Raw genomic sequence first — 72,089 nt, forward strand, 5'->3', positions numbered from 1 at the left:
TCGGCGGTTTCCCCGGCCGGTTGGCTGCCTCGGTCCCGTCGAGGCCTGACCAGAGCTCTTCTAGGGCCGGCGTTTGGGGGTGGGGGCCTGGGCTTGCTCCGGGGGGTGCGACGCTTTCTGGCTCCTCTCTCTCTGTGTGGGGTGGGTGGTGCTGGGCCTGGGGTGTCGGCGCCTCCGGGGGTGGGGCCCCTGGGCTGGGTGGGCCTGGCCCCCTTGCTGGGGGGGGGGGGGGGGGACGGATGTTTGACCACCGGGGGACAGTCTACCAGCTGTCCCCAACTTACCCCCTTCCTCATATAACCTCATATTAGGGTGAGGGGGTGGGAGGCTTAGCCTGCGATGGGCCTTGGGGGGGGGGGGGGGTTACTAGGCAGTGGCCCCCCTCCTATGGTTGCCGTATGGAGTGGGCCCCCCCTCTTTCGGTTTTATTTGCACCTTAGACATGTAGGGCCCTTGGTAGGGGGGGTGCTTGGACATCACTGCCAGCAAGCAGCAGATGTCCTCCTAGCACCCTACCCGCCAATTTTAACCGCACCTTAGACATTTAGGGTCCCTTGGTGGGGAGGGTGAGGGGACGTCACTGTGAGTAATCAGGAGATGTCCCCTTAGTGCCCTACCCGCCAATTTTAACTGCACCTCCCTTAGTACACACACCCCTCCCCCCCCTCAATATATAAATCCCAACATAAACACACACACATGCACACACACACCCTCTCAAACACACATACACGCACACACATTTTACAAGGAAGGTGGGACCTAGAACCATCTGTCCCCTACCTCTGCCCTGGTGGGAGGTACGGGCCCCTTTGCAATGGCGGCCGTGTCCCCGGGGTGCCGGCTTCCTGGGCCCGGCGGTGCTCTCTCCGCGCGGTGGGGGGGTTCACATTACATCTGAGCCGGGGGTGTTCGTGTCCCTGGGGGGTGGGTTCTGGTCCCTGCTCCTGAGCGCTGGGCCCCGCCAAATTTCCAACTGTGGCCGAGCCTGGTCGGGCCATATTTATAACACCCCTTGTGGGCCCTCTTTTTTCCCCGGGGTTCCCCCTCCTGGGCGGGGGCGGCGGGCCCCTGCCTTGCTCCTCCCTGGACCAACCGTGGGCCGGGCGGATGGCTGCCTGGAGTGCGGAGCGGGTCTCCCTTGGGGGGTCCTGGCTCGTACCTGGGGTGGGGGCGGGGGGATGCCCGGAACTCCTGGGTGGTGGTGGGGTGCTCGTCTGGGGCTGTGGGCGTCCTTCTCCGGTGGGGCCCTGCGTTGGGCGCTCCCGGCGCGGCGGGGGGGCTGCTCTCCTGGTTGGGCTGGGGCGGCGCTCTCTTTCCCTCCATGCCTCCCTGCTCTCTGGCTCTGGGGGCCTCGCGGCGGTCCTGCTGGCCCTGGCCTTGGTGGCGGGCTTGGTCGCCCGGGCGGCGGTTGTTCCCTGCCGGTTCCCGTGTGGCGTTGGGGGGATTCCGGCTGCCGCTGCTGCTGCAGTGGGGGTCTTGGGGTGGGGATGGCTGGGCACTCTCCCTCCTTCTTGTCACGTTCCACCATCAATTTTAGAAGAACATAAACACTCACCTGAGCACAGGTGAGATTGAATGAATGAAAGATTTCACACTAGTTGGTTTTAAGGCATAAGTATGCGTGTGAACACTATCTGTTTTGTGTACATGTCGACAGGTGGACATTTTTGCAGCTAGCAGGTGTGTTTATAACATTTGAGTGTGTGTGTGGATAGGCCCCGCCCTTTTTGTACTACATTTGAACCTTACCATAATGATTAGCAACCAGTAAACTTGTTGCTTTATGCTGCTTCATGGTCTTACCCCCCTTCCCCTCCTATTATCACCCTCCTACCCCCCCCTCTCTCTAACGTCCCTCTCTCTTCTTCCCCTCTTTCCTTTTCCATCCGGTCCAACACCAAAGATTTTTAAACATGATTGAAATTAATAAAGTTTGGCCTCAATTACAAAAGGGGTTTATTCAGACATACCTTTGGTTTGTCTGAAGATTAATAACCCCTCTTGTTAAAGTAAAATATGTCCAACACAAGAGGCCCTCAGCTCTCATCTGTTTGCCTAGCTGTTGGACAGGACAAGTTATAAAAAAATAAAAATAAAAAAAAAAATAAAAATAACATGGTGATCACAGACTAAAGACAAGGGATATCTCTACAGTTATCTTTGCACAGATGGTGGGGAGTTTAGATTACAGTGATCCTAAGGGGCTCTGTGAAGGACTGGTGAGTGTAGGATAGGCTCCAGCAACACTCCCCTAAGGTGGTTGGGAACATGGATAGATAATCCAATCTGTTGATGTTGAACTTTTCAGAGGTAGTTATGGCTAAAAGTCCAACAAATCTAGTCAAACTATTATTTTCTCTTTTAATCACTTTCACATTATGACCCAAACATGATTGCAGAACAGTAACTGCTAAATTGCTTTTCCTCGTAATGCAAAAAATAGTAAGACTATAGCTGATCATTCAGCCCTTACTGGAACTGCTGCAAAGTATGTTTTTAAAACAACAACCATCTTTAGATTTATTTTTCTAAAATTCAAAAAATCTTAGTACTGATCTTTAACAACGACATTCAGCGCTTTTGTACATTTTTATTTTACTAAGAGTATTTTTTTGTTTCCCTGGGATTTCATCTTAAATCACATAGCTCAACAGATTTGACCCAAACAACTCCTGCTGCCTACCCTTGTTAGTTTTTTCCATTGGTAGAATTTGATTTTGTCTAAGGCAGGAGCAGAAAAAAAAATCCATCCATTGTAATAGAATCATTTTAGATTGATCAAATTTCTGATGAGATGAAATCCAGCAAATGGTTCTCTGCCTCTTTCACTCTCCCACAAATTGCTGTGGTAGAAACATTCAGCATGGTAATAAGCAATTTGATCAATTGTGGTAAAACATTAGATTAGAAACAATTTCTTCAAACGCAGTCATGCTTCCCATTTCAAGATATCCCATAAATCAACTCATCAATTTACCTCCCCTGGCAGTCCAGCAGACAGGTGATGAAGCTTGGCCTTACTCATAATCTTGTTATTGCTGCACTTCCCTGCTCTGGATCAAGGCCAAAGCACATATTATACAAATAAAACAAAGAGGAAGACAAACGAGGGAGAGGAAGGTGCCTTCTCCAGCTTCCGCCACATTCAGCTCTGTCACTGATTGCCCTGAGATGGAGGATAGCCTTTCACAACTACCCTACCTTCCAAACAGCTCTTAAACAATGGCTGAAAACAAACCAGCCCTGCAGACATTAGTTATAGTTGTTTTTCTTTGACCTTTTTGGACTTTTTTAGACTTGCTTTTTATTGTAATAACCTTTTGTAAATATTTTTACCTCTAATATTGTGTTATTTTATTGTGTGTTAATTGTAATTGTTGAACTTTTTATCCGGCCTTAGGACAACGGATGAAATTTAGCTCCTGTGCTAACTCTGGCATATTTATGTTAAAGCAGCTGCTGAAACATTGTTTAATATGCACTGTCCTAATTCAAATAAAAAAAAAAAAAACATTTATGTCCACATCTCAGGGAGGCAAGTCAACTTTGTATCGAGAGAAACAGAGTCCGTTTTGGATGATTTCTTTTGCTTCCTGCAGTACAGAGTAGTAACCATTTTTGTTTGTCTGCATCATCTTTTTGCAACACTGGTCTCAAAACATGACTGAATATCACCATTACAAGAACACCGTCTGGCTTTTATTTCATACAATTGAATTTTAAGATACTGTGTAGAGTTGGGGAGGATATCTATGCATCAATCCATGATCTAAATACAATGGTTAATTATTATCCTATTATCAATATTGTAAACAATAAAAAAAAGGTTCCTGAAAGAAACACAAACATTTCAAAACCAAACGACAACAGTAATTTTAGTATAAGTCTTACAGTAAAACAGGAGCTAAAACCTGTCAAAATGCAATGCAACATGCAAATGCAACAATGCACTATATATGAAAATGTAAACCAAAAGAACCAGTCGTGTTTGCTGTTGTGTATACACTGTTTACATTTTCAGCTAGATAAAATGAATGTCAAATAATTAAACACATTATCTCCTGTCTTCATTTAGTGCTTTAAGTATCTCTGTTTTACTAAATGCAGCACCCCAACCCATAAAAAAGAGAGTATTCACAGACAAAACTGACAGGCTTCTTCTAACTTCACCAAACCAGTAAAATGTCTTTATTGGCCAAAAGGCTCAAAGAACCAACCAGACCGAACCAGGATGCATGTCAGTCTGTCCAGAAAAGGCTTCAAGCAGATGTATCTCTGTCCTTGATTCCCCCTTAACCTGCTGCACATCCTTCCATTTCTGTTCCTCTGTCTCACCTGTTCAGATCCACCTCTCCCCTCATTGATGTCCTACCTGTAATACCTCATCCACTTTTTCTCTTTTGAAGTCATGGTCACATGGGTTTTTGGGTTGTCTGAGTCTGTGGAGGGTCGTAGAGAGGAGCGGCCGCACCTTAAGGGGTTAGGGTTACTGTCTTGCAGCCACTTTGTGGCTCATATGGTCACATCAAAGGATTATTGTGTGTGTAAGGGTTTTCGGAAGACCAATGTAAGTTGCACGCAGTTGTGATGTACGAGAGATGCTATCATGTGGTGCCTTTATGCTCCATTCTAGTTGTTAGTAAGGTGCTCGAACTCGCCCCTTACTGACCGTACATGAATGGCTCATAAATTTATAAATCATGTGTGCACATGAAGAAGGTTCATGTGGTTCACCGTTACCCTAACAACAAACCATGAGCAACAAGTGAGCTGAAGGCCCTTCCAAATGAGAAGAAGAGGGCCTTCATGGCTGGGGGACTTTTCTGAGCTCTAGAGAGTCTAGAACGAACTAAAACACAGTCTGAAGGAGTGTAATGACGCTTCCAGGAGGAAGCTGGAGAAGAAACTGGAGAGGAACCAGCCCAGAATGTGGGACGTGGGATGATTGGGATCATTTGTTTTCAGAGGAAGGAAAGACGTGCAGCTCGAGGAAATGTGGATCGAGCTAATGAGTTGAACCAGTTCTTTAACAGGTTTGATTCCACGGCACTACTACTCCAACTTAATTTCCCCTACAGTACAGTAACAAAGTTAATCTTATTAATAAATCGTTGTCCCTGATGTCAGAAGTTTCACATCACATCTTTCTATCTTCAACAGCTGGAAATGGTTCTGCAACGGTTTTGCACAGAAATCTCACCACTTTTTTATCGTTTGACTCCACTTCCTCTGCAGCTCTGGAGTATGTGAGCCACTACAAAATAAAATGTTCTTATTGCGGCCCAATGAAGACTCTCTGACTCTATGATCTGACAGCTTGGTAGTGATACACTTTTGTTTAGCAAGTGATCAGTTTTTGTAGAATCACAGCACTAATAAAGTAACAGGTTGTAGATATTGCATGTGTTATCTTTTTAAAAACTGTAAATTTCTGTTTGTATATATCATTACGGAAATGATGGGAGTGGGAAGCACTATTAACAGCAAAATCCAAAGTTGTTGTAAAGGAATTTATTTAGCCTTTTGTTACTTTGAATGTTTAAAGTTGTGGTTCTAGTTCTTTTTTGATTAAGACTAAATGTTTGTATTGTTTAACAAATTATTAAATATATTAAAATCCTTTGATTTTGTTTTATGCACTAATGACGTAAGTTATTGTATTTGGATGATGGGGGGCTGAAAAACCTTCAAAGGGGAACATTATTACTATTTCTCTTTATTACTTAATGAAATTGGAAATTAATTCATTTTAAATGGTAAAAAAAACAACAATTGATGTTTTGATTAAGTTCAATTGAACTGTGGGCTGAAGGATAAGTCCACATTTGCTCCTAATTACAATAATTTTATAAAACCTTCTTCTTTCCATTTGTTTTTCTTTTAGCTTGATTTTTAAATGCACTGTGGGTGGTGTGATATGTGAGAACAGGCAACTGATGCAAAGGTTAGGGGCTTTGTCAGCAGCTAAGGTCATGTCTCTGGAAAGATGTTCTGCAGCCTGAGAGAATGAGCAGACCTCTTCAGGGCTGTGTGATGGTGACTCAGCCTTGTGTGGACGCTGGCGCTGCTGCACGTGCATGAACGCCTCTGTCTCTCCAGCTGTCACTATGATGCAGACGGATCTTTGCGCCAAATTCACTCCGGATTTCTGGTGGCCAATATCACGACTTTTCATCAAGAATGCACTTCATCACAGAGCCATCGCTGTAAGGTAGCAGGCTTAGTAAACGATAAAGAAGAATACTGCAACGGAATACTGGTGTGATCAAGTTTCAGGGTCATGTTTTAACACTTAACGTCTTCTGTCTATCAGAGAACAAATATGAGAGTTTTCTATAAGATGAATGAATTCTTACTAAGAATTTAGGGCCTTTTACATTTAAATTACATAGGTAAAAACCAAACATAAATAACACGTTGAACTCCTCGACGCCTGAATTTATTTCCAGCTTTGAAAAAAAAGTACTTTCTGTTTTTGCTTTCAAGTATACTTAATGTAGGTAATTTTGGAGTCATAGTGGTTCGATGCATAGTTGCATTAATAGACTTCAAGGGGTTAAACAAGTTTAGATGGTTAACGTGTTTCTGACTCTGATGGTGTTGTCAGCAGTGGATGGAGTCAGTTTGAAAAAGGAACAACTCATGGTCATCCCAGCAGGATAAACAGTCCTTTTATGAGGATTTTGTAGTTTGTTTGTTTTTTTATTTAAAGAAACAGAAAAAAACAAAACATTTTATGATCTGCAGTTAGAGACATGATCCCTACAGGGTCATCATTGGAGATTTGAATAAAATCTGAATGTAGGATTTCCCAAACGACTGTTGTTATATGACTGTGTGTGCTCATGATTGTTGTCGTTCATTTTTATATCTGACATTTAAGGCACTTCAAGTGCCAAACTCGACCTGTACTTCAAAACTCCCGTGAGGCTGAAAGGTTTTTCAAATCCTTTACAGAATCATGTCTGAAGGTTCCGCTGTGTCTGTCAGACATTCTGACCCAACTGTGGGAAGAAGATGGATATTTGATCATCTCTTCCGAATGCTTTTCAATAAGGTTTGACATTTATCTTTAGGTCTTGACTTCAGTCACACAAAACAGGTGCTCTTTTTTTGCTGTGAGGAAGAAATCTGATCACATCGTAAAAGACAGAAATGAACATCATTGCTGTTATAAGTGCTGTAATGTTACTATTGTTTGTTTCATTTCCTTTTTTTGTTTATTCATGTTCTGTTGTTTTTTTTTTTGTATGTCTATCTTTATTTCAGCTTTTGGTGCTCTATCAAAAAAATAAAGATGCTTAAGGTCATAACATATTCTACTTATTCTTAGTCACAAGGCCAGTTCACACCGGGACGAATGACGTTTAACGCCTCGTGACTAAACAAAGGGCACCAACGAGAGTGTGCACACCGACGCGAAAAAACGCCACGCGTCAAAGCGTCAAAAAAAAAAAAACGCCTCGGGTTCGTTTTTTATTTTCGACGCGTCGCGTCGAAATCTATTCGACCAATGAGAATGGCGCTATTGCACACGTGTCTGGAGCTTCTGAAGTTACAGTAAAACACAACTTGGGGGCGCTCAAACACAAAACTGCCTTGCTGAGCACACATACCAGCGAAGAAGATAGATGTCAAGTAGCGTCTACACTGCCGCAAAGAAATAATGACGGACATTCTAAAATATCCCCGAACCAAGCACCAGTTGGAGCTACTGGTGCTTGAAATATTCATGTTTTCTTTGTATTATTCTGACAAGCGCGTAAATACTTGCTCTCTTCTTCTGAGTGAAAAGCGACTTTAAGAAGTGTAAAGTTGTGCAGCGCCACCTTGTGTACAGGAGTGTTTCTGTTTTACATTAAGCGCCATCTAATGTCAGGGAATGAAATTGCATGTTCGCTCGGCTCATCGTCAGCGAAAATCGCCTGGGTGTGAACACAAAAAACGTGGCGAAAAACGCTGGCGAATAACGCCTGGCGAATATTCGTCCCGGTGTGTACGGGCCTCAGTCTTGAATAGAAAATACGCATGTTGAATGTGCTGTAGTGTAAAACCTGCTTTACTGTAAATAACTTGAGCTAAAAACAGGAATGTCAACTTCCATTTGCTGTCAACTCCTTCCAGACATACAGTGTGAGCTGCTAAATATAGAGCTAAGCTGAAGTGTGCTGTCGGTCTGAATGGATATCCAGGGAGAATCACAGAGGGTTAACCGCCCTGACTTCCAGACCATGACTCACACTACATGCATCTGAGCAGAACTTTGCTCGGGGCTGGAACCAACTGTGGTGCACAGATTGTGTGTGCATTTCTTCCTTTGGTTCTTCTTTTAAAAGTGTGGACTCAAGCCGGAAAGGGGGCTGAAATGACACCAAATTTGGAATGCAATTCTGCAGAACCAAGCTTTGGTGTACAGACTGATCCATTTGGGCTGTATGTGCATGAAGAATTTCTGGATAAAAAAAACAACAAAACAAAAACAGAACCGTCATCAGGAATACAGGAGATGTAGGGAAAGAAAAAGAAAAAGGCAGAGCGATATAAAGCAGATGGAGGAGGCGACCATGAGGTGGAATTGTAATTTATGATCCCACAAGGCCCAAATGCCCATTAGGGTTGCTGTAACAAATAACTTGTGCCTGCTTCTGACACACAGCCAGGGCTTTTGCTGATTGAGATGTGATCGCCAGAAGACTGCTGCTGCCAGCAACGCAACACTAACCTCTGCCGACGACATCTAAACCGTAAATTCATGGCCGGTAAATGCTTCTCTGCCCCACACCTCAATTACACTTTTATCAGTTTTTTCTTGCATCGCCTGTTTGTTCCTAGGAACTGACGTGACTTAACTGCAGGCTGTAGGAAAAACGAGGTGAGTCTCCCCACAAAGATCATTTTTTCTGATGTTTTCTGACATGCAGAAAGACATTCTTTCATCATTGAACATGTACAAGACTCGAGGTCAGACTTCTAATTCAACGTTCCTTCATACACTCTGCTGTCATCATTAAACAGATAGTGACATTTATTCTTAGTTTTTCTAATTCTTTGTTTATTTGATTTTCCTGGCTGACTCTGGGTTAAAGGATCAGAAAATTTGATGCAACCAAATGCTGTTTGCATCTTCTGTTTAAAGTATAAAGAGACATGGAGGTCAAAACTCCCACAAGTTGACATTTTATAGTTTTAATGTTTGACTAAATGTCAAGTAACACTTTATTTTATAGTTTTAATCTTCATGGGTGTCAGAAGTCAGAGATCTGTCTCCCCTCTGGTCACCAGTGGGAACTATCTCCAGAGTTTTAACCTCACTACATCTCCCAGCAATCCCAGCACTCACTTCCTGGATGGCACACACCTGACTCTCATTTCACCCAATCAATCACAGCATACTTCAGCACTGTACTGAGCCTTACTCAGTGTGAAGTATTGTTTGTGCCACTCTGCCTTCATTACTGAATGCAATTGCTGGAGCTGAGCCTCTGTTTCCTGACCCTGTTTCTGACTCAGTTTGCCTGCTGCCTGCCCCTGAATCTCGCCTGGATGCTGACTACCCCTGTCTCTCCTCTGACCCTGATTTAGCTTTGTGAACTTTTAGTTGAGCTAATAAACCTGCTGCATTTGGAACCAGCTGTCTGCCTGTTCTTATGACAATGGGACAGCCCAAAATGTAAAGATAGTCTCCTAAAAATTGCATTTTTAGGAGTGTTGATGACCCTTTCTTACGTGTTGGTGTTTCCAAACCAAGCTGTTAGTCCTCTGGTGAGGAGGCTTCTGCGAGCCTTTTGTAGGCTTGGGTGAGGGTCTGGTGTTTTTGTCCGGCCTTCTTCAGCAGCCTGAGGAAGTACAGCCTCTGCTGGGCTTTCTTCACTGTGGAAACGGTGTTTCTTTCCCAGTTGAGGGTGTCTGTGATCTGCAGTCCCAGGAATCAGTGACAGTTGGTCTGCTCCACCACAGATGGTGAGCGGCTGATGTGGCAAAGCTTTCCTTCTATAGTCCACGATTATTTCTTTCGTTTTTTCCACGTTGAGAACTAGGTCGTTGCCCTCTTTTTTCCAAACAACAGTAACTATCATTTCTGCGTTGAACTGGGATGAAAGGCTGAGCTTGATGATGTCAATCTGACAGATGAAACAATGAAATCTAGGTAACAAAGTGTGCAAACACTTACCTGTCTTAGCAGTGTGAGTGGAAAACATTCAGTGATGTAAAAAGTTTGACTCAACAATTTTTGGTTAAAAAAAGGGGGTGGGGCTGTTGCAGGGTTTAACAAAATTCAATGATCATCGGCTTTTGGCTGAGCAAATGAACCTGCTGCTATTGGATCCAGCCGTCTACCCGTTCTTGTAACAGAATGTCTGTTGCTCCTTCGAGGATAAATGCTTCTTTAGAATATAAGTTTTTTCTTGGGTAGGGGGGTGTCACGGCTGTGGCTGTATTTGGTTTTGTTTTGTTCTGTTTATTCTGTGTTTTGTGTATTTGATTTGTATCAGAGTGGATTCTGTATTTTTTGTGGATCTATGTGTGTGTATGTCTATGTCTGATTATTTTCAGGTGTGGTGTCTGAAGGCGTGAACGGGGCTTGGCTGCAGCTGGTCTCCATTGCAGCTTGGTGCTCTTCTCCATTTTCGTTTTGTAGTTCTCCACCTGTTTGGTTGTGTGTTGCACTTTAGTGTTGGGTTTTAGTATTTTGTAGGTTTTGTGGTTTTATGCCCACCCTGTTGAGGCTTTTGGTTTGTAGTTATGTTAAGGGAAGCTGTAGGGGTGAACTGCCAATTTTTTAGCACTTGTTTTCTCCTGTTTTTATTAGTCTAGGGCAGTGTTTTTCAACCTTTTTTGAGCCACGGCACACTTTAACCTTGACAAAAATCCCGCGGCACACCAGCATCCAAAAAAAAAAAAAAAAAAAAAAGAAATTCATGGTCTGTATTGATCGACAGCCCCAAACCCCCCTTTTCCGCAAACTGTCATAGCTGCAGGTAAATCGCGGTAACATCATTCTTATCAAAATGTCTTTAATAGAATTAAATAAACCCAAAGAAAAAGTAATTTTAAGATCTTTTATATTCCTAACTACTCAGTGTTTTATCAGGGCTAGTTTGGATGAACAAAGAGCTGATTTCCTGGAGATGGGAAATGTTTTTAGATCAGTTAATGATTAATGAGGGCAATTTCCCACGGCACACTAGTGTGCCGCGGCACACTGGTTGAAAAACACTGGTCTAGGGAGGTTAAAATTTGTCTTTGTTTTCCCTTTTCTTTCATTTACAGGTAAGATTACATATTTCAAATACATATTACATATTGTAAATCAATTTGTTACATTTTTCTGGAGACAATTCTTTGGTGTTTTTGTTTATTTAACGGTGGCCAAAAAAAATTACTTTTTTGTTATGCCCTCCTGTGTTTTTTAACCAGTGTGCCGTGGAAAATTGCCCTCATTAACTGATCTAAAAACATTTCCCATCTCGAGGATATCAGCTCTTTGTTCATCCAAAACACTGAGTAGTTAGGAATATGAAAGATCGTAAAATACTTTTTTCTTTGTTTATTTTATTCAATTAAAGACATTTTGATAAGAATGACGGTTCCGCGATTTAGCTGCAGCTCTGACTGTTTTCAGAAAAGTCCCGCCCCTTTGACTGTCTCCACCAATCATTCTTGGAGGCTTAATCACACGTCATCAGTCTGACCAATCAGAAGTGGTTAAAGTTTTCACATCCTTGTTCCGATTCTGCTCTGTTCTGTTGGAACTGAGTCGCTCAGTTCCAACAAAAATACCAGCTAAATCTCATCTTTAGCGGTGTAGCTTTCCACAGAATCCGGTATCAGACCGTGGAAAAAGTGAACAAAACAATGAAGCTCAGAGACGCTATTCTGTCTGCTTTCGGCGGATTATTGAACTACATATCCCATGATGCATTGGGTTAAAATGACAGCGTCTTAGTGCACAATGAGTCTTCCTTGTTAAACGTCTTGAAACCACAACGAACACACATCAAACAGTTTTTAAATCTTCTAACTTAACTTTTATTACATATTTAAGAAAAAACAGCCACAGCTTCCAGCTTTTTCTGCCATAATTATCACAAAAATGCACGTGAGATTGTGGAGGGACCATATATCTAAACAGACTATGAGTGTTACAGCTGGGGCTGTATTTGATTTTGTTTTGTTTGTTTGTTCTGTGTTTTGTGTGTTATTTTTGTATCAGAGTGGGACTTCTGTGTTTTTTGTGGATCTTTGTTTGTATGTCTGTGATTATTTTCAGGTGTGCTGGCAAGGGTGTGGCCTCCATTTGGACAAGCTGGTGGAGGCAGCCTTTAAAGCCACCACTTGGACCTCCAGCCGGTGAGAAGGGTGCCTTGCAGCAAAAGCCTCCACTGCAGCTTGGCCCTCTTCTCCATTTTGTTTTCTTCTCCATTTTGTTTATGTCTTCTCCACTTGTTTTAGTTTGTGTTGCACTTTGTAGTTCTTTGTAGTTTGTAGTTTTGTCTGTGCCCACTCTGTTTAGTCCTTTGGTTTATGATTTTGTTTAAGTGAAGCTGTAGGGGTGAACCGCCATTTTGTTTAGTACATGTTTTCTCCTGGTTTTGTTAGGTTAGGGAAGTTAGCGTTCTGTCTTTGATTTCCCTTTTCTTTCTTTGCAGGTAAGATTACATGTTGCAGTTAGTTGGGGTTTTGTTTGTTGTTTTGGCCTGGGTTCACCCTGAAGCCTTTTAGCTTCACTTTTAGTTATTGTTGGATTGTTTGTTTATATGTAAATAAATTTGGTTATTTTATGGAGACATTCGTTTGGTGTTTTTGTTACAGTTAAATTATTAGTCAAAACGTTACTTTTTTTTATGTTATGCCGCCTCGGTGCCCCTAGACACAATGGGGGCGTAACAATGAGTTTCTCCTTTTTTTTAATTTTGTGATGCTGGTGTGCCGCGGGATTTTTGTCAAGGTTAAAGTGTGCTGTTTCTCAAAAGGTTCAGAAACACTGCCCTAGACACAGTAGAGGGCGTAACAATCAGATTTTGCTTGAGATGCAGCCTGCAGCACCAGGCTCCTTCAGCACCTTCAGTCCCTAAATTATAATTTAAAGGTCGAGCTGCGAAGCTGCGAATGTGCTTATCTTCCAACATTCTGAATGCTGCACAGCTGACAATCCATCACGGGACACTAATGGGCCCACAGCTTCTGCCTGCCACGACATCCCCATAAAAGAGCCACTCTGTGCCAGCAGCTGAGCCATGAGACACACCCTTTCTTTACAGATGCATATTACTTTCTCACTTACATTAGATTACTGCAGTGGTGGGCCGTCAAGGCCTTCAAGGCCTTCTCTGAAGATATAGAAAGTATCTGTGTCATGTGTTAATTATATTTTGTCTGTGCATACTTATTAAATCATTCTAAATGGTCAGTCCCTTTTCTTTTATTGTGTTTATGATGGTTAGGCTGCTTCCAGACAGCCATATTTTCATATTGAAGCATTTAAACAATTACATTTCACCTGTTCTTTGTTGCCAGGCAGGGTCAGAGCTAAAGAGACCTTCAAAATCCATTGTGCAGGCCCTCTAATGCGAAATGTAATGTCGGTCATTAATTTCTTTCAACCAATTAGATTTTGAGTTGATGTCAGCAGGGCCTTCTAGCAGGCTTAGGCAACGTCACAGTATTCAGACTTTCTGATTGGATAGACGTTTCAAGAATACAGGAAAGATTTTCCACATGCAGCCTCGCCCAGTTTGACACAGAGTCACGGAGCACTTTTTAAACCGTGTCAGTTAAAAACAGAGCTGACTGTAGTGTACGCCATGGATGATTTTGCAGAAAAATCTCCCACTGATCTTCTTGACTTCCTTCATCAGAAAAAAATCAGAAATGTGAGAGCATGAAGCAGATGTACAGATTTATGTGTTTGCCGCTGACCATCCCCGTGTCCACTACGTCTGTTGAGCGGACATTTTCGTCTCTAAAGCGAATTAAAAGGTACGCAGAAACACATCTGGACAGACTCGGCTCTCAGCACTGGCCTTGATGGAATAGAAAAGGACGGAACTGAAACACAATAATGTACATGACAGGGTGATGGAACTGTTTTTGAGGAAAGAGAGGAGGATGTAATTTTTTTCAAATAATCAAATTTTTGATGAGAGAAATGATAAATATCATAATAAATTATATTCTGAATTTATGTGGCTATTTTCTGTTTTTTTTTTTTTTGCTGGATGTGGTTGCATAATGAGATTTGTTTACTGTTTTGTTAATTTAGTTTATTTAGAGGCATTTCTTGTGGCTAAAGGAATTTTCAATCTGCAATGCAAAGCTCATTTCTGCATTGTAAAATGGTTCATGAGGGTTGAGTGATTCTGACATAGAACAACTGAAGGCCCAGGTGTGTAATGCATGGTCCGCCACTGGATTACTGGATTTAATACTCAAGGATGTCAGATTTGCAATTAGGTGACCCCCAGCAGAGAGATTAAATTAATAATATCAATGAGCTAAATGCAAGCTCTCAGCCCACGACATGCTTTTTTCAGAACAAAATCTGACAACAAAAATTTGACAACTGTCATGGTGCCTCTGGCAGTCTCTCCTCCCCCCTCTACTCTCTGCTCAGCCTTCCAGTTTAGACCCAGCCTGCCTGCCTACTTGAGATGATCCGCCAACAGTATTAAACGCCAGTTCGTTGCTCCTCTATGGACAGTTTTCCATTTGTGCCTACCTGGGTCCTACCTTCACAAGCCTGCTGAAAATCCTCTGTTACCTCCAAGCCACGCCACGTCTCAGAGCCACGCAAATCCTCTCAGCTGCACATCAAGAGTTGCTTCGCTGTTGAAAGAAAACAACATCCAGACTTACCTGCCAATTCTCATCCAAATCTGGACAATAAATCATTTAATCCTACTCAATCACCTGTATTCCTACCGCGTTCCAGCAATTGGGTCTACTCAGCTTTGCTGATCCTGAAAACAACAAAATCTGGAAAACACAGCTGAGACAAATTCCATTTACCAAAATCTGAACAGATGGTTTTAAAAACACAGACAGCTGGAGAGATGCTGAAAATTGAGGATACTAAGTATGCTGAATTTCCAAACGTTTGGTTCTTTAATAAGTATTTGGATCGAAGAAAGTCCACTGGTCCTGGAGAGCTGATAGATCTTTAGAACTAAGATTTTGAAGAAGCAAGTGATTAAACTAAAACATTATTTTTGATGTTTGTTTTTTTTACATAAAAGTCTATAATTATGCAAAACATCTCTAAGTGTCAGCAAATTTTCTTGTGCTGCTCTCAGGCCAAACCAGTGAAATGATGCAAAAGTCTCTAATTAAACATAAAATTGCAGTTAAATGCTCTGAAATCACATTTTATTTTGTGTTTTATTACAGAGTTGAGACAAGAAACCAGAGGAAGATAAGTGATGCAGATTATTTTTCTAGCTTAACCAAAAACAATTTGTTACTGTATTTAAATTTTTTTTATTTTTTTATTTTTTTTAACAAATATAGCCTAAAGCCTATTTAGAAAAATGTTGGGGTTTAAAATTTTGGTCAAACATTAAGTGTTGGAACAATAGAAATTGCACTGTGGCTGTCATGGTGCCTCTGTCAGACTCCTCCCCCTCCAGCTCTGTTTCACTTGGGTCCTGATTGCCACCAGCTGCTGTCACTCTCCTCATCATCACTTCTGCTCTTAAGGAGCTCCAACGCCTCAAGCCGACGCCATCCCTACATTGGAGAAATATATCGGAATTAAAACGCCAAAGGATCTTTCAGTTTTTACAGTTGAAATGTTGGCAATATCATATAGTTTAAGCTGGTTAGAACAGAATAGAGTTGGAGATGGTATTATTTGTTCATACTCATTGTCAGCTATGATGTCTCTGAAGTCTTACTATTCTGATAGCAGATCAGATATATTGTATGAAATTTATGAGAGTTTGTTCAGGTTGGAAAAATTGAAAATAAACATTAGATTTATGTGGGTACCAGCACATAGGGGGGTGGAGGGAAATGAAATGGCTGATTTTCTGGCTAAAAGGGCGTTGAAACGAGGTATAGAGATGGAAATTCCATTAGCTAGAACAGAAATAAGGGCGATTATTAGGAGGCATATTATGGACGAGTGGCACACACAATGGGAAAGGGAGGGGAAGGGTCGACATTTATTTAGAATTCAGGACAAAGTAGGGAGAGGTCTGAATATCAGAGTAAACACCAGAGATCGTGGCATAATATCACGGTTGAGGATGGGTCACACTGGTTTAAATAATACATTGCATCTCATAGGGAAACACCCAACTGGTTTGTGTGACTGTGGGAAAGGGGAAGAGTCAGTTGAGCACGTTATATGTCACTGTGAACTGTATGGGGAGGAAAGACGACAACTGGAAAGTAGGGTACGGTTGAAAGAGGGTGAACACCTTAGTTTAAAGAAGCTTTTGGGAGGGGAGGAGAATTTACATGGTGTGATTATAGGTTTTTTGAAGAGAACTAGGTTATTGGGGAGAATCTAGGGATGGGTGAGGGATTTTTATTTTTATTTTTTCCCCCGGTATGGTTGGTTAGGTAGTCCCCACTCTGACCTATAGTCCAATGCAGTAGGTGGCGGTAATGCACCTTTACGATGGTGCCGCCCGCCAATCAAACCAAAAAAAAGAAGAAGAAGCCGACCCTAACGGTGACTCGCCTGGTCTTGCTATGCTCTGTCTTGCTTTGTTTTGCACACTTTCCCAAACTAATTCCTATTCTCCTGCCTCAGGAAACCACCTTACGAGTGACACCAGTGTGGATCATCTGCTAAGCCGTTCCAGTGAGCCGGAAGACTCCTCGCCTTACGCTAACCGCGTTAGCACCTCCAGCCACGCCACAAGCCATCTTCACATTCGGACCTCGTCGGGACTTAACCGCAGCCTTTCACGGAGAATCAATAAACCATTACTCATCTGCCACTTGCCTGTCTTTACTCTACTTGCCTGTCTTTCTTCGCTTCGCCTGAAGAATCATGACAGAACGATCTGGCCAAACTCCGGACCCAGCTGACCCAGAAGGACTGCGTTTTGCCTTAAATCAGCAAGGCATCGCTCTAGGTTGTCAAGCCGACGCATTGATCCAAATCGCATCCGCCCAACATGAGCTGTTTCGACGCCTAGACGGTTTAACACAAACACTAATGGATCTAACTGGTCAAATGTCTACCTCTTCCACCACAGCTACGCTCCCGGCTGCCAGCAACGTTTCCACTTCCGCTTCCGCTATGACCCCGGAAAACTTCCGCCTACAACCTGAGCCGTTCTTTGGTGACGTCGAAGCATGCGGCTGTTTCCTCCTACAGTGCCACCTACTGTTCCAGCAAGCCCCGAGGTACTATCAGTCTGATCATAGTAAAATTACATTAATTATAAACTCCTTACGCAATAAGGCTCTACAATGGGCTCAAGCATTTCTGGCTGTCAATCCTATCTCCCACCTGTCTTTCGACCATTTCATCAGGGAGTTCCAACTGGTATTTGATCAACCGAAAAAACAGGAGGAGGCCACCCGCAAGCTGTTAGCTCTTAAGCAGCGAAATCGATCGGTTAGTGACCATGTTATCGATTTCAGAATCCTGGCTGTAGAAGCAGGATGGTCAGGATGGTCAGATCCAGCGTTACGAGGAGTCTTCTACCAATCGTTGAATTAATCCATCAAAGATCACCTATGTACGCAGCCCGAAAGTCACTCTTTCGAGGAGCTTGTCACCGCGGCTCTCCGCTTTGACACCCGTTTACGAGAAAGACAACATGAAAGGCCCACTCAACCCCGTAAAAGCCCAGGTATGACACACCACTGTCCACTAACCCCCCCATCTGCAACACCTCACAGTTCTTCTGAAGAGCTTCCAGCATCTGGGTTCGCTTCGCCTGAAGAATCATGACAGTGGCTTCCTTAAACCACAAACTTAGATAATTTTTTTTTAACTTAAGAAAATAGTTTTATAATTTATTTCAGTCAGACAACTCATGCAGTAAAGAAGATTTATTGCATATTTCTTTTAGTTTGGCATAAGGCTCCGTTCAGATACATAAAAAAAAGATCTTCATAGAAAGTATAAAACTACCCTTAACGGAGCTCACAGGTGGAAGCCAGGGAGGAGGGTGGGGTGACGAACGCAGAGCTCGCGGAAATGGAAGAAGAGGGATTGGACCGCACCTGGTACTTATGCAGGACGCTAAACAGGTGAGTTAATAAGACCGAACCGCCCGCGGGGAGGAGTAACCAGGTAAACGCACTGCTCGAGTTGCCTCCCTGAAATACTCCCAGTGTCGTTCACTTTTACAGCTCACAGCAAAATAACACAAAAAAACAAAGATAAATGAGGAAACCTGTTTTAAATCCTCTTCATGTTCTTAAGAATTTTCCATTTGTATGACTTATATAGGTGAAGTTTCCAAACTGGATAGTTTTACTAATGTGACGTTGCCTCGTCAGCAGCTGAACGAGGAAAATATTCAGATCAGAAATGTTAGTGTAGCCGAAAGATGAGGATAATGATGGCTGTAGATTAATTTAAAAAAAAAAGGTAATTTCTTTGACTCTGAATAAACGCCATCAGTCCAGGAAAGTGAATGCAATTATTGATTATCTGATTAAAACTTTATTGCAGTAATTTAGGCACAAAAATGTTCTCAAAATGGACAAGCACACATACAAAAAAGGCAAAGTTTTGTTTAAGTGCATGGTTTCTTTACACTTACAGGAACAGACTGATCGTTGGTATTCAGCACCTCTGAATGTGCAGCAAAAACCCTGGATGTTTCATGAGATTTTCATGCTTTTAGCAGTTCAAAGCACTGTTCAGTTAAAAACGAACAAATAGACCAAGAAAAAAAAGACTTTAATGCATAACCACAATGTTCACATTTTCTACATTAACAAGTATAACTGCTGTTCTGAGGCAGAATGACTAGCATCAACTAAACTGTTTGTGTGATTTGTTAAGAAGCTGTGTTCAGCAGCTCTTAAGCATTTCCTGTTGACTTTGGATGATTGTTTTCTGGCACAGTTTGGTATTTCTGCCATCCAGCTGGGTTTATGCATAGGTCAGCCGGCGCAGGCGCGCCGGGAGCCGGCGCATGTGGGCCGGCCCGCCTGGCACCAAGTGTATGACGGAGCAGGGCTTATAGGCTGGAGCCAAAGCAGGAGATCAAAAGCAGCTGAGTAATGGGGGGGGGGGCAACCAAACACCTCACCCACTCAACAAGACAGAGAAGGAACCCAACATGGATAGAGCAAACTAGAGTCTAACATCGAATCATGATAATCATCTTTTTTGAGGATGAGGGGTCTTGCGAGTGACTGAGAAGAAAATAATACATCAACGAAATTCACTTTAAATTCAATCTTTATTAATCTGCCATCTGTAAAATGGCTTTTAGAAATATTATCTGAGCCCACACACACACCCCCATCCTCTATTACCTCATACATAAATACAGTTTTACCTTTATGAATAATTATGAAAAGTCTTTTCAATTTGAACCTGCACCTCTCAGTCACTGTGGGAGTTAGCTGGAGCAGCAGTGACCCTCAGTGTACATTTAGAGAAAGGATAAATGGGGTCACTGTGGGGCATATAATCTAATCCATCTGAAAGTTCTGCTTGGCCCCTCTATTTGGGTGCAGGTATGGATGCTTGGCGTCTGCTCTTGTTCCAGGGATGATGACCTGACTTCCTCCCTTCCACATCTTCCATGGAGGCTGTCTAATTCTCCGTATTGCCAGGTTTGTTTGCGGTGAAGAAGCTGGCCTACCTATGACCTACTTAGACCAAGAAAACATCATTATTATTCAGTAAAAGGCCAGGATATCCTTGCTGTCTGTGCAGTTTGGACTTTTTGTTTTTGTTTTTACTTCACAAATTCAGAGACTTTCTCATCTCATGACACTAAACGGCTGCATTTACTTCCTATGACCAACAGCTCTAATTCCCCTACAGAAAAACTACTGGACTGCATTTTATGTTGAACATTTTCTTCCTTTGATTGATCAGTTGGCATCGGTCAGAACAGCTTTTAAAATCGCTTATTGATCTCATGTGCTTTTCTGTAACCGAATCAGTCAAAACAAAGTTGCCAAAAGGCTGGATCAATGATCTTTAGACCACGTCTGTTGTAAACTGAATTTTCTCATTGACTTGCAATTGACCCAAACGATATGCCTGCTCTACTCCTTAGAGCCGCTCTTTCACTTAGCCTGTGAGTGGATGTAGAGTCTAGACAGGAGAACAGAACACAGCTGAGCACAAAACTGGGAAAGTCAGTGCACCTGCTTTTTCTTGCTAACACATCTTAAGGCAGACAATGTAAAACCAACCCAATTTTGTTTAAATGTGGCCCAAAAAAAAGGCTTTTTGACTGCAATTAGTGATGGTCCCTCATGTCTCCATTAGAGTCTATACAAATGTATACTTCCAACCATTAGCAAAGCTTTTATCACAGCTGCTCATGTTCATACTGCAGATGCTTGTATGTCCATTTACTGTAATGGAATAATGATCATATATAATGCAGCAATATCATTTCCTTGTAAGGATTTATAAAATATAACTCAGTTCATCTTATTTAGGTAAATTTCCTCAGCCACAAGGACAGATGCTGCAGAACATTGCTTGTTAACACATTAGCACACACACATATCTGCATGTGAGTTTCATCTCTGTAAGCTCTTTTTCCTTACATTTCGCTTCGTTAAAGTTTTTTTTTAATGTGCTTTCTCCACACGTTAGTGGACATGAGTGCAGCAGATGAGAATCTGTCAGGGCTCAAATCACAGGGACGTTACTAGCAGTTGTGCTGCCATCTAGTGGTATTTAGAAGATGACAATTGCTGGAAACATGAAAAGTTGTTGCTGAAGGATTTAGTACGGTGTCCCAGAAGGGTCAAAACACAACACATTAACTTTATACACAACACACTAACTTTACACACAACACATTAACTTTACACACAACACACTAACTTTATACACAACACATTAACTTTACACACAACACATTAACTTTATACACAACACATTAACTTTACACACAACACATTAACTCACAACACAACACAATAGCTCACAACACAACACATTAACTCACAACACAACACATTAACTCACAACACAACACATTAACTCACAACACAACACAATAACTCACAACACAACACATTAACTCACAACACAACACAATAACTCACAACACAACACATTAACTCACAACACAACACATTAACTCATGGCCCAGAAGGGTCACAACACAACACATTAACTGCATAGTTGGTATGTCATCAACAGGTGCTCAAAGATTATAACATTCAGCACCACTATGAGACTCACCATAAGGAAAAGTTACAGCATTTGCAGTTAAGTAAAGAGAAGATTTACCAACAATTAGTTGGACTGAGGACTGCACCCATCAGACGAGGTAAAGTTTCCATGTTTTAGAGAAACGCATACACAGGCCGCGAGTTCGAACCCCGCATTGAATGCATACGATTTAGGAGTTTTTTGGCCTTGTGGCTTTCATAACCTCTTCTGCCAAGTTTGCCAGGCCTTTGTTAATAATGGAAATAGAAACTAAATGAAAATTTAGACATTTTGCCCCTGAATGCATAAAAATGAATTGTGTAATTTATGTACTACAGCAGAATAACAATATAATTATGTGTGTAAAAAAGAACCACTGATATAATGTATTGACAATTTCCTAAAATATGACTGTTGATTTAAAAGATGAACAAAAATTAAAATTCTAGAGTGCCCATGTAAAAGTTCTTTAATGCAAAGACGTCTGTAAATGGCATCCATATGACAGTATATCCACAAATCCAATTATTATATTTTAATCAAATACTTAAGTATAGAAATAGCTAATTTAAATGAGAGAGACAACTAAAAGCTTAAAAAACACAATACTTCTCACAGAAAACACCAACAAAATATTATAGAAAAAAAATGTAAAAGATGGTATCATGATTACAGTGTTTAACTTCACAAAAAACAAAATCTATATAGAAAAGAACAAAAATAATCAAATATAAAACAATTGGTGCTTTGGATGTGCAAATATAATTTTTCTGTGCAAGGACTGCTTGTTTTTTAAAGTACAGGTGGTGGTGGAGGTGGTGGGTGGTTTCCTCTCTTTTTTTCCCATACCCACGCTTCTCTAGCTCAGCCCTCCAATAGTGACACGACTAAGTCTCTGTGGCTTCACAAAACCAGTTCCTAAAGTACTGACAGTGGGATGGTGGGTGTCTGTTTCCACCATGCCTGCAGAATTCCAAGGTACTTGTAACTGTCCTCAATGTCTGCTATTGTTCCTTCAGGGAGTGAGACCCCTCCTGTGTGGACTACCTTGCCTCTCTTTGTCACCATCCGGTTGCATTTCTCGAGCCCGAATGACATCCCAATGTCAGTACTGTAGATCCTGGTGGTGTGGATAAGGGAATCAATGTCACACATGCTCTTAGCATATAGCTTGATGTCATCCATATAGAGGAGGTGACTGATGTTGGCCCCATTTCTGAGTCGGTATCCATAGCCAGTCTTGTTGATTATTTGGCTGAGGGGGTTCAGACCTATGCAGAACAGCAGTGGGGACAGAGCATCACCTTGGTATATCCCACATTTGATGGACACTTGTGCAAGTGGCTTCCCATTGGCTTCAAGGGTGGTCTTCCACAGCTTCATTGAGTTTCCTATGAAGGCTCTTAGAGTTTTGTTGATGTTGTACAGCTCCAAGCATTCAGTGATCCATGTGTGTGGCATTGAGTCATAGGCCTTCTTGTAATCAATCCAGGCTGTGCACAGGTTGTTGCTCATGTATTGATCCATGTGCCTATTTATCTTGGTTGCAATGATGCCTGACATGAGCTTCCAGCTTCATGGCTTTTCCGGTTCCGGGTTACAGCACAGGACGCGTGTGGCTCTCTGCGGCAATACAACTATCTTCAAACGACTTAAAAAGTTGTTTTCTCCAAAAAAAGAGAGCTGACCATCGCCCCTAAGAAAAACCAGGAATACGAAGACCTTAAAAAGGCTCTTGATGATATCCAAGCTACGTTGTATCCATTTATGGAACAAGTGACTGCTAAGCTAACGCCGCCCACAAGGCTATTGGAAGAATTCATAAGGCTCCGCGTTAAAAACGAGCAACGAGATAACCGGGTCGACAATCTGGAGAAAAGACTGGACGATGTGGAACAACAAGTAAGGATGAATAATGTCATTCTCACTGGAGTACCATTCAAACCTCGGGCGAAGCTGGGTGCAGCTGGAGCTAGCATTGCTAATGCTAATAGCGCTAGCATTGCTAGGAGTTCTGAAACGGATTGCGGTGCAGAGACTCTGGAACAGCAAATGGAATCATTTCTCACATATAAAGGGATTTCCCTGGATCTCAATACCATCGAGACCTGCCACCCGCTCCCCAGGAGAAAGGAGACGGATAAACCAGCGATCCTCATCAGGTTTGTGAATCAAAAACACAAGCTAGCTCTGATGAACCAAAGGAGGAATCTCAAAGGATCTACTGTTTATCTGAACGACCATCTGACCAGAAGGAATGCTGAAATCGCACGTGAGGCTTCTCAGGAAGCAGAAGCAGATTGAGAACACTTGGGTTAAAGGCTGCAAGATTTACGTCAAACCACTCGGTCCACCGTACCAGTCCAAGGTTCAGGTTGTGAACACCATGAAGGACTTTGAGAAGTGTCTGATCACGGTCGTCTGAAACAACATGCAGTAATAAATCAAAGAGCCAAATAATTTCAAGAAATATTACGCCTGGATTCATCATTTTCTCCATAAGTCTGAAGTGACCTGATTATGAACAAAGATCTGACATGCAGACAACTTGACCTCAACTCTTAGGCGCTGCTGATATCAGCTGAAGAAGGATATGGACCTATATCTAATGTCTGCAGACATAACATCGAAGACAACTATAAACTTTGTTTTAAAACAAGAAGAACGGTTGTTAATCAGCAAAAGGAGAAGAAAAACCAGCCTTGGTCTTTCAACAAATATGGACCCTTTTTACTTTTTATTTTACTTCATAGCATTACTTTATCATAAAAAAGAAAAAATATATATAGATAAATGAAAATACAAAAAATAATAAAACAAATGATTAATCAATTATTGAAAATTGTCAAATTGATTGACTTTTAATTATATTAATTGTTTCAAAAAAAATTTGATAAGCTGATTCATGAATTTTTCCTAATGAAACCTAATTTTGTACATATTAACTTTTGATACTTGACCAAATTTTTCTATGAAAATTCCTGAAACAGTGTTTTGTCTAATTTACTGATACAGTATTATTTTTTAATCATATCAATGACTTTTATAATAACATAATTTGCATATATTTTGGATACTTTATTGCCATGTTGATTTCTAAAAGTTATTTTTTACAAAATAATTTAAGTAATTCATCTTTGTCATCTGCTTTCCAGGAACCGGATGTTGATAAATCATGTAATAAAATGGTTACAGTAGAACAGAGGTGGGATTATATAAGTTCGCTTCCTTCCACTCCCTTTCAAGCAATACTTAATTTTATGTTTATTTATACTAAGTTTGATTAGTTATTGTATGAATGTATAACTGACGATTGGATTGTTGTTGTTTTTTTGTATTATTCCTATTTGATTGCTTGAAATAAACCATTTCAAATCAAATCAAATGTTGTGGACAGAGAGGTTATTGGCTGGTAGTTGGATGGGACTGCACCTTTTGAGGAATCAATTAAGATTTGGATCGTTCGCCCTTCCGTTAGCCATTCGGGGTGAGTCCCATCTCTTAGCAGCTGGTTCATTTGTGCTGCCAGGTGCTCGTGGAGTGCGGTGAGTTTCTTTAGCCAGTAGGCATGCATCATGTCATATATATCTATATATCTATGTCTATATATATGTATATATATATATATATATATAAAAAACGCCCCTCTCACCCTCCGTGGGTGGTTTCTCCTCCAAGCTCGGGTCCTCTACCAGAGGCCTGGGAGCTTGAGGGTCCTGCGCAGTATCTTAGCTGTTCCTAGCACTGCGCTTTTCTGGACTGAGAGGTCTGAGGTCTTTCCAGGTATCTGTTGTAGCCACTCCTCCAGCTTGGGGGTTACTGCCCGGAGTGCTCCAATTACCACAGGCACCACTGTCACCCTCACTTTCCACGCTTTCTCCAGTTCTTCTCTGAGTCCCTGGTATTTCTCCAGTTTCTCATGTTCCTTCTTCCTGATGTTCCCATCGCTTGGAACTGCCACATCCACCACAACGGCTTTCCTCTGTTCTTTATCCACCACGACAATGTCTGGTTGGTTCGCCACTACCATCCTATCAGTCTGGATCTGGAAGTCCCACAGGATCTTTGCCCTCTCATTCTCTACCACCTTCGGAGGTGTTTCCCATTTTGATCTTGGGGTTTCCAGTTCATATTCTGCACACATGTTCCTGTATATTATTCCAGCCACTTGATTGTGGCGCTCCATGTATGCTTTCCCTGCCAGCATCTTACACCCTGCAGTAATGTGCTGGATTGTTTCGGGCGCCTCTTTGCACAACCTACACCTTGGGTCTTGTCTGGTGTGGTAGATCTGAGCCTCAATTGCTCTGTCGCTCAAGGCTTGTTCCTGGGCTGCCAGGATGAGTGCTTCGGTGCTGTCCTGTAGGCCAGCCCTTTCTAGCCATTGGTAGGACTTCTTGATATCAGCCACTTCAGCTATGGTCTGGTGGTACATCCCATGCAGGGGTTTGTCCTACCATGAGGATCTGTCCTCCAGCACTGTATCCTCTGTTCTCCATTGCCTGAGACATTCACTGAGCACACTGTCATTTGGGGCCTTGAGCTTGATGTACTCATGGATCTTGGATGTTTCATCCTGGATAGTGGCTTCTACGCTCACTAGTCCTCGGCCTCCTTCCTTGCGGCTAGCGTACAGTCTGAGGGTGCTGGATTTGGGATGGAACACTCCATGCATGGTGAGAATCTTTCGTGTTTTAACATCCGTGGTCTGTATCTCTTCCTTTGGCCATCTTATTATTCCTGCAGGGTATCTGATAACTGGCAGTGCGTAGCTGTTTATTGCCCGGGTCTTATTTTTGCCATTGAGCTGGCTTCTCAGGACTTGCCTTACTCATTGGAGGTATTTAGCTGTTGCAGCTTTCCTTGTTGCCTGCTCCAGGTTGCCATTTGCCTGTGGAATTCCAAGGTACTTGTAACTTTCCTCGATGTCTGCTATTGTTCCTTCTGGGAGTGAGACCCCTCCTGTGTGGACTACCTTGCCTCTCTTTGTCACCATCCGGCTGCATTTCTCGAGCCCGAATGACATCCCAATGTCAGTACTGTAGATCCTGGTGGTGTGGATCAGGGAGTCAATGTCACGCTCGCTCTTAGCATATAGCTTGATGTCATCCATGTAGAGGAGGTGGCGGATGTTGGCCCCATTTCTGAGTCGGTATCCATAGCCAGTCTTGGTGATTATTTTGCTGAGGGGGTTCAGACCTATGCAGAACAGCAGTGGGGACAGAGCATCACCTTGGTATATCCCACATTTGATGGACACTTGTGCAAGTGGCTTCCCATTGGCTTCAAGGGTGGTTTTCCACAGCTTCATTGAGTTTCCTATGAAGGCTCTTAGAGTCGTGTTGATGTTGTACAGCTCCAAGCATTCAGTGATCCATGTGTGTGGCATTGAGTCATAGGCATTCTTGTAATCAATCCAGGCTGTGCACAGGTTGGTGTGTCGTGACTTACAGTCTTGAGTGACTGTTCTGTCGACCAGGAGTTGGTGTTTGGCTCCTCTGGAGTCTCTACTAATGCCCTTCTGTGTGTTACTCATGAATTAATCCATGTGCCTATTTATCTTGGTTGCAATGATGCCTGACATGAGCTTCCATGTTGTGGAGAGACAGGTTATTGGCCGGTAGTTGGATGGGACTGCACCCTTTGAAGGATCCTTCTGGATCAGGATCGTTCGCCCTTCCGTTAGCCATTCGGGGTGAGTCCCATCTCTTAGCAGCTGGCTCATTTGTGCTGCCAGGTGCTCGTGGAGTGCGGTAAGCTTCTTTAGCCAGTAGGCATGTATCATGTCAGGGCATGGTGCTGTCCAGTTCTTCATACCTGAGACTCTTTCTTGGATGTCTGCCACTGTGATGGTTACTGGATTCTGTTCAGGGAGGTTGCTATGTTCTTTTCTCAGAGAGACCAGCCAATGGGCATTGCTGTTATGTGCTGTCTCTTTCTCCCATATAGTTTTCCAGTACTGTTCAGTTTCTAGCCTTGGTGGGTCTGCTCGGCTGTTTTGACCCTGCCACTGAGCGTACACTTTTGCAGGTTGAGTTGCGAACAGCCTGTTTATCCGTCTGGCTTCATTGTCTCTTGTGTACCTCTTTAGGCGGCTGCTCAAGGCTAGGAGCCTTTGTTTGGCAGTTTCCAGTGCTTCAGGTATGGGCATCTGGCTGTATCTCTTAGGTACTATCTTTCTCATTGTACCTCTTTGAGCCTCTGTCAGCTCACTCACATCCTTCTGAGTTGCCTTGATTTTGGCCTCTAACCTGTCTTTCAGGCCAGTTGCTGCCTTGCTCAGTGTAGTTGTAAAAATAACTCCGTACTTGCTGTGAAAAGTCGTGATCAAAACTGGATCTAATCGAACTCTGACACTTTTAGTGACGTTTGCAGATGTAAATGAAGCGCTCTTCTTTCTGGCATCTAATTGGTCAATCCTTGGTTATCGCCCCGGAAGTCCATTGTGGCATCTGATTGGGTAATTCTTCCTAACTCTCCGGCTGGATTTCGTAAGAAAGAAGACAGCTGATTGGAGGAGAGGTTTGAAACTTGGTAGCAAGGAAGTGATTTGATTAGATTTCACCACAAAGAATTACCCAGATTGAGCCCGACTAACAAGCGCCTGGGACAAAACAAGTGTCTGCATTTACTGCAGCGTGACGTTTGTGATGGAGCAGTGACAGACACAATATTGCAAATTAGTGGGAGGAAACATCCACACCATTGTCAAGGATTACGATTACAATTACAGATACAACATCTGAGGAGACTTGGGCGCCAAATGAAGGAATCCAGTCATTTATTGCATTTTTGGTCACTATTGATGAAAGCACAGGTACAGACATTGCACAACTGTGCATATTTATTAGAGGTGTTAAAGAGACCATCACAACGGAGTTTCTTGAGTTGATGGAGACAACAACAGCTGATGACACAGTCAGCTCTCTTGTTACTGTGCTGGACAGTAGCTGCGTTTAGATGGACAAAAGTAATCGAAAAGAACGCCTGATCGTCCTGTAAACACGCTGTTTATCCGATCATGTTGCATGTAAACAGTTCATTACGATTGTGTGCCACTACTGCTTTGGTTTTACGTCACGCATAGACGGTGCTCCAGAGAAAGTTTTGGAGCACATACAGGACCGACCAGCTGCTCCGCGCGAGTGAACCGTGTCTCTGAGCAGAGCAGCCGGAGTGATAGCTTTGTGTTTGCGGACAGGGTGGGTTGCTTTGGTACGTGTGTGCTCCGAGGGGGATGCTTCCGACCCGCCACTCTGGGTTAGCGGCTGCCGGACTCAGGAGAACCGTGTGTCCGGGCAGAGCTCGGGCCGCCAGCTCACACAGCGGCTTTAGGCCGGTGTGAGCTTTTCAAAGCAGAAATGTCGCTCAGTCCTTAGAAACCGTTCAAACAATCACGTGGATTTGTGTTTCCAGTCGTGTCCCGACAAAATAAAGGCTGATGTTATTACCACATATTTACATGCAGCCAACATGGAGATTGCGGCATTTCCCGCATGGATTTTATGTTCATCAAAGGCTAAATAAAAGTTGTTAGCGTGTGTTAGCCTTTCCTAACCGTGGCTTCTTCCAGCTCCGTTCCTCCACAAAAAAAAGCACTAACTACACAGATTAAAAATAAAATGGATGGTGGAATGTGAAAAGAAGGAGGGAGAGTGCCCAGCCATCCCCACACCAAGACCCCCGCCGCAGCAGCAGCGGCAGCCGGAATCCCCCAACGCCACACGGCATCAGGCAGGGAACAACCGCCCCCGGGCGACCAAATCCGCCACCCAGGCCAGGGCCAACAGGACCGCCGCGAGGCCCCCAGAGCCAGAGAGCAGGGAGGCATGGGGGAAAAGAGAGCGCCGCCCCAGCCCAACCAGTGGAGCAGCCCCCCCCCCCCCGTGCCTGGAGAGCCCAACGCAGGGCCCCACCCGAGAAGGGCGCCCACAACCCTAGACTAGCACCCCATCACCACCCAGGAGTTCTGGGCATCCCCCCGCCCCAACCCCAGGTACGAGCCAGGACCCCCCAAGGGAGACCCGCTCCGCACTCCAGGCAGCCACCCACCCGGACCATGGTTGGTCCAGGGAGGAGCAAGGCAGGGGCCAGCCGCCCCCGCCCAGGAGGGGAGCACCCCGGGGAAAAAAGGGGCCCACAAGGGGTGTTGTAAACATGGCCCGACCAGGCTCGGCCACAGTTGGAAATTTGACGGAGCCCAGCGCTCAGGGGCAAGGACCAGAACCCACCCCCAGGGACACGGACACCCCTGGCTCAGGTGTAATGTGAACTCCCCCACGCGCGGAGAGAGCACCGCCGGGCCCAGGAAACCGGCACCCAGGGGACACGGCCGCCGTTGCCAAGGGCCCCGTACCCCCCACCAGGGAAGGGGTAGGGGACAGATGGTCCTAGGTCCCACCTTCCTTGCAAAATGTGTGTGCATGTATGTGTGTTTGTTAGGGTGTGTGTGTGTTTATGTTGGAATGTATATTTTGAGGGAGGAGGGGTGTGTGTACTAAGGGGTGCAGTTAAAATTGGTGGGTAGGGCACTGAGGGGACATCTCCTGATAACTCACAGTGATGTCCCCTCACCCTCCCCACCAAAGGGCCCTAAATGTCTAAGGTGCGGTTAAAATTGGCGGGTAGGGTGCTAGGAGGACATCTGCTGCTTGCTGGCAGTGATGTCCAAGCACCCCCCCCTACCAAGGGCCCTACATGTCTAAGGTGCAAATAAAACCGAAAGAGTGGGGGCCCACTCCATACGGCAACCATGGGTGGGGGACCACTGCCAAGTAGCCCCCCCCCTCAAGGCGCATCGCAGGCTAAACCCCCCACCCCCTCACTCTAATATGAGGTTATATTAGAAAGGGGGCAAGTTGGGGAAAGCTGGTAGACTGTCCCCCGGTGGTCAAACAGCCCCCCCCCAACCCCCCCCCCCCCCCCCCCGACCCGTCAACCCCCCAAGGTCACGTACCAATAGTGGGCTCCCCCTCCCCCCCAGAACGCCCCTCCACAGGACAGGGCCGACAATCCTCCCACCCCAGCCCAGACCCCGCAGCCAAAGAAATTTGACCACTGATTTAACATGGGTCTCCAAATTCAAATTAGTATCAAATATCACTCCCAGATTTCTGCAGCTTAGAAAAACATTGCTAGACAGAGACTCCAATTTCTGAGCCACAAACCATTTCAGGCCTCAACTGAACCAAAAATAATGACATCAGTTTTGTCCACATTCAACTGCAGAAAATTTTGGGCCATCCGGGTTTTTATATTAGCAATGCAGTTATTTAGATTCTTTAAAAGACCATGGTCACCAGGTTTAAAGGATAAGTAAAGTTGAGTATCATCGGCATAAAAATGAAAATTAAGGTTATGTCCGCATTAGACATTAGACTGAGTAGTCTAATGTCTAAAACACCTCTGCAGGTACATCAATCAGTAAAAGTCTGATTGAAAGTCATCTCAAGCTCATTTGCACTGGACATGTGATCCATATTCACTCATTTGACATTACCAAATCCAAGTCTCTGACTGGTCTAAGTTTGAGCTGGTTGCAATGTTTGTTCAAATGTGGCACGTTTTGTTCTTGGAGCCTAAAAATTGTCACAGAAACTTGCATAGCTAAGCGTAAATGTGAGAATTATGAACCAAAAGCCCAAAATGCATTTTTACATTGACTTTTCATTGGAAGTGGCTGCTTAAAGGCGCTTTATTGAGGCCGATGTGAATGTAGCTTTAGGGAAGTGGACGGGTGGAGGTAAGCTCCTTCCACCTTCACAAACCAGCAGTTTTTGCACTTCCTTGTGTGCTAGCAAGACAGCATTTGCTACAGATTTAAGGTCAGATCTTGACCTGGTTTTGTTTCCATGTTTCTCAAACAATCTTTGACTTCTTGGGTTTTTTCAGATCCTGCTACTTTGAGACTGATGGGATCGAGTCGTTGTTCTGGGGAACTCCAAGTGAAAATCGGAGGAGAATGGAGAGCCGTTGATGCCCGGGGATTTCCTAGAACACAGACAACATTAGCACTAGTGTGCAAGAAGCTGAAGTGTGGATGTTTCATGGACAACTAAACAACTTCCAAGAGAAGAGCCAGCTTTTCAGATGAGGTCTACCTGCTTTCAAAAATTTCCAATAAATATGGAGACATGTTTGTTTGGCGATACAATGAGCAGCAACACGATGGAAATCACCTGCTTAGGTAACAAACCTGATGCCAACTGTATGTACGTCTCACTGTCAATTTGTGATGCATCATTGATTGGATCTTAAGTCATAAACATGGTCTTATCTTCTGGATCCACAGACTCTGTCAGGCTGAAGAACGGATCCAGTCGGTGTTCAGGCAGGTTGGAGGTGAAGTCCAATAACTCGTGGTCCTCCGTGTTTGAAGATGACTTTGACCTGCTGGATGCAGAGGTGGTCTGTAGGGAGCTGGGCTGTGGAACTCCTTCAGTCTTCCAGGGGGTGCCATATGCAGTTTTAGAGGCTCCTAAGTGGAACAAAGAGTTTCTCTGTGAAGGTCATGAGTCTGCTCTGCTGGACTGCAACCACGCCAGCAGAGAGAGAAGCTCCCTAGCGGACAAAGTTGTTGACCTCACCTGTTCAGGTGGAGGTGGAGCTACAGCTTTAAAACTGGTTGCATATGTTATCATTTATCAATAACGTATCTGTTTGTGCCTATATGAAGGAATCATCCGCTTGGCAGGAGACATTAGTCACTGTGCTGGAACACTGGAGATGTTTTACGGTGGAGAATGGGGACCAGTAGCAGCTTCTAACTGGACCCGGGACTCCGCCTCTGCAGTGTGCGCTCAGCTGGGTTGCGGTTCTGCTATGTCTTCTAGAAGCAAAGACAACTTTCTAAACAGATCTGTGTGGTGGATCCAGCCTCCCTGTGGCCTATCGCTGGAAGACTGTAACATCATGCACTGGGTTGATCAAAGCGAATCTACTCTTGAAATATGTTCAGGTAAAACCAAACACCAACATCATTATTTTTCTGATCATGTCCCATTTTGCTGCAACACTCTGTAATTCTAGAATTTACTGATCCAGATCAGCACCAAGTTTGTCAAGAAAGATGAAAACCCGTGATGTAGAAATTCAGAAAAAAGATTGACTAGGCCTAAGAACTATGTTTTCATAGTAAATAGGAAGTTGTGGGTAAAGATACCAACAATTCTCCTTTTTTTCATTTTGTGTAACATAACACTATGATCACTCCCGACACCCAGGTCTTGTTTGAGATGCCTTTTTTTTGTTTTTTTAAATGACAAACATTCAGTCCCCGTAGGTGCACACAATCCATTGGGAGATTTTCCAATAAAAAGTTCACATTTCTGAATAATCAAATATCAAATATGACACAGTAGAAATCCTCTGTTTCAGTCCATGTTGTCGGTTTGGTGATCTGAGGGTTTGTCGTCTTGGTGGGTTTGATGGCGATGATCATCATCACCTGCTTCTATGCCAGGGTACTGAACACACAACCTGCGTGGCAAATACAGGACCTGAAGGTTTTTTTTATAGTGATATTGAATTGTTGTCTTCTAGACCGGCAGAAAACCAGACGGAGAACATGAGAGCAACCGTGACGTTACTGATGGTTCTGATTCTGGAAGCTGTACAGAGGATAGGACTGCAGTGTGAAGGAAAGAATGAACAGTCGAGGCTGCAGCTGTAAAACTCTGCAATACATCACAAACACCAAAAAATAACTGAAGAGGAAAAAAACACATTTGTGATTAACATTTTACCCCAAACAACATTAAAGATTAAATTAATGAGAAAAGAAGCTTATTTAAAGAAAAATATCTGTCATGATCTCGTGAGAGTGACAGACCCAGATGCTGGAACCCGGAAGGAGACTCGGGAGGCGGCGTCTTCGATGGGAAAAGTTTTAATACTTTTCACAGTTGGAAAGGCATTTATGAACAATGGATAAATCTCAGGATACTTGGACGACCAGAGGGAGATGGCTGGAGGATCTTGATGGCAGTAACCGTGATTTCCAAGATGGAGTCAGAGACGAAGCATGGTGAGGCGAGCGGAGGATGGACTGCAACCAGGTGAGCTTCTCGTGGGTGAGGTTTCCTGAAGCAGCATAGAAACAAAGTATTAGCGAGGAGCAGACAGGCATGAAAGCAGACTTGAAGTGGCCAGACTAAGCACCGTAGGAACAACAACGAACTGGCGTCGAATAATGATCCAGGGTCTCCTTAAGAGGCTGCAGGGTGATGAGGTGAGCAGGAACAGCTGGTTGCGACAGGTGAAGCTGAAGAGGGGGAGGAGACTGACAGAGGCACCATGACAATATTATTGTCATTCTTGCTCATGTAATCCTAATTTTGTACAAAGAAAACGAGGTGAGTGTTGGATGCAGATGTTGTACAAAAGCTGTGAAGTAAAAAGCACTTTCATGCACCAGATTCATGCTTTAAAAGTTACGAGTTTTGGAATAATACCTGTTTTTCTGTTGATAAACGCACTCCAGTTTTAATGAGTCACGTTCATAAATCCTAGTAAGTAAAAGGAGAAAAAGAAAGTCAAACAAATAGGTGAATGATGTATACATTTGATGTTTTAAACGCACTTGAAGATTTTGAAGTTACAATTAAACTAAAATGCAAGTTACAGGTCAACTGATTGGAAACAAGCATCGTATCTGAATTCCTTCACTACTCACTACTTGGAGTACCATATCGGGCGTTCGCATTGACTGTGTATGAGAACTGGAACGAGTAGCTCCTCCCCCTCTGGTGTAGATGCCTCAATAAATCATGTGGTGGAAACCTTTGATTGACAGATTCTCCTGAGTCCGCTTTCAGAGGCAAAGGTGTAGACCTCCAACAAGATTGGCGACAGTGGTTGCCATAGAAACGTTGATTCAGAAAATAAATGTTTACTGACGTAGTTCTGGCTCAACTTGGCGGCGTCTGTATTGCGGAAAATGGCGGATGAATTGGCGAAATTTTGCTGGAGGCGATAGTAAGCTTTTTTCTATGGGTGACATCACACTGGCTCAGTCCAGTTCTCTCGTACAATCAATGATGTTCATCAGTGTTTGGGGTGTCTTAATCCTTGATTCCAAATACAGTGTCCTAAAAGAACCAGTGTGCACAGATGCTCACTGGATTGGCTATAGACCACAATGCACTGCGTTTGAACTATTTGTCATTTGAAAAAAAAAAAAAACTTTATTTCATCCAGATTTTCATCATTATAACACATTGGACAAATTCATATTTTCAGACTAGTTCATATTTTAGCTATTGAACAAAAAAGAAGTAGCGAGTTGTGGGTCCATCTTGCATTACAATCCAGCCCACTGGTTTTTCCTAAGCTATATAGTTTTTAGCTGTAGAGCAGGGGTCAGGAACCTTTTTGGCCAAGAGAGCCATAAATGCCACATATTTTGAAATGTAATTTCGAAAGAGCCATACAATAATGTAGTGTCCCTTCCCCACACTGAGGCACGGAGACTTAACCTCTTTTAAAGTTCTTTATTCCGATTACTGCAGACCGCAACAAACGCCGTTCAATTAATTCAGCAACTCCTGAATCTCTCCCGCCGAGACGAGAGCGCTTCTCCCAACTTTATATTCCCCTGCTCCCGCTGCAGCCCTCCCATTTCCCTTATTCGGCCCATAGCTGAACCCCATTGGTCCAAACTACCTAACAACCACCTGAGCGACAGAACTGAGAGCCAATCAGATCTCTGCTTGACGCGTTCAATGAACTCCAGAACTTTTAACGCTGCCCAACAGCCAAGTCCAACTCAGTCCGCGACAATTTGTTTAAAACTAAATATACAAATGAATGTGTGCATTTGATTTAATTTCAACATTTTTAAAGTACAATAAGTCTGTGGATTCTTTTTTAATAACATTGTTATTCTGTTGCTAATAAATGATGAGTATTTCTCGTGGTAGTTTTGCTGATGGTCTAGTCTGGTTGATACAGACTGATCACATGCAGACGGGGAGCCAAACACACACTCACACGCTGCAGTGAGTGACGGGCATTGGGTTTTAGGTTTTTACAATCCCTGCGCGATTCACCTGCTGCCGGTCCCCACAACACCTCAGCCCCACCCTCTGCTTTCTCCCTCACACATCCTTTCCTCGCATCTGCGTGCTCTTTCTCAGAGACGGGAGGGCGCAGTTTTAGGCACGTCAATTCACAGGTTTCCAGCTGGTACAAACTCTGTGAAATAATAGATAATAGTAACTGATAGCGCTGGCGCAGATTTCTCTCTCTAAGCACTGCTACTACTGCGCGCCTCTGGCATCGCATCGCACCCGAGAAGGACTGGTCTAATGAAAAAAAAAACTATAATTAAAGATTTGTCTGCGAGCCACATGTGACCATCAAAAGAGCCATATATGGCTCGCGAGCCATAGGTTCCCGACCCCTGCTGTAGAGAGTAGTGACACAATCCGGCTTAAGATTACCCTTTATTGGCCCCGCCATATCAACTAGCTTTTATAGCATATTTAGAATTTACTTACATTTAATATTTGAAGAAGTTACCAATAGGAAATGCAGGACTCCGCAAACTGAAATACATATATGGCAAACATTAGGACCAATCAATCATGCCAATCACACCAGATCTGTCCTGGACTGGTTCAACAACAACCCCCACTTTGCCGTTGACCTGCAGAGTAGAAATTGGATGACTGATGGTGGAAGGAGAGGAGGAAGAATTGTTTGTAGACAGATTGAAGGAAAAGGCAGGAGTGAAGGATGTGAAGGAGGAAAAGGATGAGTGACAGCACAGCCATGGATGTAGAGAGCGTAGCCAGACGGCACAGAATGTTGGTGTGGGGTTGACTCTGGTGGTGAGGATGATGAAGAGGACAGGAACGGTCGAAACAGGAAGACACCAAACTCTATTCGCGTGTCAGAGGCGTCCTGTTTCCAAGTTAGGGTTGTCCGCTCGACAAGGCGTTGACAGTCCTTCCTGTCTGTTGGTGTTCCAAACGTTGACTGCTTGACATCCTGCTGGAGGCAATTCAATCAGTTCCGCAGATAATTACAAGCTTGTTACGCAGAAGTTTCAGTCTGCTTCTCAGGCTCCAATGTCAAACAACTCAATCCTGAAACAGTCATACATTTATTTACAGTTTTAATCTGAAAACAGTATATTTGACAATCCTACTGGGAAGAAAAGTGTTTGCATTTTCACCTTATGGTGACACATTTCTTTTACTTTTATTTTTGTCTGTTTTTGTTTTCATAAAATCTAACAAAAGTAAAAGAAATGTGTGTATCCCTTCTGAACAGATTCATTTTGCAGAGGAGGAAGCTGTAGATTAAATGATACATCTAATATTTTTTTTTATGTAAAATAAAGTTGATTTACAGTTCCTGGGTGATCCTTTCTGTTTTTCTTTTCATTGTCTTGCATTTCAGTTCAAGTGATAACACATTTCTGTATATTTCAAAATTAAATGAAGTTTTTGATGGACTCTGGCAGAAGAATTGTAATCTGTGCCTTTAAGAAAAACATTTACTTGCTCATAAATTCTTCATCAGCAGAGATCTTCATGGGGTCCAGGATTCCTGTAAAGGAGATGGAATCTGAAACTGCAGATGTTCCTCTGGTTCCAACACAAAGGAACCTCCAAACAGGTTTTTCCAGCTGCTTGGATGTGAACAGAAAGCAACATGAAAACACGCTAGATCACCTGCAAAAAAGGTTAGCTCAGGCTGCTGACGATGCAAAAATGACACCAAACCAAATGGATTTAAATTTAAAATACTGCACATTTCCACATGCGAAGCAAAAAAACCAAAACGCTTTAGACTTTGTTACTTAGTCAACATGTAAAACTTTTTGCTAGTAGTTTCTAGACAAAAGTGCTTAAGATATGGGTTTCAATTTCAATTTCTTTTTTATGTGTAAAAACAAAATGTTTTAAACCTCAGTCCCACCTGGATGCCTCCATCATTTATCCCCCGTTCAGGTGCATGTGACAAAGGCTTTTAGTAGATGAATTACAACAAATCCACATTTCCAAGAAAAATACCCTTTTATTTCATTATAAATCCATGTAATTGTAATCTTGAGTCTTCCTGCTCTGAGTTTCCTGACTGGTCGGGCCAAGCACTGGGGTTTGGCAGAATGGGACAGAGGGACAGAGCTTTGCAGTTCGTTTCAAGCTTTTTCCTCTCACTTGCTATCGGTGTTCAATATGACCACCCCCCACCGAACAGCCACCGCGGAGCTTCTCCGTCTCCAGCATTAGTCTCGTTGGTTGGCATCATGTCTGTTTTTAATTACATATTTGTTTGTATTGTCCTTTTATTATAAAATTTCATCAAGTAAAGCACTTTGAGTACCTTGTGTTGTAAAAGTGCTATACCAATAAACTTTGATTTTATTTGACTTGGCGGTTTCGCATCGATCGGAGACTGAGGGTGCGAGGACGTGTAGAATGCCACGCTACAGGTCCCTCTTCTGCATTACCCGTGGGTAATCCTCTGATATCTTCCAGCTCTGAAGCTTCACGTGCGAGGACAACTTTCTCCTCAGAGTCGGCGCGTTCAGGGCGTCTCTCCCCACCTGAATGACGGAGGCGCATGGGGCCGGGGCTTTGTTTGTACTGTGGACAGTCCGGGCATTTCCTCCGAAACTGTTCGGGACGCCCCGAGTATAGGAGGGACCTGGTGAGTCGTGTTTTTCTCCTTCACCCCACCATCACAGAGTTCGAGACCCTGATTGACTCTGGTTCTGATGGTAATTTGATCTCAGTAGACGTGGTAAGCAAACTGTCCATTTCTATCGAACCTCTGTCTACTGAGTTACTAATTCATGCCTTAAATGGCTCTATCATGCATAGAGTTTCTGCACGCACTTAAATATAAATGTGACCGTGTCAGGTAACCCATGAACTCATGTGGTTTAATGTGGTGGACTCTTTGAAGCCCCAGGTTATTTTAGGTTTTCCTTGGTTGTTTAAACATAATCCTCACATTGACTGGGTTTCCGGACTTGTATTGTCCTGGAGTTCCTTTTGCATGTTAAATTGTTTGATTGCGTCAGCTGTACGTTCTTCTGTTGATAGGCAATTCACACATTTCTAGGTATTCCTCTATTACCTGCAATCTGAGCATCAGCCCCTCCCAAACCACAAAAACGAGTGGGTTCTCACATTCAAATATATGTAAAGTGAAGCCCCTTCCAAGAAGAGTCTGTGCTGCCAGCACTGCTTCCAGACCAACAGACATACCTACTTTCTCCATGGAGAGGATGAACATCCATCTTTGTAAAAATTCAGAAAGAAGACTCTAAATCAGGGGTGTCAAACATACGGCCTGGTTTAGTCCGGCCCACACATGAAGAGTAAAAATTATAACGATGTTTAAAAAAGAAAGCAAGTTTCTTGTCCATTCCTGTGGCGAGTTATGATTTTTTAAAGAAATAACCGAAATGCGCAATTCCGCCACTAGGGGGAGCAAAGGAAAAGCTTAACAGGTGAAACAACATAACTCTGCATGTGCCAAAATCGAAACCTAACAGCTCTGTGTCTGGGAAGCCAGTAGTTTGGTTCCCTGTGAGCTTCATTACTGAAGGATGATCAGTAATGACTCCCTAATGACCAAAATGTTGTCAAAAAGAAAAAAAAGGTTGAAGTGAAGTCCTGAGCTTTCCAGGAAAATGGAAAGCGTTTTATTTGTTCACGGAGCTGAATGCAAGCTTGGTATGTCATCAACAGGTTCTCCAAGAATAGAACATTCAGCACCACTATGAGACTCTTCACAAAGAAAAGTTTCACCATTTGCAGTTAAGAAAAAAAAGATTTACCAACTATTAGTTGGACCGATAAATAACCATCTGGATTTACTGCAGCCGTGACGTCAGTAACGGAGCAGTGAAAGCTGGCTACCTTATTGCAAACAAGTTGGAGCAAACATCCAAACCATTTTCTGATGGTGAACTTATTGAAAAATGCTGAAGGCTGCAGAAGTCTTGTTCCCAAAAACAGTCGACCTTAAACATGAGTCTGTCAAAAATTACGACTCCAGATCCAACATCTCTGAGGAAACATGGGCAGCCATATGAAGGAATCCAGTCATTTATTGTATTTTCAGTCACTATTGATGAAAACAGCAACATCACAGATATGTACAGCTGTGCATATTTTTTAAAGGTGTTGAAGAGACGTCACAGTGGAGTTTCTGGAGTTGATGGACACAACAACAGCTGATGACATAGTCAGCTCTCTAGTTACTGTGCTGGACAATGTTGGAGTGAACTGGTCACATTAAGTAATTTTGGTCACTGATGGCGCTCCATCAAAGGTCAGGAAGAAGGCAGGTGTTGCCACAAAATTCAGGCAGAAACCAGGAAAAGATTCTTATAATAATGAATGATAATAATAAAGGACATTTCATTGTGTTTTGCACACTTGAATGACAGTAAATGTGTTTCTGCACAGGATTTGAATCCTGATATCTATGGACGGGTGAAGTTTCAGGAGAGAAAGGAGGTTAACTCCAAACTCTTATGTTCACAAATGTTTGCAAGTTTAATTTAGTGTAATTTTGTCATCGTTTGGACGTTTACATTTTAGGAAGATGTTTCATTTTTTTCTGTAGCCCCTTTTGAATTTATTATCAGGATTGCTTCAGTGTCAGATTTAAAATATTCAGTCTGTATAAAATTGAACAAACCAATATTTTTTAAAGTGAAATTAATTTTATTTAAGATCCATTGGCCTCTGTGAATGAATGTGTAATAAGAAATGATAAGGCTACCATGTTGGTTGAGGCATGTTTTCCAATTAGGTAAAAAAACAAGAATAAAGCTTTATTTTGCCTTGACGCTACTGGTCCGGCCCACTTGAGATCAGACGGGTTGAATGTGGCCCCCGAACCAAAATGAGTTTGACACCCCTGCTCTAAATGATGTTGTGAACCCAGACATGGAGGCGTGATTCTCAATGCTTTTTTAGAGCTCTTCAAAATAAATACACCTGATTTCTCAACATCATCCATCTCTTCCATTAGTTATTAATGATATATACAGTCAATGCCTCCATGAAGTAATAACTTGACAGTAGCTCGTCCCACACACGATAGGAGTATCTGGTTTATGAACGCATTTGGACACGCAATGAGCATAAAGCGTGTCAAAAAAGAGGCAGTGGATGTGAATTTGAAGTCAATGAAAGCACATCAGCATGCATCAGTGTGAACGGGCTTGGCTAATTTGTTCTGAAGTGTTGCACTGTCTCCTAAAAGTGGAACTTATGCTTAGAAACAACTTAAATATGTTTTTTTTAATCAGGATTATTATTCATTATGGATTTTCTGGCTCTTCTGACTCATACTCCAGTGTGACTCCAGAAAATTCAGTTGTTGTTGTTAACCTTTCAGCACCCCCCCCCCCCCCCCCCCCCATCAGGGGTCGCCACAGCAAATCAGCTTTACTGATTCACACAGGTGGTTTGGTAGAGACTTTTTTGTTGTTTTTTTTACGCTGCATGCTCTTCCTGACCCTGTATTTTCATAGCACAAGGACGGTAAGCTTCAGAAAACCAGTTTTTTATGAAGAAAAGCAGCTGATATGCTCTTTGAAGCGTCAAAACCAAATCGTAATGGAAGAACATCATAAAGACTCATTGTAGATTGTAATAAATAACTTTTTCTCCATTTTATTATGATAAATTATGCTATTTACCGTCAAGAAGGTGGTGTAGGACCCAAGATACCAGGCTTGGTGACAGAAACTTAAAACATTTGATAAATAAACGTAACCATGATAAAACTAGGGAACAACAAAAGGGTGACAATACAGATGACCTGACAAAACAGAATTATAAAACACTGCAGACACTTCAATGAGTGTGTTGCTCTCCCACAGACAAACAGAAGATGGTGCCAGAGGTTTTCACTACACAAAATGAACATCTCTGATGATCAGCAGCTCTTATAGAGCTGCATCCTGTGACACCCTACAATTTGGTCATGTTATTTAAGGTAAAACTTCTATAGATGTCACTGTCTTAATCATTTGATAAGTCATGTGACACCTTTAGGCAAATGTAGTTCAGAGCATTTTGAATTTAGAAAAAGGATGTGCTATAACTTGTTGGCTATTCAGGCAGCCGAGAATATAGTTTATATCAACTGTAACCCTTGTGCTATTCTAGGGACTTGCACATTGGGAGTTGGGTCCTCTAGACCCACTAGACAGAGCTCCAAACCTTTTTTCTTCAATGATTTGTGATCTTCACCGGTGTCCATGGATTACATGAAATCTTTCCACCTTTATCCACCTTTGTCATGGTAGGGAGAACACGTCAATGTAAGGGTGGGGTCATCTAAGATAGCACAAGGGTTTAAAATGAAGGCAACATGAGAATAAGAAAAAGACCCAATAAAACTTGGCACATTTAAAATGATGTTGTCTTCATGAATTGCTCGTATCTGTCAACCCTCTACTGCATAGCGTTGCCTCAAGAAAACAAACCATATTTTAATGTCTCTTCATTTGCCATTTAAAAAAAAAAGTTATTTTTTTTTTAAATGCAACAAGTCATTACTGGCCAATGGAACAATGAGTTGAAAGTGGTGTCACTATTATTATGGGTGGAGGGGTCCATGTCTCTGCGAGCTGTGCCACAAAACAGATGACATAACAAATAATTCATAACAAACTAAGATAAAAATCACTTTTTTACATTTCTATTGATGTAAATGTCGTTTAAAAATACGTGAATGTGCATTAAGATGTGAAGAAGTCCTTTTGATACTTTAAAAAATATTTATACAGTAAAACTGTTCATTTTCATTCTTTAGTCAGTGTGTTTCAGCTAACATAATACATTAGCATATGTGTGTGTTAGTAAGCATGCATATGATCACAGTCAGTGTTTTTTACTTTACAATCTACTCACCATCATAGGAAATGGACAGAAAAACCTCTTATGGAAGGAGACTTGGGGAGTTAGGGAGATTCCCTCAGAGAGCAAGGACGGCAAAATTTCAGAAAAACGGTCAGGAAGTGAAGAAATGGATTCATGAATCAGGTTTGAGGGACACTTATGGGCTCAAGGTTCAGTGAGGGATCAGTAAAAACAGTTATTTCGAACTTCTATTGAAGGACAATTTCTACGTTAGAGTTTTATCACTGTAAATAAAAATAAAGAAGCAATTATCAGCTTCAGTCATTTCAATCCACAGAAACGAACCTTCGGGATGAACCAGAAAAAATGGGAGAGGATAGTCAGTGACTCCTTCAAACTGCAGAATGAAAGTGAAGTGCACGATGTTTGGCTCTGTTTATTAAATCTAGCATAGAACATTTCTTCAACAACCTACAGTAAAATTATAAGAATGTAAATGGGAATTTGGATTTGTTAATTTACTGTGAACCTCCTTTAGTTTTCCCTTAAACTATCACGTGTTATCAGAAACTTTTATGAAAGAGTTGCAGGCTACGAACTGAGTAAAATATGATTACAAAACAGGTAAACTTTAAATGACATTGTCTAATGCAGCAAGTAATGCATTACAGGAAATATTACACATGTTACAAAATCAATGTATTAGTGCCGGCATCAATAATGCATTAATCTATTAACTTTTTTTAGATTTTCAACAACATAATGTTTTAAAGAAAATCTGTGCAGTTGTGGATTTGCCTGTTTATTTTTCTCTGTGAAACAGCTACATCAGGTTTCGTACCAACCTCAACTCCACTGCTAAACACTTTAGTCAGTGTCATTATAAGCTTTTTCAAATATTATTTCATTCAATACATTTTTTATTTGGTTACTTCAGTGGATCTGAGTATGTATTTTCTTTATTTTACTGAGTGTGTTGTATTCATTTTACTGTTGTATTGATTTTACTCACGATTATTTATCTCTGCTCTGTGTTCAACCGGTAAAAAAAGTTTCTACCGGAAATATGATTTAAATGACAACTATTGTATAGGAGAAGCAAATATCCAGACCAGGTATGTCCAAAGTCTGTCCTCTGGGCCAAATGCAGCCGGAGTTCAAATTTCAAATTGCCTGTGTGCACCTTTTATAAAAATTATGAAAAAAACCCTGTGTATAATTTTTAGATTGTGGTTTGCTAATTTACATTTTTAGCTGTGGCAACACTTTTGTGCAACCATTTTGTGACACTTTGTGACCCATTTCTAAACTGGCACCTATAAATAAAAAGGAAAAGTTGACATTGAGGGCCACCATCTCCAGGACAACTGGAAGTGGTCATATTTTTCCAGTGAAATATGAAACGATTGGTCTGCCAAATATGGCAAGAGACTGTGGCTGTTTTCAAGGAGTTCAATATCAAGAGGCACTACCAGACGAGACATGCCATCTATGATAAGCTACCTGGGAATGAACGGTGCAAAAATTCAAAAAATTGACAGTGATTTTGGTTATTTAGATATATTTGTGATATAGTGGGGAAAAAAAAGTATGCCATTGTTATAAAATATTCATTACATAGTTCTTCTAAATTTAACGTCATTAAAATAGTTAACAGAATGTCAGGCCAAATAGATGGCCTTCAAATATTTCCACCATGTCAAATCTGGCCCTCTTTAGTTTGGACAGCCTTGATCTAGCCCACCTTCCAGCTCACATGCACATAAGGTTTACTCAATGACACATGTTTTTTGGGGAGGAGGCTGGCATGTCAAAGAAAAACCTTCCATCCCTGATGGAAAAGACCCATTCCGGAGTTGTTTGTTTGTGGTCAGCAGGCACACCGACACAACAGCATTCAACCCACAAATGAAAACGTGAATGTCAGTGTTTTTGATTGGTCTGTGGAGGGCACTGCAGTGCACCAGCCTCAGCTGCATCAGCTTCCTAAAAATCCGAAATTAGTCAAACAAGCACCAAATAAAGGAATCTGCAGATTGACATTTTCACGATCAAGTGGAACGTAAACATGGATTTGTTGGCACACTGCTTAAAGAAACGTTCTGGCACGCGTTGTGGAGTGAAAGGATCTGCGGCTTCAGTGATGTGATCCGGCCAACACACACACAAACACGTCTGTCTCACAGGGAATGACTTCCTTTTGTCATGTTTTTCCCATTTTTATTTCTTCTGAAACAGAAGTTGTTTGGGGACTGAACTGGACAGAGCGCTGCCTGCAGCAGCCACGACAGCAGAACAGGCCAAACAGATACTCTACTAAAGCAGAGACAGGAAGTGACATGGAGAGTTGCCCGTTGAGGTAGTTGCGATGGAGCTGCATGGGCAGTGTGTGTGTGTGTGTGTGTGTGTGAGCGCGTTTATGTGCAGGGTTGAGGAGGGCAGTGCGGTCACAGGTGACTGTCATGTTTAATAATGATTATCACCACGCACCTGCGCCCCCATGCTAATTAACTGGACGCAAATGCAAATGAGTCCTGAGATTTGGAAAAAAAAAGAAAATGAAAAGCTCTTGGAGTGGCGGCAAGCCGTTGTTCAGCTGCTGGATTTGATTAGGGTAATGAACGGTCAGCGTTCATTACCAGCAGTGGCAAAAGGAGGAGAGATAAAGGAAGTAGAGGATATTAGGGCGAGGAGGGAGGAAGAAGGCAGCACAGGGGAAGAGACATTGTGGGAGGAGGAAGTAACATAATGGGGACAGGTGGATGAGTGCCCTGTTGACTGCAGATGGGGGGGTTCCAATGCAGTCAATAAACAGCCACAAACTCCTGCAGCATCTCCTCTTACCTTTTGCACCATTTGATGCTTGTGGACAGGTATGCATTCAGAGCCTGATATTTACCTGTGCTGCTTGTGTTATCTGTTGTCTGCAGACTCGCTGCGCTCCGGACTGGAGGAAGAGAACCAGAGAAAGGGTTCTCTTCTTGCTGTGTATTCCAAACACGCTTTCCATGTCTCTATACTGGGATTTGGGTGGCACATGCATATACACCTAACTCTAACAAAGCAAATTGCGGTTCATCCAACTCTATGGCCTCAATCTCAGCTGGGGGAGGCAGACTCGTCACTCACACAGATAAGGGTGAATTAGGGTCTCGCTCTTGGTTTTACATTTCAATTTAGCCTCTGGCTTCAGAGCCATTAGGGGCCTAATCTAAAGCTTGGTCTGCAGAGTTCTCCTTCTTCACCACTCGCAATATTGTTTTATTAACTTTCCCGTTTGCTGAAATGAAACTCCCACAGATTCATTACTTCGCATTAAGTTCATATTATGCTTATTTGTGATAGGAAGACCTCTCATTCAGAAGAGTGCCGGTTGTCAGCGTGTCTGTAATGTGCTGTTTCTGTATCACCAGCTGCTTCATTTGGGTGAGCAGAACAGACAGTGTGAGCGTAATTGCGAGTTGATAATGTGCCTGGGCATGCAGAATGACCAAGACGGCTGTTTCCAACAAAGCGTGGAGGAGGGAGGAAACGCTGTGCAGGTGCAAAGTCAAAAGAGGACATTGATTCTCTTGAGACGTCCTCTGACGTTCAGGCGCTGTTGCAGACTGTGAAGCAGACAAACTCTTAGACAAAGTCCTAGTTCGACTACTTCCTGTGCTCATGTCAAGTCACGGAGAGAGGAAGCTTTACATCTTGTCAGAACATTCAATATGCTTTTTGAGTAAAGGCAGTTAATATGCAGCACCCATAATCAGAGAGTAAATATCTGTGTGTTTTCTAGTCGCTACTCTCTTTCAATTGAAACTAAAAAATATCTGGAAAGTTGCAGAAATGTAATCCTTTCAGAGTGAAGCCTTTCAGCGACTTTGGTTCTCATCTGCTCTTCAATTCTTTTTGGAATGACGTGTTTCTCTTTGTTAGGAAGATGATATTCAGACGACTATTTAGATCAAGCCAATCTAACAATATTCACTTAGTGGACGTGGCCAAATTATTTCATTGGGTTTTGTTTTTTTCCACATTTGTCACCCACATTTGTTCGTTCTGTCTTAGTAATCAAAAAACTCTTTCAACAGCACATTGCATTAATTTGGGTTGTCTGTGTTAAAAATCAACAACTGTTTGATCATCTGAGTCACATTATTACGGCAAAAGTAAACAAAGATGCTCTCATAGGGCTTTATTTAAGAGCCTGGTCCGGCCTTTGGGGCAAAAATGCCCACATTTCAATTTCTACCGGCCCGCAGGTTTCTGTCATAAAGTCAATAATTTTCTGCTCCCAGTACTTTTTCTAAAACTATGTGTACTATTTCTTTATTGTGATCGGCTCAATTCCATCATAAACCATTGTAAACCTGTAGGAACACGGTTGCGGGATCCTTCTGTGAAACATTTTAGCTCATTTTAAATGTCGACTGTAAACGAAACGAACAGATTTGTTTCTCTGATCAAAACTTCAAAATAAGATATTTGTGTTATTTACCTATTTGCATGTTTATTATTTAAAAGTTTACAGTGAGCTTTTAATGATGAATAATGTGTGACAGTTCATGTGAACCCAGATTTAATGACGACAACTGTTTTATTTGTTTTGATTTGTTTTCTAGACAGACTTTTTTCTTAATTTATTTCTGGTCTTCAAATACAAAATTCACAATAATTTTGGTAAAAATGTCTAAAGATGAATTTTTGTTTTATGTGGAGGAATAAAAAATATCCCATTGCAAAAAAGTTTTTATCAAATAGTTCATTTGCATTTAATGCTTTTATAGTGGTTTAAATAATGACGCCTGAATGGTTGGTATTTCCACCAGATCTGGCCCTCTTTGCAAAAAGTTTGTGTACTCCTAGTCTATGAAAATGATACTTTCACTCCGATAATTACGTTGGTTAGTTTATTGTGTATTATCAGTGTGCAATATATTCGTTTAAATTCCTTAAACTGGTTAAAAAACCAAAACAATGCCATAAAAAATTACATTGGGTCTTAAAACATCACCACTTTTCAAAGAATTGAGCTCAAAAAGCCCTCAAACGTAAAGTCAAAGAGCTGTGCTTTTCTTTTTTTACTGCAAAACAGCAATAAGGTAGTATGTTTGTTTGCTTGTTGTCATGATGAGCGGTTTCTGGTTGTATCTCTTCATTCTTCTGGATAAAAGCATCACTGAGCTTCATGACGATGAAGCCCTTTTCCTTTTTGAGACAAAGGAGGAACCTGTTGCCTCCATTGACCGTATAAGAGAACTAGACTGAGCAAGTGTGATGTCACCCTTAGAAAATGTCTTTCTTCCAACTCCAACGAAATGCCAAATTTTTCTGTATAACAAACGTCGCCTTGTAGAAATCGGACCAACTAAGTAAACAGTGATTGGTTCGATACTGTTGCCACCCGGGAGTAAGCTTGTGCAAAGTCCACACCCCTTCCACTGAAAGCGGCCTATGGAGAATCTGTCAAACATTTTGAGCAGTCGAGGTGGAGGCCAATAGGCACCCCATGCTTTTGCTAAGGCATCGGATTGGTCAGTTTATAACTTGAATAACTTGTAAAACAGAAAAAATATCATGGAAAAAGATTAGGATTATTAAAAACATGTTAAAAAATGTAGCACAGCAAGAACGCTTATTCTGCCAAATAGAATGAGTGAGGAATAGTTGTTTATTTCTCAGTAAAAGTCTTGGTGCCAGCTGGAAGGCGAGCGGGGAGGGATCGCTCAGTTCAATTCTCTTAAACAGTCAATGGTTGACTATGATGCTCTTGACAGTTGCCTACGTCAGATAGTCCAGTGGTTTGGTCCACTTGCTTCCCTTATCAAGCCCTCTGTCAGCAGCCTCGGAGTGACTCTAGACCTGGTTTTATCCTTTGACTCTCATGTTTGGTCACTTGTTTATTCTTGTTTTTATCATCTAAAAAACATTGCAAAACTGGGTTCAATTGTGTCTCGTTCTGAGATGGAGATCCTCATCCATGCCTTTATATCTTCTCGTCTTGATTATTGCAACTCCATCTTTACATGTTTAACCCTTGTGCTATCTTAGATGACCCCACCCTTACATTGACGTAGTATTCCTACCATGACAAAGGTGGATAAAGGTGGAAAGATTTCATGTAATAAATGGACACCGGTGAAGATCACAAATCATTGAAGAAAAAAGGTTCAGCGCACTGTCTAGTGGGTCTAGATTACCCAACTCCCAATGCTTAAGTGCCTAGGATAGCACAAGGGTTAAGCAAAACATCTCTAGAATGGCTCCAGGTTGTCCAGAACGCTGCTGTAAGGCTTTTAACCAATTCATCCAAGTTTTCACACGTCACCCCGTTACTAATCCAGCTGCAGTGGCTCCTCATCCGTTTCAGAGTGCATTTTAAAATCCTGGTTTTAACATGCACATCTCTTAATAACTAAGCACCAGTCTATGGAAAAGACCCTGTGCAGCCGTACACTCCCAGCAGGTCCCTGAGATCATGTGACCAGTGTCTCGTTGATAAGAGAACCTGGTTAAAAACTATAGGTGACAGAACCTTTGCAGCAGTGGCTCCACCTCTCTGGAACTCCCTTCCTCTCAGCCTCAGATCTGCAGACTCAGTATTTTTCTTTTGAAAAGCAGCTAAAAACCTATATTTTTAAAATACCTTTTACATAATTGTTTTAATATATATATTCTGTTTTACTGTGTTTTACGTTGTTTTACTGTGAAGCACTTTGTGCTTTTTATCTTGAAAGGTGCTATACAAATAGCGTAATATTATTATTATTATTATCATTATTATTATTATTATTATTATTATTATTATTATTATTGTGTCCATCTTTGTTGAAAAGAGTCTTGGTCATTTTTTTTTAGCATAAACCTGGTCTTTGAAAGACTTTTATACTTCACAATGACAATAGCAGTTATTTTTTATATTAAAACTCTTATTTGTAGGATAAATATTTGTATTTTGGAGTTTCAATAGAACACCTACCGGCAACAAGACCAGTCCATTGTACAGTAAACCCTTGTTTATCGCGGGGGTTACGTTCCAAAAAGAGCCCGTGATAGGCAAAATACGTGAAGTAGAAACCTCTATTTTTTTACAATTATTATACAATTAAATACTCTATTATACATTGAAAAGAAAGAGCAAACCATTTTACAGGCTCAAGCATTTGTTTCACTAATTAAAGTACTTTAAAACGTTTTTTTCAACAAATAACTTCTGTACTGTCAAATAATAATTTTAATCATCAATGTGAACAGAAGGCTTCAAATCGCGGAGATTAGCCCCGCCCACCGCGACCCGAGTAATTGGATTAAACGGGAGGAAATTTTAAATGATAAAAAAATACAAAGTACAGTGGGACAAATAGTGACTCAGGTGTATTTCACTGGTCTTCAGCCTGAGCCACTGCATTCTGACTCCGCTCTGCAGTGTTTTCTTCTTTTGAAGCCCGCAGTGCAGCTGTGTTTGTTCGGGAGAAGAACATAGTGATAGGCAGTTGTTGTCGCTCTTTTTTCTTCTTTGAAAAAACATCCTTATACACCGACATGCCACCATCAAGAGAATTTGCAAGTACACAATATAAATTTGACAAGCTATTTTACGTACATGTACATTTAATTATTAAACTGCAACGTTATTGACGCACAGGCAGAGAAGAAGCAGAGTGACTTTTTAGCCAATCAGAATGCAGAACACAATGCACGATGCAAATCCGGGAAGTAGCGAAACCGTGAAAAGTAAACCGTGTTATAGCGAGGGATCACTTTATCATTATTTTTTTTTTTTTAGACATCACACAGAATGCTCTGAGAGGTGATTGGGGTTAACCCTCACTTTTATTTAGAGATTAATTATGATTGATTAGATAAAAAAAAGGCTTCATGTATTATATGTGCACCCCCAGAGAATATGGTGTTCTGTCTGGATGAGAAGGTCATGATCTTGATCGTCTTCTGATGAACTAAAAAGTGAAACAGCTTTCCTGGAAACGTCAGAGACGCCTTGCTTTCCTAACCTCCCACCACGGCCTCCTCTCCTGTTTTTTTTCCCTTTACTCTCCTCTCCTGTATCAGCTGCTTTTCTGATCTGCACTAATACCCTCCACCCCCTACTCTCTCTCTATCACACAAACACACCTTTTTTCTACACCTCACAGCTTGGGCCTTCGTGGTGAGACTTGTGTTTCTGAGGTGGACGATGGTTGAAAGAAAGAGGCAGGCTACACGCTGAGTTACTGCTCCTCAAAAATCTATTGGACCGAAAGAGGCAGCATTCCATCCCAAGCAGGTCTTCATCAGGCAAAAAGGGGGGAGTGGGATGGGAGAAGAGACGCAGAGGGGGAAACATGTGGTAGTAATCTGGTTGTTTTACTGTCTGGCTCTGCTGGTGAAAGTGTTGGGTAGGGGGCTATGCGCGGTCTGGATCGTGTCAGAAGCCGCCAGAGTCAGGTTACTCTGACAGATCAGGCTGGGAAAGAGTACAGTGTGCGTGCGGGGGAGGGTCGCAGAGATGAGAAAGCAAACAAGTGAGTGAGGAATTGAACGGCAAAGTTAGAGAATGAGGTGGTGCGTTGGAGAGAATCCGCCCTATGACATTGTCTGTCCTCCCCCCGGACATTTATTTTAACCTGCTTGTGTGCATGTGTGTAGTACTTGTGTGTGTGTGTGTGTGTGTGTTTGCATGAACCTGGGCCAGAGGACTCAAACAGACAACCACTTGAAGTAGCCCCAGCTGAGAAAACAAATGGCCTTGACTCCATCTCCCCCCCCATCCAATTTTCATCTTTTTTCCCTGACGATGGGCATTTCATCAAGCCGGGGAGCTAATCAAAGCCAGAGAAAGGCTCCTGAACCCCCAGATATCTCCTCCCTAATCCTCAAGCTCTGCTTCTCATTTGCCATTGACCTGGACGACCAGACTTGTCCGCTGAACCCCCGCCACCAGGACAACAGGGGGAGGATGATTGCTAGAGAGTTTGACGATTAGTAAAAGGTTATACGGTGTGTGTCCTGTGTGTTTGTGTGTGTGCGCAGATGCAAATCCATATTTTAAAGCACAGTAAAATGAAATGTCAACAAACCTCTTCAACTGCGGTGTATAAAACATGCAAGAGATGAGATGAATAGAGTCCTGGAATGAGGGAGTACAGAAGGAGAAAAAAGAGGAGAGAGAAGGAGAGGAGCAGGGAGGATGAAGGAGGCAGTCAGGGTCACCAGGGTGGAGGTGATAAGTCGCCTGCTGGGGAATTAATAGGAAGCAGATGGAGCTACCTTTGCTGAAAGTCGGGATGCAAATGCAACATTGGAGATTTATCAGTCTGAATGAGAATGAAGTCCTCTGATGATTGGCGGTCCGACTCCCCCATCTGAGGAGGATTTTGCTCATTCTTGCCTAATCGTGAACTTGGAGGTGTCACTTTAATGGTAGGAGTTTATTTGAGGGGGGGCATTAAGATGTGTGGGGGTTTCTGTAGCCTGACAGCCTTAGGAGGTGAGGGTGTTTTGTAGCTGTTGATGCCAAAGATTTTCCTAATTCTCAGTAACAAAAGTTGTTTTTCATTGGTAACAAACCAGAGAAAGTCTTTCTCTGTCGTTTGACTTTCGTAAAGTCTTTATAAAACCTAAACGATCAAACTCCAACCCATCTTGGAAAAACAAAGTGAAAAGGTTTCTTAAGGAGGAGCAGGTCCATTATGTTTCACATAAAGCCCTTTTTGCTTTTAGAAGTCATTCTCTGAATGGAGAAGACCTCTAAATGTCACAATCAGAAAAACATAATACTCTTAATCAAAATTAATTTGCTGAGGATTCAGCCTGATGTACAGTTTGAGTTTTATCCACCAAGATAATAACTAAACAGAAAATGCTTTGTGCATAAAAAAAGACAAGGATTCACATTGAAGAGAGCCTTTTTTGGACATAAAAGCTTAATTTCATGGCTTGTATGACTAATGTCTTCCTCAACTTGACCCAGGCTCAGTAATTTCTATGGATACAGCAAAAGAAGCGCAGAGTGCTGAGTGGGCCTATCACTCTTATCACTTTAGTGATAATGGCCGTCACATAAAAGATGACCCTGTGAACTCCACAAATGCCAAAGTGGCCCAATTAGCCACTATGCATTTCATACAATTTGCAAAGGGCAAATGATCCCAGGCTGTAATTATGTACTCACATTGCCCAGCTTGGTTGACCTGCCAACCAGTTTTGATGCCCATCCGCTGTGGAGGTCGTCATGACAGCACTGGCAAAAACACAGAGAAAAATGAGCTGCAGGCCCTACCATTGTGCCTGTAATTGGTCAAGTTGTGCTTGTAACCTGGTAGCGAGTAAATGCTGATTGCACCGAGAATTTGGAAGAGGAAATGTCACTGTACGGGAAGGCTGCTGGCTACCCTTACAACAAGGTTTGTGATGAAACTGGAGAAAAAGTCCTTTTAACACCACTGCCGGAACAGGACCACATGCCCTGCTGCAGGTCTAGAAAAGGTCTGCCCTCCAGTTGAGCACCACTAAAGGTAAGCAAACCCAAAAAAAAGCATGGCTCTGCCTTTGTGTACACACAAAGACTTGCAAATTGTGTGACATAACACAAGGCTTTTATTGATGAGCTGATTCCTTGATGCTAACATGTTCACTGATGCCCACCAAAACATCGAATCGATTTCTGCAAAGAGTGAACATCTGCAATTTCTGCACCTAATACGTCACCAAAATACTCCAGAATTTTTCAAATAAAATTATATTTGTGAAAAACACCTGAGCCATGCAGAAGAGGAGTATGCCACTGACAACAGTACAAGACACAAAGAGACAACTGCAGCTGCTGGATGGTTGGGATGGAGTGATGTGAATCAGAGTAAATAAAATAAATGTTATTTTCACAATAATAGTCCCCATCTGAACCCCTTTGGGTTTCAGCACATTTTCCAAGGCTAAGGCGAGATCATAAGGAATGCTTTAGATAAATAATATCGTATGGAACTGAAGTGAGATTTTTGGTGGCAGTGGTTCCACCAGGGGGACTTTAGGGTTCAGTGTCTTGGCCAAGGACACTTTAACAAATAGACGGGCAGGGCGGGACCTGAACTTGCACCAGTGGTGCAACTGTCAAATAAATTGCAATAATAGACATTCATATTTTAATAAAAATATCACAACCTTTGTACAATACAATAAAGCAAACAATAAAGTTGTAAACTAAACTTTACAAAAATAGGAACAAACAATAAAAATTTTAAACCTCATGTGTCTTGCTTTGCCACCATCAATGGTTTCAGCACATGGTAAATGGCGTATACTTATGTAGCACTTTTCTACCTTTTTTGAAGGCCCAAAGGTCCCGTTCACCCATGAAATCACACATTCACACACTGATGGTGGCTCCACTGACGAACACTGGCACCAACCTATAACCACCAGGAGCAATAGAATGTCTTGCTCAAGGACAAATTGACACACAGACTAGCAAGGTTGGACAGAACCTGCGATTTTCCAGTCAGAGGACGACCGCCCCACCTCTTCAGATATGAAAAATGGCCTGACGTTATGGTAAATACTGAAATAATTGCCAGTCTATAAGGTGCTCTTGTGACACTGAATGTAACACTGAAGACCTTAAATATGTTTCCATCAACTTTCATCAACAACGCCACAGTGATCAGGATTGTGACAGAAACGCAACCCCCAAGTTTGGATTTAAGGAAAACTAACCTCCCAGCTCTAATATTGTCATGTTTGGTTTTGGCCATGGTGAAAAATACCTCTATTTTCTCTAAGGCATCAGTCATAGTTTCATCAGAGGCATAGAAGGAAAACTCCCTTGTAATTCAGTCGTTTTTATTTGAGAGCAGCTTCCACTTTTATCTCTTTGGCAGATGTCTGGGCTGCAGCAAAACCATTTTTGTTTTTGTAGACAGCAAGTGAGGCTTCTGTTTGTTTTGGCAGATCAACAGCTTTATCCAACTGCATGTTCTGAGACTGCCGAAGTTTACTCATATTCTGGGTTTTTGTAAGAATGGCACAGTGCACAACACTGCAAAATGAAACTCCTCATGATCCAGCTTTTTCTCTGCCAGTGACTGTGCTTCAAATTGAATGGCTGGATCTGCAGCACTCTCTCTTACCCCCAGAAGACCATCTTTCACTTTTGCAGCTTGAAATCTGACAGCCACCCATTTTTAATTGTAAAGTTTTAATGAATTTCTTATGACAACATCGGCAGTCTATCACCATTATTAATTACAACTACTACTGGCTGGATGCAGGCAAGCCCCTCCCCCAACAGCTCAGACGCTGCCAGCGGCATCGTGCACATGCAGAGCCAGGGCAGGGCCATGTTGTCATTTATTAAATGGCAAAACAAATTGCTATTTTTTTAATGTTTTTACATTATGACGTTGTTGCTTTTCAAATGCAATGAGTGCTGTGTCAAACAGTATTCAAATAATATTAAATGGAATCAAAAGTAATATTAACAGTTGGTATATGACGCACTCTCCAGCAAATGGCACCATAAGCATAGCCCTGGGTGGCCGATGCCCAGGTCCGGCCCTGCCTACATTTAAATCCTCTGTACAGGTGCTGTGGGTTTGTAGTTGTTTGGGCCCGTGGAGGGTCGTAGACACGAACGGCTGCATCTTAAGTGGAGGACATTGTCATGGCCTGGCAGCTACTCCCTCCTCCCCCCTCCTTCCTGTGTTGGACGCGACCAGCTGGATTCACTCACCTCATCTACACCTTCCTTCATAAGCTCCTCCTGGATCATCAGCCGGTGCCAGTTCGTTGTTCCTCCTATGGTGCATAGTCTGGTCAGCTCATGTTTATGTCTCACGTCTCATTGCCTCACGCTCATAGTGTTTTTTCTCGCTCTGCCTCAGGACTTAAACCTATTGGATCCTCACCTGGTCGCTGTCCTCCTACGCTGCTGTCTATCCGCCTCAAGAAACCTCCAGCCAGCCGCCTCTCCTCGCCATGGTTCAAGCCTCGCCCACGCCGCAGAACTCCCTCAAGGAAATTCCTCCTCAAGATTTCTCCAGCTAGCCTTAGCTCTTTGACTAGAGATAAACCTGTCAAGACCTATTTCAGATTAAACCACTTGAAACTTACCATTGAGTCCTAGCCTCCTTCCGGGTTCCAGCATCTGGGTCATTCTGAACTCACGTCCGCATCATGACAGAACGAACTGGCCAAACCTCTGACCCAGCTGACCCGGAAGGGCTCCGCCATGCAGTTACCCAACAAGGTATTTTTCTGGGACTTCAGTCTAACTTACTCACTCGTATTACGTCTGTACAAGAGGATCTGGTTTCTCGCATCAACGGTATCACTCGGACTCTTAATGAATTTTCTGGTCAAACTTCAAGGCCCACAGTCTCTGCTCCGCCTCCTATTTCCGGCAACAACGCTACATCCGCTTCCACCCTCATCCCGGAAAATGTTCGACTACAGCCGGAACCTTTTTTCGGGGATGTTTCATCCTGCGGAGGGTTCCTTCTGCAATGTGAACTGATTTTCCAACAAGCCCCCAGGTATTATCAAGCCGATCACACTCGTATCTCACTAATCGTGAACTCTCTCCGTAGTAAGGCGCTGCAATGGGCTCAAGCTTTCCTGGCCTCCCATCCTATCTCGCATCTCCCTTTCGAACGCTTCCTGGGAGAGTTCCGCCTCGTCTTCGACCGGCCTCGAAAGCAGGAGGAAGCCACCCGACGGTTGCTAGGTCTCAGGCAGGGTAACCGTCCGGTGAGTGAACATCTCATTGACTTCCGGATTTTTGCTGTCGAGGCTGGATGGCCAGATCCTGCACTCAAGGGGATTTTTTACCAGTCACTGAATGAGCGCATTAAGGATCATCTTTGCACCCAGCCCGAAGCAGGCACTTTCGAAGAACTTGTCACGGCCGCCCTGAGGTCGGACATCCGCCTCCGGGAACGCCTCGCTGAGCAGAAATGTAAGCCACCTCCATCCCTTGACTATCCCGTTCGCGACTTACCCCTGGCGGCTCCAGCGAGCCTAGCTTCGCCCCCCGTCAAAACTGATGAACCCATGCAAATAGGCCACTCCAAGCTCTCTCTAGAGGAGAGAAAGAAGCGTCGTGATGGGGGGTTATGTTTTTACTGTGGTCAGGCGGGCCATCAGGTCTCTCAATGCACCGCTCGTTTGGAATCCAGAAGCCCCTCGTTTAGGGACGGGCCACGGGGGGGTGACCCTGAACCTTCTCACGTTTCCAAGTTTTTACTCGTTCCTGTCAAGATTTGCAATAAGAACCAAGTTTTTGAATTTAAAGCTCTTGTTGACTCTGGGGCCGAACATAGTTTAATGGATCAAAGTCTCGTTCATGAACTCTCTCTCCCGGTTGAAGTCCTCGATAACGCTGTTAATGCTGCGGGTCTGGGGGGAAAACAACTTTCACGCATTACCAAACGCACCGGTCCGGTTCTCGTTATTACCTCCGGTAACCACAGGGAATACCATAATTTCTTTATCACTCAATGTCCGCAGACGCCGTTAATTCTCGGGTTTTCTTGGCTTCAGAAGCACAATCCCAGTATTGACTGGAGTTCGTCTCGCATTTCCAACTGGAGCACTTTCTGTATGGCAAACTGCCTGCAGTCTGCTGTTCCCTTCACCAAGTTACCTGACTCAGGACCCGATAAAGAAATAGATCTGTCTAACATACCCTCCTGTTATCATGACCTACGTTCCGTATTCAGTAAATCTAGGGCTAGTGCTTTACCGCCACATCGACCATACGACTGCGCTATCGAATTGCTAAATGGAGCTCCTCTTCCAAAGAGTAAATTGTACAATCTTTCCGGTCCTGAAAAGAGCTCCATGGAGGCCTATATTCAGGAGGCTCTTTCCCTGGGTCACATACGTCCTTCCTCTTCCCCAGTCGCTGCCGGGTTTTTTTTTGTGGAGAAGAAGGATAAGACGTTGCGACCATGCATCGATTTTCGAGAGTTGAATCAGATCACGGTCAAGGATAAATACACCCTACCATTATTAGAATCTGTTTTCGACTCTGTCCAACATGCTAAAATCTTCTCGAAACTTGATCTCAGGAACGCTTACCACCTTGTACGCATGCGCGAAGGTGACGAGTGGAAGACGGCTTTCAACACCCCGTTGGGCCATTTCGAGTACCTTGTGATGCCGTTTGGGCTTACCAACGCCCCCGCAGTGTTCCAGCGTTTGGTAAATGATGTCCTCAGGGACTTTCTTGATCGTTTTGTCTTCGTGTATCTTGACAATATTCTTGTTTTTTCCTCCAATGAAACACAACACGAACATCATGTCCGTCTTGTCCTAGAACGGCTTCTCGCCAATCAGTTGTATGTCAAGGCTGAGAAGTGTGCGTTTCATGTGTCCTCCGTCCCGTTCTTGGGTTATATTATCGAAGCTGGCAATATCCGTCCTGACCCCGCTAAGATCGAGGCTGTCGCTCAGTGGGAGACTCCACAAACCCGCAAGAAGCTCCAACAATTCCTGGGGTTTTCCAACTTCTATCGCCGTTTCATTCGTGATTACAGCAGTATTGCAGCCCCTCTCACGCAACTCACCTCCATCAATCGCCCTTTTGTCTGGAACTCTGCCGCTGATGCCGCTTTCAAACGTTTAAAGTCCCTGTTTGTTTCCGCACCTATCCTCATCCAACCCGACGTGGCTAAGCAATTCATTGTGGAAGTCGACGCCTCTGACTCGGGGGTGGGCGCTGTTTTGTCCCAGCGCGAGGACGGCACGGGGAAACTTAAGCCCTGTGCGTTCTTTTCCCGCAAACTAAGTCCGGCTGAGCGGAACTACGATGTGGGCAATCGTGAGTTGCTAGCCATCAAGCTCGCGTTGGAAGAATGGCGTCACTGGCTGGAGGGGGCGGAACAACAATTTATAGTTTGGACAGACCACAAGAACTTGGCATATTTACGCAGTGCAAAACGGCTCAACTCCCGTCAAGCCAGGTGGTGCTTATTTTTTGATCGATTCAACTTCGCCATCACATATCGTCCAGGCAGCCGTAATGTCAAGCCAGACGCCCTCTCACGCAAATACTCCAGGTCTGACGACAACTCTGTCTCCACCATTCTACCAACGTCCTGTTTTATAGGCAATCTCACGTGGGAGATTGAGAACAGGGTCCAGCAGGCCCAGAGCGAGATCCCCGCCGGTATCACAAACCCTCCTGGCACCCTCTATGTTCCAGACTCCCTCAGGTCCGAGGTCCTCACCTGGGGTCACACCTCACGTCTCGCCTGCCACGGAGGGGTTTTTCGGACTATTCGACTCCTTAAGCGTCGCTTTTTCTGGCCCACCTTGGAACGTGACGTCAAGGAGTACATAGCTGCTTGTAGTACTTGCGCTCGCTCCAAGACGTCTAACCGACCTCCTTCTGGTCTCCTGCTGCCGCTGCCCATCCCTAGCCGTCCCTGGTCCCACATTGCTGTGGACTTTGTCACAGGACTCCCACCTTCACAGGGCCATACGGTCATACTAACCGTCATAGACCGATTCTCCAAAGCCGCCCAGTTTGTTCCACTCCCTCAACTTCCCACGGCCACTGAGACCGCCGACGCCCTCGTCAACCACGTCTTCCGACATCATGGGATCCCTTGTGACATCGTGTCAGATCGTGGCCCCCAGTTTACATCCCAAGTTTGGAAAGCATTCTGCTCCGCCCTGGGGGCCACGGTCAGTTTGACTTCAGGGTACCATCCTCAGGCTAACGGTCAAGCGGAGCGGGCGAACCAAGAGCTAGAGGCCGCCCTCAGATGCTTGGCAGCTCAGAACCATGCTGACTGGTCCAAGTATCTGATTTGGGCAGAATATGCCCATAATTCCCACACCTCTACAGCCACGGGACGGTCACCTTTTGAAGCCTCGCTGGGCTACTCACCCCCCTTGTTTCCTTCCCAGGAATTGGATCTGGCGGTTCCCTCTATCCAGCTCCATCTGCAGCGCTGTCAGGAGATCTGGCTGCAGACCAAGGCCGCTCTCGTCCGCACCGCTGAGAATAACCGCCAGATTGCCAACCGTCACAGGGGGGTGAGTCCCGAATACCAACCAGGTCAAAGGGTGTGGCTGTCCTCCCGTAATGTCCCTCTCCAGGGGTCCTCTCGCAAGCTGTCGCCCAAGTTCATTGGGCCTTATACGATCGACCGGGTCATTAATCCGACCTGTGTTCGACTTCGTCTGCCGGCGGCTCTGCAGATACACCCCACATTCCATGTGTCACAGATCAAGCCTGTTTCCGAGAGCCCTTTGTGCCCGCCGGCCGCTTCCCCGCCACCCGCCCGTACCATCGATGGGGCCCCCGCCTTCACTGTCTCCAAGATCTTGGACGTTCGGCGTCGGGGTCGCGGGGTCCAGTTCTTGGTGGATTGGGAGGGGTATGGTCCAGAGGAACGTTCGTGGATCTCGCGTTCGCTCGTCCTGGACCGTACCCTCATCGACGACTTCTATGCTGCCCATCCTGATCGTCGCCCTGGACCGCCTGGTGGCGGTCGATGAGGGGGGGGTACTGTCATGGCCTGGCAGCTACTCCCTCCTCCCCCCTCCTTCCTGTGTTGGACGCGACCAGCTGGATTCACTCACCTCATCTACACCTTCCTTCATAAGCTCCTCCTGGATCATCAGCCGGTGCCAGTTCGTTGTTCCTCCTATGGTGCATAGTTGGGTCAGCTCATGTTTATGTCTCACGTCTCATTGCCTCACGCTCATAGTGTTTTTTCTCGCTCTGCCTCAGGACTTAAACCTATTGGATCCTCACCTGGTCGCTGTCCTACGCTGCTGTCTATCCGCCTCAAGAAACCTCCAGCCAGCCGCCTCTCCTCGCCATGGTTCAAGCCTCGCCCACGCCGCAGAACTCCCTCAAGGAAATTCCTCCTCAAGATTTCTCCAGCTAGCCTTAGCTCTTTGACTAGAGATAAACCTGTCAAGACCTATTTCAGATTAAACCACTTGAAACTTACCATTGAGTCCTAGCCTCCTTCCGGGTTCCAGCATCTGGGTCATTCTGAACTCACGTCCGCATCATGACAGACATTGTGTTCCCTTGAGACTCGTGCAGCTACTTCAAGGGACGTCATGCAAAGGGAACTCATTTTTATCCATGTAGTAAGTGCATTGTGATGTCTTTGTAAGGATAATTTAGGCTTACGCACTTCTCACATGGGTAACGGCTCCTTACGCAGTGCACAGACTTTGGGGAAGTTGAAAAAATTGAAAAATCCTGCAACTTGCCTGCGTTTCACCTACTTCCCCCTTTTTTATCCTTCAGTGATGTATAAGTGTTTGCTACAACCTGTGGCCCACAGCATGCATGAACAGTTTCACTAACCGAGTTGTCTACTTGGTTGATATTTCCTGTGAACCATTTGCATGGTTGTACAGGTTGGCCAAGACCCGCCGTCGCTGACAGAAAAAAAACATAGAAGGTAACTGTGCAAACAAAAAAAGAAACTGCAAATAAGAAGCCTGTATCCACCCTTAAGGATAAGGATAACGTGCATCTGGTCAAATATCCAGCTGTTGCTGCGTCTTTAGGTTGTCTGGTGCAGCTGATCATTCACTGATCATTGTGCCTGGCTTTGGTACATTGTCTAATACAACTGTTTTGAGAATAAAATCCATTTCGAAATATTACAAGTCCACCTATTCAGATGGGTCTTGGTCTGCTTGGTTTATTCAAATCTATCCACTTGGTCTAAAGAAATTTAAATAATTACAAAAAATTTAGATTTGTCACCTGTAGACATGCCTGAACAATGCCATCTACACATGCTCCTTGAACAGTTTGACCTTTGAGATGACCTGTCTCAGCACTTTCTGGGAGCTCCTGGTGCGGAGCAGCAGACCTGCTTAGGAGATGCTGCTGTGAGGCTGGCCTTCCCTAATGACTCTGTTGCCTGCACCTGACCCTGCAAGCCAGAAATGGCCAAATTTAGTTTGGAAACGTGCCACCATGGGAGAGCCGACAGGCTCATTAATCAGCAGGCGTACCGCCCCACAGACTCTTCCTACAGGTCAGAAAAGGAGCAGCACACACACATGAATGGATGATCACACACATGAATTTGTCATCAGCGCTTCTCCTCACCCCCATGCATTACCTACAGTAAATCCTCCATTTCCTCCTTAACACGCAAACACACAGCCACGGACCTCCATCACTCCCAGTCTGATCCATTCTCTCATCCCACATGTCCTCTCCACATCCTGAGAAGGTTTTCTGGCAGCTGTTGGTCATAGGAGACATCAACTTTCTGTTACCCTTCTCTCACACTCGCAGAGATGAAGGGAGGATGCACACAGAGCTAGTATACAAATGAGGTAACAACCGCTCATAGTGACCGTCAAACAAACACACAACAGTTGATCGCCATTTCGTCCACATACTCTACAAAGTATGACAAATTCATGTGTTGGATCAGAGTAGGAGAATTTGGGGTTTCTAAAGGCAAATGTGTTTGCCAAAATAAGAATGAGGTGACATTTATTGTAATGTCTGAGATGAACTGAGAATGCTTTCAACTTTGAAAGGAACTCAAAGAGAAAGAAAAAGTTTTGTGTGCAATTCAACAGAACACCTGTGTTTGAGGCCAACAGCATCCCATTTTTAAGGAACAGCTAATTGACTCGTAATCAGTGTTTACCATTACACAATTAACACTCAGACACGGAGAGATGTGAGGATGTGGGCGCAGCTGAAGGTAGTTATTTGGGTGATCTCTCTGAGGTGTGGGAAGATGCCAGGAAGACATAGCAGAGAAGGTGTCTGATAACTTGTGGGCATTTGCAGTGTCACTGGTGCATTTGTGCCTTAATTTGGAGCTCTGCCGTGAGATGTGTGGCAGGATTGGTCCAGATTATTGAGGGTTTGCTGAGTCCCCAGATGTTTCTGTCGTAATTAGAGGGCTTTGTTTATCAGGAAAACAAGTCACATCAAGAGCCAGGAATTCATTATAATTTTTCATAATCTTAATAATTCAAGTGTAGCAGCTTCATTTTGTACCTAATTAATCATGTTAATGTTGTGAATAAATCTACATAATTTCAACATTGTTTGTTGGATTTGCAGCAGCAGAGTTTGTTAAAGCAAAGTGCTGTACATATGCATCAAGAATTGATGCACAAAGCATAAAGAGGTCAAGATGTGCTGGCTGGTAGCAGCACAGATTCCTTTTTAGCTGTGTGGACATGCACGGGTATTAAATTTTAACCTTTCTCTGCAGTCATTCTGAAAAAGTTCAAGGACCAGTTCTTATATCTCGCTGCACACTTGAGGAAGACTTCTCGAGTCCATCTGATGGCTGAGTGGTCGGGCTGCATGAAAGTTCAAACCCTGTTAGCTTGTCTGTGCATTCTCTCACATGCAGTGAGAATGTCACGCGATAATGGTATAATGCTACAGTTTAAGTACTGTTAACAGCATTTGCATTAACGATTTGCCTTAGTTCCCCTAAAAAAAACCAACCTGCGAGACGTAAGAACTTGCAAACTGGCTTGGGCAGCACTGGCTCCATTTTATCTCGCCCCAATTGTCCTGTCAAAAATCAATCAGAGATCACGGCGTGGTTTTGCAGCAAGAGGTCAGCCCTCGCTGCCGTGTAAATATTTTATCCAGGACTCACGTCAAAGAGCTTTTAAAGATGTGTGCTGGACCATGCTCCCCTCTTGCTGCCCTCTGAAAGTGACAGGGCTTGTGTTTTAGCCCACTTCAGGACCAGGTTAAATCAATTAAAATCTATTATTCATATGGCAGAGCTGTGACCTCACTGAAAGCCCATGCAATTTCAGAATAGAAAAGGGAAAAGGAACTGGCAATGAACTTTGGCTCCTCAGGTTTTCTGGAGAATAAGTGACCTTGTTTTAAAAAAAACGGCCTTGGAAGTCAAATAGCAGCTTGGAAATGACGTGCCAGGATAGGACCTGAGTCTCAAGCCTAAGAGAGCCTATTTATGAGCTGCTATTAGCCTTAATAAGGACCATAAATGAATGCTGAATTGTACTGCAAGGTCTTTTGTGATGTGGACCTTATGTGCATGCATGGCAGTCACCTCCTGCTTATCTGAAAGAAAATTGACTCCACATTTTGGATTGCAGATAAGTACACCTTCACCTGGGCTGGAAAATATCTTCTGTACTGCCAGATTTTTTTTAAATCATCTCCTCAAGGTCACCACTAAAAGCTGCACTTGTGGTCTCACAGCATGGTGAGTATTAAGTTGTTTGGAACAAATGCAACTTTTTCCAATTTGTCAGTAGGACTTCTAGCCCTGCAGCTTTCATACATGTCATCAGAACATTGGAATTACCAAAAAATCTAAAAAGTTTAACAAATCTGTGCATCCTGACAAATAATTATCCAAACGTCGTCCTATAGTATAGGAAAGTGAAAATATACTATACCTTTAAGCTATTTAATCTAGCCCAGCAAACTGGAATAGATTATGTTGATAATCTTGATTAAGGTCTTATTTTCTCTGTAATTCTGGTGTCTCCCCGTAGATGGTGCACTACAAATATATTGACCTTTGTTTAGGTGCAGAGACTTAGTCTGCATTAGTGTAGTGTCTGTAAATTTGTTGTTTTTCTGATGTTGTGCGTTTCCGAGTCAGTCATTTTTCCGGTCCTGCATGTTTTTGTCCAGGTTTCATGTTATTTATTTTGTTTATAAGTGGATCTGCTTCTGGTCCAGCCCTTCTGACAAATTTTAGAACCTTTTGTGGCCCACAAGTAAAAAGTAAACACTGATGATAGTCATTTGGACATACATTCTGGCATGTCCCTGAAGAAACTCAGTAGGGAAGAAAAAAGCATTACTGACGGGAAACAAAGTGCTAACTGTGGGAAAGTATTCAGCATTGTCATTCCAAACTTTCAGTGTTGTAATGAAGTCCCCCCCCCCCCCCCCCATCTGCACTGTACAGGTGTACTCAGAGTTGCATTAAATCGTTACACAAACAGAGGAGTATTGAAGGCTCGCTGTGTTTGAATGAGGGAAAGTAGAAGACAAAAGGCCAGACGGGAAGACAGCTAAAGGATTTACTTTTCAGTAAAACTTCTGAAGAGGACACCCAGGGAGGCAATGCTTTAGTGTGTTGGGCTATGAAAATAGATTGTATTTATCATTAATGTTGGTGTAAGATATCCCCCACACATCCTCAGCCATGGAAGAGGCAAAGATGACACACATATAGTTAATCTGACACCCCCCCCTCCTTCATCTTACTGCTTCAGGCCCATTCCTGGGGTGTCATCAAAGGTTTCACCCTTTGTATGGCTCCTTCTTCACAGCAGCCTAACGATGGCAGTGTGCACGCTTTGAGATTTTCATGGCCCAGAAACACATTCTGAGTGACAAAGATGTAATAAGGCCATTCAGTCTCTGAGGGCAGAATATCATGCAGGAACAAAATCCACAGCTGGTTGGATGGTTGTCAGCATCACTCTGTGACTCTTCCATTGGTACATAGAGATTTATGTGTTACAGCAAACCAGGCAGACATTGTGCTGATTTAGAAAGTTCATCTTGTAGTTGCAGTCGTGTGTCGCCAGGGTTTCTCTGCCTTTAATGCACTATGCACTTTCTGCTGCAGAGTAAGCATATTGTTTCTATCTAATTGACACTAAGCTCATGGCAATTACCATGTCAACACTGGATTACTGCTGCCTTTGAGCCTGTGGAGAGGCTAACTTGGCCCACATTCAGGCCTTGTTTTCCTTCCGTCTCACACACATGACCTGGACAGGCTGGCCGTTCCACATGTGCACATGCACAAACACACGCACACACACACACACACATGTGCAGTCCTCCATCACACTCACCTACTCGTCTTTCTTTGCATTCTCATCTCTGCCGCTTTGCCTGCATGTAATGTTCCACTCCATTTTCCTCCACCTCTCCCAGAAGTCCTCTCAGTTCAGAGGCTAGCGATTGGCCGAAATGAAGCCAGTCTACTTGGTGATTGGCCAGCAAAGGCCTCTGGTGCACAGTGAAAGTAATTAGCACACGCCAACCATTAACAAACACAGATTAGGCATGAACCTGCATGGCATTGTGCCATCTTCACGGATGTATGTGTGGAAGACTGGTATTCCCAAAGCGTCTGTGAGTAGGTTTCGATTTTGTGGTTTGTCTGTAAGACTTGGCACGTGTGCACATGCACATTTCTCATAGGTGCACATTTGTGCATAAACCAGCCTCAGTGACATGACTGTATGTGTTTTTTCAGCCTCATTTAATGTGCGCCTGCTGGTCAATTTTGGCATTTGGAGAAAAGGACGCTGTGCAGCTCCTTCCCCTCCAGCTCTGAATTAGATAAAGCCACGATATGTGAAAATGATTTTTTAAACTGTATCAATCTTGATTTCCCCCCTCTGCATCCTTTCAGAACGCTTCTCCAAGCCACCCCACGCCTCCCCTCCTACAGTGGTGGCGGATCTGCCCTGCTGTGTGTGCTTAATGAAAGATAAGAAGGGTCCTCCACCACTGACACTGAGCCACGGACTCTCAGAGGACTACTCTAATCTGCCTGGCTCCTAATGGGGGCCACTTTGTGTCTGCCGAGGATCATTTCATATCAAACAAATTGTGTCCTGTGAAACCCATTACATATTAGTCCCCTTGGAGATGCTTCGTCCTTAGCTGACATGCAGAGGACATCTTTGGCCCGACTTTTGATGCTGTAAATATTTATCATGTTAACCAACTATCACGCTGCTAGTAAAAAATGGCCTTTGTGCCTCTTTAGAACTGTCCTGTCTTGCATTAAACAGAGATAAGCAGGGTGGGGGTTCAAACAAATTAGCCAGAAGCTGTAAAGGGTTTTAAGACAGAATGTGGATGTGGAACTCTCATCTTTTGTGAAAGCAGAATTGTCTATCTGCATACAGACTGTGCATCCGGAAATTCTAAATCCAATTTATGAGTTCATGCTTTTGTGACTATAAACGATTTATTAAAGATGCTTATCTTACAAGTCAGAATATTTCTGCTTAAACACAGACTTTAAGAAGTCCACTGTTACAAACTGTTACAGACATGTTCCTGGTGCACACCCATTACAAAACACAACATCTGCAGCAGCAGCAGCACATGTAAAGCAGACTTCTATTTGTATTGACAATGGTGCAATCTGCTGGGACAGAGTCACCTCTTGTGCAGGTCATCACTTTTAATGTTTATGTTATGTGTCTATCTGTATTGCATGCATGTGTGTGCTTTTGTGCACATTACACACCGTGTTTGCGTCCGAGCTTGTCCGTCTAAGCGTATGCCATCAGTTCTGCAAGTGAAAAACAGGATGAGGGGGGCAGAAAATGATCTGGGGCCGATACATATGAAACAGGAGGGCTCATACATAAACATAGCTCCAAGGCCCCGGGGCCAGGCAATCTAAGAGGCAAATTGCTCACCAGTCAGCCATGGAGGCCGTGCTGTTTACTATGCATGAGGTCCTGTGACATGCTTTAAAGCCACCCCTAAAACACGACGACTGGACCAGTCCTGCAGAGGAGTTGGCTTTTTCCATTCTCTTCTGTGTACGAAAATGTGTTGTGTCTAGAAAAAGGATTATGCTTTTATTCAATAAAGATGTTGAATGCATGGCAGTTGATGCTATATGAAATTTGGAAATTTGGGTGCTGTGAGGTGGTCATCCATTTGTGGCTCTGCATGCAGTAGTGGGTCTCATATGATGCACATACAAGGACTGTGGTGCTATTCGATAGCTGTATAAGGCATTGATAAGGTATTTCATCGGAATTTTTTTTAATATCTCTAATCTGCAATCTGGTGTTTGACAGTGATGCAAAGAACATCACAAAGTTGTACATTTCAAGACTTAAAAATTCTATCAGTGAGAAAAACATTAACTACAATGTATTTGGCTTTTTTAACTATATGATTGGGCGTCTCAGGTGTCCTGAATCTAACAAAAAAGAAACAGGTGATTCAGATTAATCCGCCAAAATATAATCTACACACACAAAAAAAGAAACCAAATACACTCAAGAACTCAGAAAAATAGTCCAAACAAAAGATATTACAGGAGAGAACTATTATACGCTCAAGCAGGAAGCAGTGTTAACATGTAAACAAGCTGTCATGGGCTGCATCTGCAGGGTTTGCTTTTACGGGCCCAATTTACAAGGGGGAGCTCTCCTCAATTCACTCACAATCTGCCCGACCCCAAGGGCCCAAGTTCAAGTTCAAAGTCAGGCAACCATGGCACCGGCAGGAGAATTGCCCACCCACGAGCTCCTGCCCAGAGTGAACTGCCCCAAATATAGATTAGACTGGGACAAATCCAATGCAAGGTCCATTCAACTGTCCTTTACGAGAACGCCTTTCTGTCAGCGAGTGTGTGTGCAGGGTTGTGGGGGTAACTACTCACATTACAAACACCTTTTCCACCTCCCTCTCCCTTTTCCTCTATCTATTTTTCTCCCTCTGTTTCTCTCTCACAGGCTATAATTATGCTAATAGTATGTATATAGCTGTGGCCCCGGAGGCTTGGGGCGTATTGAAGGCTCCCAGGTCTTTCACTCCTGTAACAGTATTAGGGTGCTATTGAAAAGGGTGGGGGAGTGGGGGGCCAGGATAGAGAGATAGCACGGGGTGGCAAATGGGACATGACCACCGTGCTCTCTGTCAAGACGCCGCTCATTGTCTGGGAAAAGAAAAGGGCCTCTGCTGCCAGTAGGACAATAACAAAGAAGCAAGACTGGGCTCTGCATATTAAACAACACAGAGAAGACCAACATACATGGGCACCATGAAGCGGGGGGGGGGGGGGGGGGGGGTAAAACAGATCGAGAGGTAGGGGGCAAAGACAAAGGGCAGTAGTGACAAAGAGACAAAATTCAGTTTTGTTTTTTTTTTTACAAAAGTACCCTTCTGTGTAAGTGATGCCACATCCACATGTCTGCTTCAGTTATAGACATCCATCCATCCATCCATCCATCCATCCATCCATCCATCCATCCATCCATCCATCCATCCATCCATCCATCCATCCATCCATCCATCCATCCATCCATCCATTTTCTTAACCAGCTATGGGGTTAACAGAGTCTGTCCCAGCTACTGTTTGGTAAAAGTGGGGTACACCCTGAACAGATTGCCAGTTTGTTGCAAGTCACACAATCACATCTTGGGATAGTTTAACCAGTTGACCTATGAAGCATTTTTTTGGACTGAGGGAGGAAGACAGAGTGCCCGTAGAAAACTCAAAACAGTCATGAGGAGAACATACAAACTCCACACAGAAAGGTCACGGCTGGGATGTAAACCAGGGCCTTTTCGCTGTGAGGGGAAAGTACTGACCACTGCACCACAGTGCAGCCACTTTATGGACATCATTTTGCTATAGTATAGTGTGTGTGTGTTTCAGCATCTGTTTCACCCATCGGTTAATGTTACTGGATTGGCTGTCACATGACATAGGACTTGACACACACGAGACAGTACTATGCATTGAGTCTTGCCCGTCTTGCCGAGGGAAGTAATGATGAGGTCCAAACAGGCACACAAAGAATCACAAAAGGGGACGCAATGTTTGGTCATCAACTGCAAAAATTATGACAACAAAATAATAGTATTTGACATGTATGAAATGTAAAATAAAAAAAAATTGGTACAGTTGTGGTTATCCTTTTTTAATCTTTAGTATGGTAAAGTTTTACAAGGTGCTGCTGACGTAATATATCTGTGTGAGTGTTTGTGTGTGTGTGTGGTAGAAAGAGCTGTTGTTATTTCTTTGTTCAGCACTTTGAGCTGTTTTTAAAAGAAAAAGGCTTGTTACTTAACTTTGTCAAGTTTATCAGCCATTCAAGCTGTTGAACTTCAACAATCGCCCTCCTTTCTGGGTTTAAGTGACACGCATTTACAACTTCAGTTGCATTGATTCTGGCATATACGCAAAAGAAATCATGGACATCTTATATTAATTTGTTAATTTGTTAAATTTGCAACATGTTACCTGTAACTTTAGAAGGCGCAGTTCTTCCGCTATTTAGAGATTGATTTTTACAGATGGTGAATATTTAAATATACTACGAGATTAGTATTCCCCAAATAATGGCATTAATGACCAATTTAAACCTTTTTAGAAAGTTGCAAGAATATGTGGGGCCCCTGAGCGATGCTATCTGCGGGCCTCCATTTTGTAAAACTGTAATAGCAAGATTTCTAACCCCTTTAGTCAACTAATAATTGACAGTGGTCCCTGTGGTGATTGGCGCGCTGCGGGGAGTAACTTCCAAACTGGAGGAGGGGCTACAGCAGATCCTTGGAAAAACTTGAGACATCTCTGTCCAAAATAACGCGGGAACATACTGCGCAGCAGCCTTACGTTCCCAGGCCTCTGGTAGGAGACCCGAGCTTGAGTGAGAAAAAGTCCCTTTCCATAAAATTAGAATATCTCTGTGAAGCGTCTTCATTTCCATGATTAATTTCTGATAAAATACCATTTATGTGCCCTAATAACTGTCATGATGCGCTGTGGCATTGATGCAACCAACCTTTGGCATTGCGTGACAGTTACAGAAATCCAGATTTGCTTGATACTAGCCGTCAACTCTTTGTTTTGTGATCTTGTGCCCCTTATTTTCTTCTTAATAAAATCCCATACATTTTCTATGAGGTTTAGTTCTGGCGAGTTGATATGCTAGTCAATAACTCAGTCAGTATGACTAATAATGAATTACAAACAACAGATTTTCATTAGTTTGATATTTATTGGCCCCAAAATTAAGGAAAATAATTACAGTCCCAAATAACAAAAATTGACTGCCTCAATGGCGGGTTTTTCCACCGTTTGCCACAATGACAGCTCAACATCGAAGTTTTATGCTCCTCACCAGCTGATGATGTGGTTCTGAGTGTTGTTCCACTCTTCCACAAGTGCCATATACCGTTCTGACAGGTAACCTGGGGGTTGGGACTATGGGGGATGGCTCTATGTAGTTTAGGTCAGGGGACATTGCATTTGAAACACTCTTACTTCCTGAAATGCAGCTGTGACAATTCTGGCACAATATCATGGAGCATTATCATCCATGGCTAGAACCCAAATTGAACCCAAAACCCAAATTGGTGATGCCTGCCCAGACTGTTGCTTTTAGGTCGTGAGTAAATTGATCCTAGAAAGGCGCACTGCTCAGAACAAAAATGCAAAAACTTTTATTTCAGATAACAAAAGTTACTTGAGAGTCTGTAGCTTTAACTCCTTGTTCCTCCAGGAGGTGTCAGTCACACTAAGAATGGAGAAAAAAAGTTAATTCGAAATAGTGAGAAGATGGCAGATAACTGGATACTCACTTATGTGATTAGAAAATGACATATTGTAATGGAGCGGAGCAGGGAGCTCGTGGTCTGCTGATTGTAGCTTGTAAGTAACGACTCCAAGCTTTTTCAAACAGGATATTTTTCATCTGCTCCTGATTCACCACAATTTGAATTTAAAAATACTCAGAGACACAGTTTTAACCCTAATTTTCTATATGTAGGTCCTCCATTCTGAGAAAAATGCTATAAGGACATGTTAAAAACACACTAAAAAAGAGTTTTTACTAGAGTGGGTTTTTAATTTTAGACCTTATTATTCTAAATCCTTTCCTGAATAGCATCTTTTTGATAAAAGTGAATTCCATTTCAGGATTTCACTAAAAACACCAAGCTGCCAGCTAAAAAATAAATTAAAAGGACAATCAAATTCACTGAGATATTTCAGTCTGACAGTTTCACAAACTCTTTGCTGCAGCTCTGAGATTGCAGAGAACCACAGTACAAGCTGTGATCCAAACTGATGAACCTTCCCAAGAGTGACCTAGCTAAAGAAGTCCAAGGAACTCATCCAGGAGATCATCAAAACAGCAAAAAAAACATTGCAAGAAGTGCATACCTCACTTTATTCTTTTAAAGTCAGAGTTCGCGATTCAACTCTCAGAAAGAGACAAAAAAGCATCACTGGGAAAAAAAGTAAAAAGGTTGATGTTCCTCTTCTGCTGTACATCACTTAACAGGAATCAGCCAAAGCACATGGCGATTTCAGTGTAGACCTGTGATGGTGACCTCTTTGATTAGCACCTCGTGAAGAAAAAAATATCAAAGTTATAAGTAGACAGACACTTATCAGCAAATGTGTAGCCCTCTTTGCTCCCCTGACATGACATCTGATCAAGTCTTGAATTCCAAAGGTCACCGAATCCATCAAAATAATGTGTTTTAAAAGGCTATGTATATTGCAGGTATATAGTTTGTGTTTTACAGAAATTAATTTAATCTCCAAATAAAATTTCTATTGCTCCCCTGTGTTCTTTCTGTGTGCAGAAATCAAAGATGCAAACCCAGATACTCCTTTTCTGACGATCCATTTAGTAAAGTGTCCTGTTCACGTGTCTCCACCAACCACTACACACTCTCCCTTTCTGAGGAGGCTAAGAGATTTTAACTGTAAAGGGGTGGAAGTGCAGGACCTCACCATGGATAACAGCTGTCGAGTGTGACTGCAGTGTGACTTCCTCAGTCGTCTAACGTTAGTAGTGATGTAGCGATAGAAGGAACTCAAACTTTCTTTCTTTCTCTTTATCACTTCCCAAAACAAAGTGGGAAAACGATCTCTCTATTTCTGGTAACACTGACTTCTGGGTTCAAATATGTAAAAACATCTATACTATGGCAAAAAACACTAACTTACAACTAATACAATACAAAACCCTCCATAGAATTCACTACACAAGCGAGAAAATGTCAAGAATGGGATATGATCCAGTGATCTGCTCATTTTGCACTCAAAATACCCCCGACACATATATTCATGCAACTTGGGACTGCACACCCGTTAAAGAATTTTGGGAAGAAATTACCCAAACCTTATCTACCTTCTTGGCTTGCTTCATCCCTTTATCACCCTCATTGT

At 43.1% G+C, this 72,089-nt stretch overlaps 1 long non-coding RNA gene across 3 annotated transcripts; it reads left to right on the forward strand.

Moving 5' to 3' along the window:
- Positions 1-19,179: 19,179 nt before the first annotated feature.
- On the forward strand, positions 19,180-33,055 carry LOC105354888 (uncharacterized). 3 transcript variants are annotated; one of them, XR_013657191.1, is made up of 6 exons: positions 19,180-19,764; positions 31,226-31,520; positions 31,626-31,928; positions 32,010-32,291; positions 32,711-32,796; positions 32,876-33,055. It is a non-coding gene; the product is annotated as an uncharacterized LOC105354888 (long non-coding RNA). The 3 variants fall into 3 exon arrangements; XR_002291221.3 differs by having other exon boundaries at positions 19,181-19,764; positions 31,626-32,291; XR_013657192.1 differs by lacking the exon at positions 19,180-19,764 and adding an exon at positions 20,765-21,452 and having other exon boundaries at positions 31,626-32,291.
- The last annotated feature ends 39,034 nt before the right edge of the window (positions 33,056-72,089 follow it).

The sequence above is a fragment of the Oryzias latipes genome, chromosome 1 (assembly GCF_053564925.1).
Source record: "Oryzias latipes strain Hd-rR chromosome 1, Olatipes_Hd-rR_3.1".
Taxonomy (NCBI): Eukaryota; Metazoa; Chordata; class Actinopteri; order Beloniformes; family Adrianichthyidae; genus Oryzias; species Oryzias latipes.